This window comes from Colias philodice, chromosome 15 (genome assembly GCF_061535455.1).
Source record: "Colias philodice isolate Cphi_HAF_F1 chromosome 15, ilColPhil1 Martin Lab GWU primary, whole genome shotgun sequence".
NCBI classification, from domain to species: domain Eukaryota; kingdom Metazoa; phylum Arthropoda; class Insecta; order Lepidoptera; family Pieridae; genus Colias; species Colias philodice.
The window spans coordinates 10,036,282-10,097,229 of NC_143100.1; the positions used below are offsets into that span (position 1 = coordinate 10,036,282).

At 32.4% G+C, this 60,948-nt stretch overlaps 2 protein-coding genes across 3 annotated transcripts; both read right to left on the bottom strand.

The window, feature by feature from the left end:
* Positions 1–6,344: 6,344 nt before the first annotated feature.
* LOC149482473 (nose resistant to fluoxetine protein 6-like) lies at positions 6,345–39,028 on the bottom strand. 2 transcript variants are annotated; one of them, XR_016316705.1, is made up of 13 exons: positions 38,547–39,028; positions 16,925–17,094; positions 14,552–14,745; positions 13,138–13,417; positions 10,698–10,861; positions 10,170–10,338; positions 9,782–9,975; positions 9,581–9,706; positions 9,167–9,372; positions 8,371–8,513; positions 7,939–8,050; positions 6,741–7,432; positions 6,345–6,710 (listed from the first exon to the last, which is right to left on the bottom strand). XR_016316705.1 is itself a non-coding variant. In XM_089704055.1 (12 exons), exons 1-12 carry the CDS (start codon positions 38,980–38,982, stop codon positions 7,341–7,343), a joined length of 2,286 nt encoding a protein of 761 aa, XP_089560181.1. In that variant the 5' UTR covers positions 38,983–39,028; the 3' UTR covers positions 6,345–7,340. The 2 variants fall into 2 exon arrangements, 1 of the variants encoding a protein (XP_089560181.1); XM_089704055.1 differs by having other exon boundaries at positions 6,345–7,432.
* Positions 39,029–39,965: 937 nt separating this feature from the next.
* On the bottom strand, positions 39,966–58,704 carry LOC149482474 (O-acyltransferase like protein-like). The gene is made up of 12 exons (XM_089704047.1): positions 57,219–58,704; positions 55,053–55,291; positions 53,811–54,031; positions 52,381–52,517; positions 50,390–50,571; positions 48,401–48,543; positions 46,998–47,166; positions 45,747–45,940; positions 43,957–44,077; positions 41,910–42,099; positions 40,642–40,784; positions 39,966–40,504 (listed from the first exon to the last, which is right to left on the bottom strand). The coding sequence occupies exons 1-12, from the start codon at positions 58,522–58,524 to the stop codon at positions 39,977–39,979; spliced, it is 3,573 nt and encodes a 1,190-aa protein (XP_089560173.1). The 5' UTR covers positions 58,525–58,704; the 3' UTR covers positions 39,966–39,976.
* Between the last annotated feature and the right edge of the window lie 2,244 nt (positions 58,705–60,948).

The window sequence follows — 60,948 nt, forward strand, 5'->3', positions numbered from 1 at the left end:
TTATACCAATAGCAATCAAGATAAAAGTTCTCAAAAACGACAGAATCATCAGTACTATGGGGTCGCGTCAGTCCTCTGGCACGATATCTGACAAAGGACTGATGCCAGCGGATTGATGAAAAGGGACTTAATATGAGGTTATAATCACAAATTATGTTTTTTTGCCTAATTTCTAATATCAACAAACTATATTTTTACAAATCATAGTTAACCATTTATAAATGAAAATAAAAATCGGATTAACAATAAAATAACGACTCACCATAGGACTGAAATGTTGACTGGCGCAGCAAGATTTTAGAGGACAAACACAACCCTAGCGCTGGTACAGTTATGACGGCCGTCAAAATATGCGGTGCACAAGTAACTTCATTACCAACATTAATACTTAGACAGGGATTTGACCTCGACTTGGTGATATTTAGCGAGAATTTCGAATTTAAAAAACACACAACGGACTGACTAGTGAAAACGATGACAAAGTTTAATTTTATTTTTTAAATAAAATGGAAAACATTGCGTTATGAAATTTGTAGTATATAATACTATGTACATCAAAGATTGTAGTGTTTTTGTAAGTTTTCTTAAATCGATGATAATGTTTAAACGATAGTCACTTGATTGTTGGTTTTCGGAGTTGTGACATGCCAAAGTACTGACATTTGAGGTATTAATTTATTTTTTTTATTCATTTGTATTTTAAATAAAGAAGTGAAATTGAGTGACCAAATAAAGGACGCTTCATTGTTTTAAAATAGATTGTTATTTGAATAAAATATAATAAGACTTTGTTTAAATTGGCTGATGACATCGAGTTACCCCATTTTTGTATAATCACCCAAATGCGACTTCGCCTTGTAAAAAAACACCCTTTTTAATATATTTAGCAAATAAATGAGTATGTATAAGACAACTTATTTATTGGTATCTTATCTATTTATCAGCTAAAAAGTAATCTAATGAAAGGTAATGTTATAAAGTTTATTATCCTCATTATATAACCCATGGTTTTTACTTTTTATCTCCACAATATAAAAAAACAACTATCGAGGCGACTAGTAAAAATCTCGTCTCGACGCAAAAGTTTCTACGCATAATTAACACAATAGTGAAACAGATAATTTATTCCTCTGTTTATTTTGATATAAAACCAGAATTACTTCCAATTACATTTCTTAAATTCAACACAGATATAGCAACGACACCAAAAGCGACCAGACCATATTATAGCAGACATCACTACACCCTTCAACCTACGGTAAGCTGGCTTAAGGAAGCTTCGACAATTTCGCACGCGGCACCGCTACGTGACGGAGGCTTCCGAGGTTTAGAGCTAAGCCGCGAACCGCGCAGGAGCTAATGTAACATGCAAAACGTTTATTGAAACCCACATTGTTATTGATTATTGTGTAGAACATGTTGAGTTACATTGGCGGGTGAAGGTTGATCTTCAAATTTGAGTAACGTAGTTTAAGGTGTCTTTAATCAATTCAATTTTTAATGAATAAGAATAAAAAGTTAGGTACGTAATTTACGTAAATATTGTAAAACGTCTTTTTTAATATAATTATATCATATCTCTGCAATCCAATTTAGATATTTCATATTGATTTTAAAGTTTACTGAACAGGAATACAAAGCTTGTACCACAACACGAAACAAATCACCATTCCAACATTTCCTAGAATAGTACCGATGGAAATAAGGGAAAATATCACACATAGCCATTATCCTTACAATAATGTAATATCAACGCAAAATTAAAATCAAAACTTGCCAGTAATTTACCAAATAAACTGCCGCCCAAAACTCAAAACATACTCAGCATCAACACAGAACTTTGAGCAAACTTCCCTCAAGTTATTCGTGACTCGATACATTACCATTAGACCGGCGAAAATTGATTAATGGCAATGAGAGTGGTGTCACAAAAACACGAGAAAGTGGCTCAAGTTTTAAGTGAACTATCATGGCCATATGCCCGCAATATTTCATTCAACTGAATAAAAGTGTCACTCTACGCGACACTTGAAAGTTTGAGTGTCTGAAGTGCTGCTGTGTCCCAACTTTGCGCTGGCTGTATTGAATTATGGATTGAAATAAATGTCCGCTTTCAATTTTATGTAGTTTCATATTTTCTGAACTTTCATCAGTCTAATAGCTCTAGATTCTTCGAAATGTGTTGTTGCCTTACACTCAAGCAGCAATTTGCATCAGATACATATAGGTGTCGAATATGACCATACTTCACATATGGTAGTAATGAATGGGATACGACGCTACTTATACTTTTCTATACCTATTTTTAGTGACCTAAAATTCAGATCTTACATGAACATGCTCAAAACACAGAGCAGAAAAATCTCTATCCACAAGCAATAATTTACAGAAACAAAATGAAAAACCCCTGACCAGAACACGAACAGTCCAGCCCACATTCATAGCTGTAATATTTGCAACCGACGGCGTTTTAATAGCAACTTTCAGCTTAAAAATTTACCGCAAAACTACACGACTGTTGTCATTTGCGTTTTTTGCATCTCGATATTGCGTTCCACCGACACGAATGCCATTCCACTGCAGGCATTCGACATTTTCTCTTAATATTGCGGCATACCCGTTGAGCGTTTCGTAAACTTTATTATAAACACACATAGCGTCATTTTATTCCCACGGCCGACGCTGGTATGCGAGGGGAATGTAATATTTTCAGTAGCGAGCTGGATGGGAAGGGAAAGTCTTCTGCTATTAGATGCGATCAAAATGTGTTTACATTTACATGGATAGGGATGTTTTGCAAGCCTAGCTGGAAGATAAATACTTGCGTTCGTTGTTTTTTGCTACAAATAGAATTGCAGTCTTAACATTCATTATTTTTTCATTATTTTCTTGAGCTCTATTTATTTATTAGAAGAACCACCTACCAGAACTTGAAGTTTTTAAATGTACATGAATCTTAGTATTAATGAGTTAATTCAACACATCTATAAACAAAACGAAAAACGCATTAAAAATATCAACAGTATAATCTCTTACCAGTCATATTATATCAACTTTAAAAAAGGTTTATCCTTTTAGCCAATACAAAACCATAGGTGCCTTTTCTTCATAATTTTTTTACAAAATATGATCCTTTCCACGAAATAATCTTTATAAAGACGTCAGCTTACATAACCGACAGCGCAACGAGAGGCTGAATTAAAAATATTTACATAATTTAAGCAACACAGGTGGTACGGGCTGAGCTAAAAGGGTAAAAAGGCATACTTCATCGCGTCGTTGGTTTTATCCCAAGTTTTCCGGTGAAATGACTTGGGCGAGGATTATTATGAAGACTGGATAGATTCAATTCAAGATTTTCAATACATGCGCCATGCTCGTTCTGAGATTAAGTAGGAGTGACATTATATTGTGGTGCATTTACCTTGAAAAGTTTTCTACGAAGTTCTTCTGCTTTTATTTTACACAAATTTGCTCCTATTATAATATTATAGTATTCCTGTACAAAAGCACCCTGCACCGTAGGTACTAAATTTTATGTCTGGCAGGATTAACCACTGATAAATTTCCCAAAATAAAAATTTATTTCCTTAAAAAGTTACCTTTTATTACCTGTCTAATTCGTAAATTATTTATTTAAATAAATTCAATAATTTAAAAGCACAATTTCAAATATTTGAATGCAAATATTTAAAAGGATTGTACTTGTTTTCCCAAATAAATGTTAAATGCACTCGAAACCGTAAGTTTTAACAGGAAAGCTGCGAACATGTAGTCCCAACTTTTTCAGAATTGCTATTTCTATCAAAACTTTTAACAGCACCAACTGATATCACTTTGGACATTGCATGAAAAGAAACTAATGCAAACTGCATTCTTAAATCTTTGATATCTTATTTTGTAGTTTAGTTTTGTATTTTAACATAGATTCTTTATACATGACCAATATTTTGTTTTATCTTAGGTTCTTGCATATAAACTCATCTTATTTTGATGAATTATAGTAGAAATTGTTGCTTTATTCAATTGCAATTATCCAAATAAGATTATAGTTTAGTTATAAACAGAAGAAACATTAAAAAAAATTGTCATCAAACTTTTATTTTCTATTTTAATGCAGCAAATATTTTTATACTTTGAATTCAGCGCCATCTCTGCTATATCAGAAAAACTGTGAATGCTACACGGCCACGATGAAAATAGTGAAAGGTAGAAAAGGTGAAAACTTTTAAGTTTTCAATTACTTAATAATATTATCTATTGACTTATTTGCTAAGCCTTATGATAACAGAATAAATTATAGTTAGATGATTTTACTTCAGCTATTTAGAAGAACGTTTACTATTGTAATTATAACGTGAATTAATTATTATAGATATGAGATTATCTTATTATTTTAAGATGTACTAAAGCTTGAAGTATAAAGCCCTGTGTAAGATATTAACTGCAGACTATTAATTTTATCTTAAAACTAGCCTGCAAAAAAACTTCAAAAAAAGAATATCCTAATCCTATGCATTTATTTTTAGCAATCTGGCCTGAAACAACACACTTTCATACAAAAGTTCGTACAGCGTAGCGATATTAAGAGGGATATATTATTCATCCCCTCTTGTTTACACTACGTCTGTTTACGCTAGCGTAGTTATGGCTTGACCCTTTGTTTCAAGATATTTTCCCTAACCTCGTATATGACAAGAACAAATGTAAGCGAAGTAATACGTGTTTATATAGGCTGCTAGTTGGATTAACTTAATTCGTGGACTTTGTCGGAATTGATATGTTATATGGTGCCTTGACATGGGAATGGAGGCCTCACCATGACGTTACATTGTGTACAAAACGTCTTTGCGAAAAACATATGTGGATTACTCGCTCGGGATTGGGTAATGTTTTGTGAAATAGGGGCGAATGTATGACGGACATATTGGTACTCGTAGGTGAATATTCTTATTATTATTCAATAATCAAAATGATTTATTAATATTATAAATTGTCACATCCAAATTTTGAACAGTTGCCATACGTTATGATTGATTGATCATATTAACTATTACGGGAAGAAAATGTTCATATTTACTATTTTTGTAAAATTTTTCGTAACTTAATTACTACAGCGTTATCTTTTTAATATAACCTACGAGCATGTGGCGATATAATCTATTCATAAAAAAAAATTCAGTCCTATAACATTAAAAACATCTAAATTTCCCCATTTAAAACCAAAGCAAACCTTTATAGACAATACCCATTCTAACTGCTTATTCAATTCACAGTATTAATAGCAAAACAACAAACGTGCACAACAAAGATTATAGTTAGCAAATAGTTAGTTGCACTTTGCCCACGTAACTTCAAGTGTAATTGAAAACTGTCCAACTTCTCTAACTGACTGGAACAATGCAAATATAGGATTTGAAACTTGAACTGCGATATGCTTAAAATTAACGCAATTATGTCATGTGAGGATTTTGTCTGTTTTGGAGTTTACGACAGCGCTTGAAACTGGTATCTTCTTTTCATTTAAAAAATTAATTTCATTGACAAGCGTTAAAAGACTTCAATATCTAAACGATTCCACAATTTGTCGTGATTTTAGAAATTACATGCAAATCGAAATTTCTCAAGAATAGGTGCTATGTCTATAAAGGCTTTTTTTAGCTTAATCTGTATGTTTGTATGTACCTTCTCCTTTACGCTCGATTTCGACCCACTTTAAATGGACGGAGTTAATTCTAACTTTGTACTCTTATCAAGGTTGGATGACAAATTTCATGAGTTTATTTAAGTCTTTTTTTTTTTAATTAGATTTCATAAAATAATTATATACAATTCCTAACAATGTACTCCGAATAACCTACCCAATTTATACTGTAATGACTACATCCTCTCCAATGTAAAAGAAACTGACCGCAGAGATGGGTCGTGATAACAATTAGGACCTAAGGAAGCTCAATCCGATCTTGTAATCTGTTAATTGCCTGCCGTATCGCTTTTTGTTGACCAATTAAAGGACATTATCGGATTCCTTTTTAACGTAAACAAACAATACTTAAGTGCAGTTTTACTATCGAATAGGTTTATTATTACAATTACAATTTTTTTTTATTTAAAGCCAATTTTGTGAATAGCCTTCTATTCCTGCTAGACCAGGACATTATTTATTAGTTCGAGAGTCAAACCCAGGGCTGAGGAAGGAGTCATCTTTATTATTTCTTAGCGTTTCACTTACCTACGTACAGAATACACTATAAGTCATTCCAGGCATTATTTTGGTTCAAATGAAGTGGTTCAGTATATAATAAGTTTATAGCTTGAGAGGAATAAATAAAAAACGATTTTATTAAAATAGTTTTATTACAAAAATAAAAAGAGCCTTACACTATATTTACATAAGTTTCAAAGTTGAGCAATACAAAAATGTAATACAATAAATCACTTAATATGGTAACATACATTGAATATCACATAAATAAACTAGTACATTTATATACCGGACAAGTTTTTCTATTGGATTCGACAATGTCACTGTATTTTCCCGGAAAAATCTTATAAAATGTAATAAATTTCATAAAAAATACAGATATGTACGATCCCTTTCCTATATTACAAAGGTCATTTGTGTCGTTCGAGTTTATGGTGTTTTAACATTTAGATTTTTATTAAGTTTTTATGAATCGTGACAAGAAATTTACCGAACCTAAAATGACCTAAACAAACTAAATCCATAAACTTAAAACCGATTATCGCGTCATATTTAATTAACTTGAAATGATATCATTTTTATAAAAACTATTTCAACTGCACGTATAAATCTTAAAGGTATCTTAGGTATATTTGTACAAAAATTAATGCTAACGTTATTTACAATTTCTTTAGCGAAATTATTTGAAGCTCGTTATAATGCCGACACAGTCGCGTTTATGACGAGCATTATTTCTAATTTAAACTATAATACTGCCCCTAAAATAGAGAGTGCTTAGTAGCCCGTATATTCAATCAAATTGATTCCCGACACCATCAAAATTTGATTTTTTTATTAACATATTCAGATTTTGTAATCTTAAATCATTAAGAGAACGTATAAATTCCATTGAGCTTTAATTTGAATTTTATTGTAAGACTGCAAAAATATTTTTCTCTCATAGGTTACATTAGAGATTTCAATCTATTTAGTATATATTATATTAATAATAGTAAAATAGGTACTTTAGTAAACAGTACGCTACATCGTAAAATTCTATTCAACGATCGAACTACCTAACTAGAATCGATAGAAAAATAGTATTTTGGTAAAAAAACAGTTATTTTGTGGCAAATCTATCACAATTAAGCTACCGTTATGAATCCAGCCTACTTTGACTAGTGTTTCGTGAGAATTCGTCTGAATCCGACTTCCGAGCGTTCGCGTTGTCGCTTAGCACTGGTCGAGCTGAAAAAAGAGATTATTTAAAAAAAGACGTGTGGCACTCGGGGACCGCGGTAAAGCTATTGCATAGCATGCCTTCAAGCCACACCTCCGAGCCCGCCGAAGTGGGGAGCGTGAGGTTTTTTCGTTACGGAATTTCTCGATTCGGTCCCCGCGCTCAAGGCCCGCGATAGAAGCTATGCAATAGCTTAACAAATACTTTTAAAGTTTGCTTGTTGAAACTATTTAACTGGAACTGTTTATGAAACTGCAAAGATATGAAACTTAAATGATACAATAATTCGTCTGTCGTTCCATTCTCATTTTAATAACTCTTAGACTGACTCTATCATAGCCAAATCACAGGTTGGGACATACTTTTCAAATTAATCACATTTAGTATCGATAAAAGGCTAATAATCTTTTTCTAAATAACGAAAAACAATAACATCTTGGATAACAAAATTAAATAAAAATTAATAAATGAGGAAAGTTGACTTGTCATTAATTTATTTCAATAAAAGACATACCGAACATTCTAAGGAGTATTTTCTCGATGCCGTGCAGTGGTGACTCGAAGGTAACGCACAGTATGAGCGCAAGGAAGAATGTGAGAACCAAATGCGAAATTGCATTGGCCGCCTGAAAGAACAAACAATTTTAATTTTATATTACTAAATTTAATAAGTTAATATGTCCTAGAAATAAGTCTGTGGTTAAATATAAGTCCTATAAAGTAAGCATAGAGTCAATCAGCACTGTAAGATTCTGGGTCTGCGCTGAAAATATATTTTTAAATTCCAAAATATTTGATCACATGACGTTATGTGATATTCAATCTTCGACGACAAAAAATCATCCCATGAGATTTAACAAACCAGTTTACACAACTTCATTTATCCTTTAAATTTTATAAAAGGAAAAAATGTTCTGAAGCTCTAATCAATAAAAAATATACTTACTATAGTAAAGAATGTTATATGCAATGGATGTCTTAATTGTCCAACATAGTACAGTTCAATTATTCCATTCACCAAATAGGCACAGAAAGTTAACTTCGCTATGGGCACTAAAAACCGCCAGGCTAAGAATTTACCCAGTATACCTGAAACAGAAAAATTTAAAAGCATATTCAAAGAAATATATCGTAACTTTGAATAATATAAGAACTGAAAACTGAAAGAACTTGATTATTTTGATGAATAATCTTCTTATATATAAAAATGAATCGCAAAATGTGTTGGTAAGCGCATAACTCGAGAACGGCTGAACCGATTTCGATAATTCTTTTTTTATTATATACCTTGAAGTACGAGGATGGTTTTTATGTAGAGAAAACGTAAATATGTACCACGGGCGAAGCCGGGGCGGACCGCTAGTGAATAATAAAAATGGACATGAATGGAAATCAAAATGTTCTATAACAGTCAGAAAAACTCATGGTGTAAAAACGCACAATTTTCATTATATTTATTAGCTCTAGTGCTATAAAAATAGACGCTAAACAAATATTATATTCAAACTTACAAGTCACAAGTGATGCTAAATCAATATTTCATCTGCAAACACTAAATATGCAAAAGTGGTCAAGAAAGGTACATAATTATAAAGATGACTTTGAAATAACTTATTCACTATAACTACATCTCCTAACTATTTGCTTAAATTATTATTTGAAAATTAAAAAATGAGTTGCGTGTCTTCAATAATATTTGAATTAAAGGCATTTTACTCTATTAAATTAAACAAGGATCTTACCTCCATTACCCGTAGCGCAGGCAATAATCAGCCAACCATTTGCTATGCTCCAAGCAAACTTATGCAAAGAGATATACGCCGCAGCCTCAATCGTGCTATATTGGTACCAGTCCTGGTAGAATAAGCTCACGGAGAAGGTGGTGACGGTACCTAATATGATGCTCGTCGTCCATCCAAATGTTTTTAGAAGGTTCGAGAATTCGTAGCTGGAAATTATAAGCTTAATTAGGCTACTTATAATACTACTACTTATAATATATGAAAAACGTTAAAGAAATTAAAACCTCTGCAAGGATGCAGCACAAGATTCTTAAATTTAATGATTATTAAATTTAAAAATCTTGTGCTGGAAAAGCTCGTTACCTCGTTAGTTATAATATTATATAGTGCTATAACAAATTAAATTTTACTTACTTTTGTACCTGTATGCGATGTAAAATATAACCAGTCAGCAAACCCATGAAATACGGCGTCATCTTCATATGAGTTTTTATATAAGCCTCAATGAAGTAGAAATTGGTCGCAAAATCAGTAAACTCCCTAAAACACAAACAAATGATAATAAAAATTTAAGAACATCAAATTAAATTACATGATATACAATAGATAACTTACTTAGCATAGAACAAGAAAGTCGGATCCAAATGGTCTCTATAAGTGATTACTGAAGGAATAACAAGAGACGCAATTGTAGCAATGGCCATAAGGATAGGGCCAAATCTCCGCCAGTGCCACAGACTATAAATAAAGAATGGAGCGACGAAGAACAACTGCGTATCTACGGATAGATACCAGGACTGGAACATGCACTGTAACAAAAATATTATACGTTTATATAAAATAGACTTTAGAATTAAGAATTCACAATTGAAGTCGAATTAATAGGAGCGGATCATAAAATAGAACAGAAACCTTTACGTACACTACTTATAACTTACTTTTTTAACAAAAAGACAATTTTTTATCTTCGCTCAAAAAATTCTTACAACTTCAAGAAACTTACCATTCTATCAGTCTTGAGATAATTATTAATATATAATATATTTGTCCACCAGCTATCCATACACCTCTCTTGTTCCAACTGAATCCTGTTCTCCCACAAGGGCCCTTCTCCAATTTTAGGCAACCACGTCATATAGAAAAATATCACCACGAAATATGCTGGTGTGACTCTGAAAATTTAAACTAGAATAAAGGCTCTTTCTAAGTGCGTAAATTGATTTAATTAAAATAAAGTCTGACCTGTTAACAAGTATCAAAGAATTTAAATTAGTTATAGCATTTGTATTTCCATAAAATATTAGAAATATTTAAATAATACAAAAAACATATCTCCGCTGAATTACGAATTTTTCTTACTCTTTTAAATTATTCCGCTATTAAATAAAAAAATATTACAATTAAGATTTTCGAAAATGGGAGTTAACATTAAACACGTTTTTGTCATCATCATGTTGAGTTAATGAGAAAACAAAATCGTGTGAACCGTCCAATTAAGACGTTCTCAAACTTAGTATTAATGTTTTCATACCTGATGTACCGAAATACTAATATGGGTATCACATTCAACCTCCCTCTCCTCTTGTCCAGTTCAATCAACATCAGGCGACTAAAGAGGAACGCACTTAGAAATAAGAAGGTATCAACCAGCAGTGTGTTGTTCAGCATAAACGCGTTCACTGGATCTTGGATTAGCTGAAAACAAAAGTATATAATAAGACACATTATAAAGGAAAATAGGGAGAGAGAAATAAGAACAACAATATCGCTATTGATTAACAATAATGCTTTAAACATGACTTATATTTCGTTGAATAATTGGCATAGATGGAAGGCTCTATCGACTCTACTAGTCTTCTAGTGTGCAACAAGAAAGCTGTGAAAAGCACCAGCAACCTTTTCCAAAATGCTATCGATCTTTACACAAAACCCAAAATCATTCAGCGTTCGATCTAGCATGAGTACAATAAGGACATTAATTATTTTTTCATATTGCATATTTTAATTCATAAAATGTGATAATTGACATGTTAAAACGATGTATTTTTACAGTATGACGTAACTCTTCCTCATTCGATCTTTTTTTATCAAGTTTTATCAACAATTTTTTATTTTAATATTTATTATTTTCTAACATTGGGAATGATTAATCAGGAAATAGTTAAAATTTAAATTATATATTTCACAGTACATTTATTTACTGATACAACAAACAACATGTTAAATAAATCATATATTATATAATCTATCTAATATATCTAATCTAATATATCTAATATATCTAATATATCTAATCTAATATATATATTATAAAGGCGAAAGTTTGTAAGGATGTATGGATGTATGGATGTTTGTTACTCTTTCACGTAAAAACTACTGAACCGATTACAATGAAATTTCGCACACATATAGAGGGTAACTTGGATTAACACATAGGATAGTTTTTATCCCGGAAATCCCACGGGAACGGGAACTATGCGGGTTTTCCTTTGCAAACGCGGGCGAACCCGCGGGCGGAAATCTAGTATCATAATATATTTAGGATATATCGACCACTCGTTTCCAAACTATCCTTTGAAATTAACAAGCCAAAAATTCAAAGCAACCGGAGCAGCAACAAACTTCTAACCTAATCAAATAAATTTATTGAAACTCAACTCGTCTACAAAATTAATTCCAATAGTCCTGTTTGTCCATCCATCGTACCCAGGACTAATATTTGATAACCCACAAAAGCTTTTATAAGCAATTGAAACTGAGAAAATTTAATTTAACCCTTAATTGAATACCTAGTTTTAATAAAGATTTACGGAGGTAAATAATTTTCTGTTTTCAACACAGGAGTATTGATGTTTATCTCAATTGCCGAGTACTGTAAAAGTAGCTTTGAATTTCATATAAACAAAATTCTAAATCAAATAAACTTCAATCAGTTACACAATAAAGGTACTAGACGAGTAAATAACAATAAAATTTCACTTTGCTGAAAATATTCATTTCTATTCATAGATTCTGTGTTAATTCTAAAAATAAGCAATATTTATAGTCCCATTTTCAGACAGTCTACTAAGATTAAAACTATTTCTGGACCTATTTAAATTAATATTTATGACCGTGAACCATTCTTAAATATTTCTATTGAGTAAAACGCTTACATAAAAAAATGGTTTCTATGACTTTATTTCAGACGAATATGATATTATAATGATAATGAATAATTTCTCCTAAATATAATAACGTTAGATTTCCATGCAGATATGAAACAATACTCGAAAGAAGTCAGTTGCAATCCAAATGAAATATCTGAGATGCGATTTTAATCGAAGTCCAAATATTTATTAAAAGTGTAAACACGCAATATTTTCTCACATGAGTAGAGATCTATTTTCTGACTGAAATTGATGTTTGATCGCAATATTATATCATGTGAGCTGTGTGTAGGTAATAATTTGGAAAATCCAAAAGTGCACGCCTCATAATTTTTTTTTTAATAAATATTTATTAATTATTATTTTTGTTTATTTAATAACAATTAAACCACATCGAATCAGACCCTGAAAAATGAAAGGGTTCTATTCCTGAGCATACTCAAGCGTAAGAGAAAAAAAAAGACTCGATTAGTAAAGTATTTCGGTCGCTATCGTGTTAACAAGAAAAAGGATCCGCACATACAGACACACGGACGTCCAAGGCAGAACTTTTTTAAACTGTTTTTTTACTAGTTTAAATAACAAAAATGACATCAAAAATATCATGAACGTTAAAAATAGTGTTTTTTCTTAATATGTGTGTGTATGTATTATCTTACAAGTGCAATGTATGATACATAAAGACATTTTAAGTTTGAAAAATCAGATGTTTTGCGCGAAGTGACAGTAGTACCCACCTCAACGCTTCGCTTATAAACGTAAAGGCGTTATAAACGCACATGTATTATGATAATTCAATTGTGACTGTCAAAATATGCTCACCCGATCCCAAGCCTTCGCGTCCATTACAGGACCACTGCCGATAAATAAGCACGCATGGCCAGCAATTATGAACACCATGGCCAAAGCCTTGATCCCAGCGATGCACTCCAGTCCCAGACCGTTGTTCTGCTTCGTTGAGAGGATCTTCTTGATGTTGTTGATGAGGGAGAAGGAGATTATGAGGTTGTGCATGTTAGTTTCTTTCTTGTTGTTGCGGATCGCATAGATCTCGTAGGAGGTAGATAGCGTGAGGATTAGAGCGAAGAATAGAATGAGCACTCTGCAAATAAAACATTTTGTCAATGATTATCGAGTTCTGCAATATCGGCATAATGCGGATTACGTCTCAAAATTACTATATTTAATCATTCTTGTTGAACTATAAAGGTGCTTTTCGAAATTGTTATACATAAATCACCATACTTGAATACATCAAGCTTCAATATTATGTATTGAAGCTTGAGGTACTTTTAATTTTTATTTATTTATTTATTTACTCTTTATTGTACAACAGTCTTATAAAATAAAAGTAAAACAAAACCATTCAAAATATACAAATGGCGGCCTTATGAGTTATGACTCAAAGCCATCATCTTTTCATTAATTACTGCATTATTATTTACATTCGAAATTTGATTTTATTTTCTTTGTATTTGTTATTTTGCAAATAATTTTTACACGGAAGAATCAAAATCATCAATAAATAACATGAAACATTTATTCATATAAACGTCACTACCATAACAAAGTGTAATAATGTGAGTGGAAAAGTGTTCTTCCATATACGATCTATCTCAATACTTCGAGAGTTATTGATGAATTTCATAGTAGAGGAAGTAATTACAGCTCCATAGTTTTCTGTATCAACCGTATTTATGCTAGCAGCGTAAAAACTATGACAAATTTAGAATTTTTAGATACATTTTTTAACCAGTTAGTACTTTAAATTACCGTTTAAACTAGTTCCATTTTACCAAATAACAAAGGAAAACGGGACAGAAAGAGTATTTAGGGCAAAAGTAAACGCTGAAATATTTTCTTCGCTGAAAAAGCGAAGTTTTGTAACTTTTTAGTTGAGAACTTTCAGCGTGTAAAAGCTTTATAAGGCTGATAAAATCGCTCCATAGTATAAAAAGTCACTTTCTACGAATGATTAAGAACTTTAAAACTACGCAACGAATTAATGCATGTTATTTAATAGTGATTCATGACGAAGGTTTAATAATATGTCGCCACAACTGTCAAAAATTGTGATCCTAATTTTAGTGTGTGCATACTTTTATTCAATTTAACAAGATACTTCAATTAAACGCATTATGTTTCGTAGATTATAAACTATGGAAGTAGAAACCATTATTAAATTTTATGGTGACATATACATATATATCATACAAAATTGCACCCGAAGACTTACAAGAAGCTAATATCAAGTTTGTTGACGCTGAGCGGTCGGCGCGTGTAACAGTCCTTTTCAGTGACCTCCACTTTAGTGGTGTTGCCCACAGAATGTGACAAAACATCGCCAACGAATCGCGCCACAGATCTCGCATCGCAGGAGCTTGGTACGCAGACAGCCCATCTTAAACTCTCTCCACGGCCTGTACGAATCTGAGGAAATAAATTTATTATTTGTCAATTTATCATAATGCATGGACCACCAAGCATATAAAGTATAAAATATATTATATAAATGATATTATATTGCAGCATATTAAGTATATTATATTCCACAATATTATGTTACATAGTCGTAGGTATAATTTAGATAGACAGCAGTCCCTATATCGATGTGTTAGTAATTAATCGTAGAAATTATACCGAGTGACGAAACAGTGTACAATATTTCATTAGAATTCCACTCATTATTGCTCTATGTTACTGAAGCTTCAGAAATCAGTAGTAAAACTTATACAAAAAGGTATCCTATAACTAAAGTATCTATTACTAAAAATACTATTGACAGACACTTCATTCAAAGCAACCTTCAGCTATAATTTCCAACGATCGACCTCTACTTTAAAAAGTAAAAGTAACATTTTTCTTAGTAGCAAACTATTTTCATATAATTCATTTACACAAAGTTTAATGTACTCAGGTAAAATGTAGACTATGTGCAGATTAAGACTATTAAATATGAACCAAATTTCATACAGACCCGAGCAGACGTTTTGGCATGAAATAAAAACAAACATCCTTCCATCCTGCCTTAGAAACATTCCCTTTCATAAAATTATTAGTAAACTTTTACCACTATAAAACTTTTGCCTCATTCAACCACCTATACCTAATACCCATCAACTTGAACACACGCAGCAATTACTAAAATAGTCATCCAATTAAAAACTTCAGTACAGCACTCATCATTATCCGTGAACATTACAAAGGCTTTGTGGGCCGAGTGCGTGACCCAGTATTGTGGACCTCGGTGTCACTAGAGCGTGCATACAGGAAAATTATAGGCATCATTTGCTAACGTCCATAGCTGGAGTTTGATACGTTCCAACTACCTCTCTGTTTATGCAAGCCTGGTACTCAAAATGGTGGAAATTCAATGTTTACTCGCTTTTCGCAAGATATTTTCATCATTTTGAGGGGATGGATGTATGTTATCTATGTATTGTCAATTGAAAAGAGCTTCAAATCTTCTTATATATAAAAATGAATCGCAAAATGTGTTGGTAAGCGCATAACTCGAGAACGGCTGAACCGATTTCGATAATTCTTTTTTTATTATATTCCTTGAAGTACGAGGATGGTTCTTATGTAGAGAAAACGTAAACATGTACCACGGGCGAAGCCGGGGCGGACCGCTAGTAAAATATAAAACATTGTTTTTAGGGTATTTTTACATTGCATTTTAGGGTACGTCTAATTCAATAGAAATACTTTTTATGCAAAATAACAATTATCTTATAGCTAACTCATAATTCCGAGACACCCATTTATAGCGATTCTAATAATAGTGTTCGATTCGAGCAAGTCTTTATTGATTTAATTAAAATGCAATTTCGGTAATCGGCGTTATAAAAAGGCAACATTAATGTATGGGTAGCTTAATAACATTTAATTATAACTGACATTTCCAAAAATAATTGTAGGTTCTCAATTTAACTAAACTAACCTTATTTACTAAAATACGTAAATAAGTTTAGCGTCTTTTCTCACAATTATAACACATAATTTAACTCTATGAATACATGTCTTAATATTTTTTTCGTAAATGCTTTTTTAGTTTCCACATTTATTTTATTTTACTCACAACCTAATACATATTACATATATGACAACGCTGATTAAGGCGATTATCACACTGCCACGCACCGCGCTGCATGTTGCGTGACTGCGTGTTTAACGTTACTTGTAAGTATCTCCGTTTGTATAGAAAACACGCACAGTCCAACACACTGAAAATGCAACCACGCGCGTACATGCGGATCACGCGCATACACGCGGAGAAACATGCATCCCCGCGCGTAGGAGCGGGGCGAGACGCAAGGTATGGCACACCGAATCCCGCAGTGCCGCGCGTCGTGATGCTCAGTATTGTACGACCACCACAGAGAACGGCGAATAAATGAGAGCCGCCGTGCGTGAATCTACAAATGCACCTACGCGCGTGAGTGCGCAAAAAACCCGCACGATGATGCAGATCTGCACTCCCGCAGGAACGCGCGTAGGTGCTTCGACATGCAACATGCAGCGTGATGCGGGGCAGTGTGAGGATCGCCTTAGCTATAAGACCGCCTGTTGCCCTTCTGTGCTCTTCCGCCAATATATGTTTATTTACCTTTTTACTCTCCTCCCCCTCCCTCCACTTGATAGTAGCCAGGCAGTACTGTCCCTCCACAGTGAGACCCTCTCCCGGCTCGTCGATGTCCATACATTCGTCAAAGTTGCCGAGATGGTAGGATGAGCCGAATAGCAGGCCTTGTGGAGACTTGGCTGAGGCGTCGAACACTGGAAAAAAAATAAAAAAAAGGTTTTAGTATAAACTAATAGTTAAACGAATTCCTTACGAAGAAACGTTGTTTGAGTCGAATCAATTAAAAAAATTATATTTATTTAACACTAGATTTCCGCCCGCGGCTTCGCCCGCGGCCGCGTTTGCAAAGGAAAACCCGCATAGTTCCCGTTTCCGTGGGATTTCCGGGATAAAAACTATCCTATGTGTTAATCCAAGTTACCCTCTATATGTGCGCTAAATTTCATTGTAATCGGTTCAGTAGTTTTTACGTGAAAGAGTAACAAACATCCATACATCCATACATCCTTACAAACTTTCGCTTTTATAATATAATATATTAGATATTAGATTCAATACAGTAATAAATAAATATTATATTATTCCATTTGCTCAAAGATTTAAAAAAGCATTCGTGGAAATTAAAAAGTTAAGCTCGATAATCTTTGAGGGCTCTTCTTTTGACAAAATTTATTTGTTTGTAGTTCAATGATCCTTGTATTTGATTCATAAAAAGAAAAATGTTATCTTCAAATATTTAGAAATATAATACTTTTAAGAGGATAAAAATGCATTCTTTATCTGAATTGCTTTCCAATAGAACTTATAGTCCATTGAATAAAAAGTTCTAGAGTGCGTGAGTTAGTAACGTAAGATGTTTCTTCGGAAACATGTCAAGAGTCCCTAGGTAATAAACATACTAAAACCCCGGGACACTAGGAGGAGCCCCGGAGTGGGGGGAGGGGGGAAATGGGTCCATTTTTTCATTTTTCGCTTAAATCTCAAAAACGGTACATGTTACAGAAAAACTTTCAAGGAAAAGTTGAAAGGCCATAAAATTATCTACAAGTTGTATCTCAATCATTTTTTCCTATATCCTACCGTTTCTGAGTTATACGCAGTAAAAAATGATTTTGGCTCAAACAATTTCCCCATACTACACATCAATCGATCAATAAATATTTATTTCTTCCAAAAAACTCAAATGAGCAACCTGTGACCGGTACTGATAGATTGCTCTTAATTAGGTCTATAATTGGTAAAATAAACACATTCCTCCATGGAAGCCTTTAGGAGGAATCGATTGTCAAAATGTTATATTAGGGCAGTTTGAGTTACTGAACTTGATCTTTTTATTTTTTTCTTCCAAAAAAACTCAAAAGTGCAACTTGTGACTGGTACAGATAGATTGCTCATAATTAGGTCTATCATTGATAAAAATACCAGATTCCACCGCGGAGGCCTTTACGGGTAATTGAATTTTATTAGGGTAGTTACGATACTTGAACTTTTTATTTTTTTTCTTCCAAAAAACTCAAAAGTGCAACTTGTGACCGGTACTAATAGATTTCTCTTAATTAGGTCTATAATTGGTAAAATAAACACATTCCTCCATGGAAGCCTTTAGGAGGAATCGATTGTCAAAATATTACATTAGGGTAGTTTGAGTTACTGAACTTGATCTTTTTATTTTTTTCTTCCAAAAAACTCAAAAGTGCAACTTGTTACCGGTACTGATAGATTGCTCTTAATTAGGTCTATAATTGGTAAAATAAACACATTCCTCCATGGAAGCCTTTAGGAGGAATCGATTGTCAAAATATTATATTAGGGTAGTTTGAGTTACTGAACTTGAACTTTTTATTTTTTTTCTTCCAAAAAACTCAAAAGTGCAACTTGTGACCGGTACAGATAGATTGCTCATAATTAGGTCTATCATTGATAAAAATACTAGATTCCACCACGGAGGCGTTTACGGGGAATTGAATTTTATTAGGGTAGTTACGATACTTGAACTTTTTATTTTTTTTCTTCCAAAAAACTCAAAAGTGCAACTTGTGACCAGTACCGATAGATTGCTCATAATTAGGTATATCATTGATAAAAATACCAGATTCCACCATGGAGGCGTTTACGGTGAATTGAATTTTATTAGGGCAGTTAGTTAAAAAGTTCAAGTGATCGTAACTACCCTAATAAAATTCAATACCTCCTAAACGCCTCCATGGTGGAATCTGGTTTTTTTATCAATGATAGACCTAATTATGAGCAATCTATCGGTACCGGTCACAAGTTGCACTTTTGAGTTTTTTGAAAGAAAAAAAATCAAAAGTTCAAGTATCGTAACTACCCTAATAAAATTCAATTCCCCGTAAACGCCTCCGTGGTGGAATCTAGTATTTTTATCAATGATAGACCTAATTATGAGCAATCTATCTGTACCGGTCACAAGTTGCACTTTTGAGTTTTTTGAAAGAAAAAAATAAAAAGATCAAGTTCAGTAACTCAAACTGCCCCAATATAATATTTTGACAATCGATTCCTCCTAAAGGCTTCCATGGAGGAATGTGTTTATTTTACCAATTATAGACCTAATTAAGAGCAATCTATCAGTACCGGTCACAAGTTGCACATTTGAGTTTTTTGAAGAAATAAATATTTATTGATCGATTGATGTGTAGTATGGGGAAATTGTTTGAACCAAAATCATTTTTTACTGCGTATAACTCAGAAACGGTAGGATATAGGAAAAAATGATTGAGGTACAACTTGTAGATAATTTTATGGCCTTTCAACTTTTCCTTGAAAGCTTTTCTCTAACATGTACCGTTTTTGAGATTTAAGCGAAAAATGAAGAAATGGACTCATTTCCCCCCTCCCCCCACTCCGGGGCTCCTCCTAGTGTCCCGGGGTTTTAGTATGTTTATTACCTAGGGACTCTTGACATATTTCCGAAGAAACATCTTACGTTACTAACTCACGCACTCTAGACCCCCCTTGGAGGGACTCATTCAATGGACTATTAATATAAGTAAAAGTTATAGTACACTAATGCTTCAGTAATCTAAACTTATATGTATAATAGAGACGAAATATTGCATTTTTTCTTTTTTTGGTGTTTTTTTCAAATGAAAAAGATGCCATGTTGATGCAAATCCCTCGGGAACAGGAACTATGCGGGTTTTCCTTTGAAAACTCGGGCGAAGCCGCGGGCGGAAATCTAGTAATTTGACATATATATTTGTAATTAAGTTTTATGGACAAAGTGAACATTACAAATATCGATAAACATTAAACATAATATTGACAATATAAAAGCTCGGAAACGAAAGTAACAGCGTACATTTAAACTTTGCAAAATTTCCTTCACTTGTAACTAGATGGCGCTGTACCAAAACCATTATTGAAGTGAAACTTCTTTATTCGCGTTGAGAGTAGAATTTCAAGTCCCGTTATGTCAATACAGTCACGTCATGGAGTAAGGCGAGGATTTTGTAATATATTTGAATCTTGCCAAAAAAGTTTCACTTGTGACACGTGTGCTCGGCACACACGCTCTTTTTTATCTGTGGTTGTGTATTGTAAACAATGGTCGTTTAAATGATATCATTATCGCCCATATAAATTCATTTCTCGTGTCTGATTGCGGACATAATAATATGTAATTTCCACATATTCACCTTGTTTGTTACTTCCTTACTTGCGTTTATGTTGATTTAATTCGAAAAGTAAACAGTCCTTACTGTTCATTGATAAAAAAAGACGGGTTGCACTCCAGGAGTGCCGGCAGAAGTGAAAACTTGATTATTAACGTTCAGCATGTTTGATATTTTGGAATGGTATCCGTCTTACGCATGGAATATAAGGGCTAAAAAAAATCCGTCTTACGCTTTTTCGGTCAGGCCACGTGTCCTGACGCGAGTTTAAGATTTTATACCCAACGCCGCTAAAGAAGTTTTCACTTCAAAAAAAAAGACGGGTTGCACTCCGGGAGTGCCGGCAGAAGTGAAAACTTGATTATTAACGTTGAGCATGTTTGATATTTTGGAATGGTATCCGTCTTACGCTTTTATACCCATTACAGAAAAAGTGCTCAACGCCGCTAAAGAAGTTTTCACTTCAAAAATATGCATGTTTTAGAAATAGAGGAGATCACACCAAATAGTTTATTTTGACTTTGATATGATAAGAGTTTTTAGTGTAAAAAATATAAATTAGGTATATTTTAGACGTCTTATACTTAAACTTTAAATTGAATTGGCTCGGTAAGTATATCTATGCGATTTTTTTTTACTTATTTCAATTACCTATTTTCTTACTTTACTGGATTTAAAACTTTTCTCCTTTTCATTTAGGAGCCTAGGTGCATTGGAAGTTAATTGTATCACTTACTAGCTGTTTATCTTCTTTGGCTGATACTGATTAAAATTAGCGAGGAAATAATTACAAAATATTACACAGAGAAAACATAATAACAATACGGATCTTATTTCAGAGATAAGATAACTGAAATAATAATAATTGGAGATATAAGTACTTAAATAAAAATAACCCAAAATTATTGTTTGTTTATTTGTGAAAATAATGAAAATGTTAATTGTAAAGCATTCGTAAAACTTCTTTCTACTTTATTATATTGTACCAAGAACAGTCATGACACTTAAATAAATTCATAGTATCTTGCTTCGCCAAATAAACAAAAGCAGTTGCTACACTTTAAAATAAATTATACACAAGAATAACAACAGTTACATTAATTAGTTATTACTTAACACACAGTTACTTTGTCTTTGAAGACACGTCGTGAATTTAAAGTAGAAATTTCAGCGGAACCGTGACATTTTATTTTGAATACATTTTCCTGTTATTTCAACATTAGTCTAATGTAACCATAATGTAATTACAGACTGCATTTCCATTCTTTCAAACACAATTTATTTAAAGAGACTTTTTGACTGAGTTATTTCAAATAAATTTAATATAAGGTACTTTTTTACTGAATTACAGTTTCAGTATAATGTTTTTGTTGTGTTCCGTCCTTTGAATGAAATACTTAGGTACATAATTTTTATTATAAGCTAGTGTATTATATGTATCAATGCATAGAAAATAAATTTAAACAAATAGTTAATTTTCAACCGACTTAAAAAGGGCTTATTATACCGCCTTGCAATTTTCCAAAAGCAAATTTGAAAGCAACACTATTTCATCATAATTATTATTATTTCTTAAACTCACGTAAATCTGAGTGGTCAGTTAGTAACAAATAGAGCTTTAGGAAAATTCCCTATTACCACCACTAGTCAGGTACGTAATGTAATCACGGAAAACCAATTGTTCACGATATTACCTATTTAAACAACATTTACATTCAGGGTTCATTGTCTCATAACTAAATTACTGCTAGCATTAAAATACCTACAAAGGAGTTATTTAATGCCTGTTGTATTTGTATAGCATTTTCAGGTTTCGGTAAAGGTATGGGTTATCTGCTTTTGTTAAGCTATTGCATAGCTTCTATCGCGGGCCTTGAGCGCGGGGACCGAATCCAGAAATTCCGTAACGAAAAAACCTCACGCTCCCCACTCCGACGGACACGGAGGTGTGGCTCGAAGGCATGCTATGCAATAGCTTTACCGCGGCAGTCCCCGAGTGCCACACGTCTTTTTTTATTTTTTTAGGTTAGAGACAAATATTTTATATCCACATTCGAAACCATAAATGATGATTTACACTTGATTTTCTATATAAATTTTTCGTGAATTATAAAAATATATTTCTAACATCCTTCCAAAAGACAAGCGAGTGATATAATAGTAATAGACAACGCGAATAAAGCCGCAGACCAATTACTAGTAACTTTTATTATTAACAAATAAGATCAAAGCTACAACCTACAGCACAGGGCTACAGATTATTCCAGGAACGGGCAGAATTTCCATGTGATAAGTATGTACTATGTAGGTAGTAATTGTAGTTACGTTTATTACATGCAATATGCCGTATGAAACTGGATATACAGTGTGTCCGGACATGACATACCGATATTTGAAGGGGCTATTCTCCAGGTATTTTTATCGACAATTCAACCCCTCTACAGTCCCCTACCTCACCCCTCAAAATGGCCGCCATTTTAATCTTTACCTATCAATTCGGAAAATTGTAATAACTTCGAAAGTGAGTGTCACAAAATACTAAATTTGGTTTTATTCGAACAATAACAAGTTATTCTAGGGACCACTAAACACATTTAATTGATAAGAGTGATGAAACATACTTTAAAAAATTCGAAAACCATTTTGAGGGGGGTGAGGTAGGGGACTGCAGAGGGGTTGGAGAATAGCCCCTTCAAATATCGGTATGTCATGTCCGGACACACTGTACATCTTTGATCGATATTATATTAGCGGCATTATTTTTCATTACATATTGTATACTTGTTATATTATCTTCAAGGTCTTTTATTTACACACATATTATAATATTGTTTATTTAATCTCTAGTATCCAATTGCTAATCTTTTTTAAACTGCTATCCTTTTAGAACATTTAAGTTAGATAAATTAGGTCTTAAGAAAATGTAATTTAGTTGGTTCTCTTTATTTGAGACGATTAGCCACGCTTGGCCTGGAATTAAAATTAAAGGGAGCTGTATTAAGTTCGCAATGTTGAAAAAGCTGTCGCCGTAGTATTTAATTATAATTTCTAACATTCTTCTCGGAAATCAATTTACTTTAGGAACGGACTTTGTCAAGACGACAAAGATTTTTCATAAACAAAAACAAATTTAGACTCGATATCAGATTCGAAATGATTCAAGCACATTAATGCGAATCAGAGTAATTAAAATCTGATTTATTTCTTGGTTTTATTTGGTACATTTATAAAAAGCATATAATTTAACTAGCACACTCTACATTCAAACAAACTAACTGTTCAACAAGATTTAGTAGTAAATATAATTTATATTTTACTAGCTGCTCCGCGCGGTTTCACTCCCGTGGCTCCACTCCTGTTGGTCGTAGCGTGATGATATATAGCCTATAGTCTTTCTCGATAAATTAGCTATCTAACACCGAAAGAATTTTTCAAATCGGACCAGTATTTCCCGAGAATAGCGCGTTCAAACAAACAAACAAACTCCTCAGCTTTATAATATTAGTATAGATAAGCCGATCATTCCAGCCCCTTCCAAATGGAACTGAGACGACAACAAAAAAATGTAGCCTATCACTCAGGAATAATGTATTTTAAAAAGAAGAACTATAATCCCACTCAATAGCTTTATGTATATTAGAGAAGAAGTAATACATAATAAGTTCACTGTTAAGTAACTGCAAGAAGATGGCACAATCGATTAGTAGTCTACACCTGTATGACCTTGAACGACCGCGAATACTAAACTGGAAGTTTTGGAACACCATGTGAATTACAAGGTCACAGCCATATTACGCAAATGTCAGATTTATTCAAAGAATGTTACAATTGCTAGTCGCGACAAGAATAGAACACAATCTCGACTGGAATTAAGTTAAGTGGATACTGATGAATGAGTCAAAATATGATACTAATGGATATACTTTGAGATAATGATATTTTTGAACATACTCTATATGACTGATATCCGACTCTAGGCTATGTAAAATTTCATCCCAACCCAAGATTACGTTTTAAATTGAAATTGGTAGCACTAATGAGTCGTATGTCTCCTTGGCTAAAGGGCAGACGTATTTTACAAATGTTTTAATTTTCTAATTGAAGGTTTAAATAGGTTTCTCTGACTCTTATCATAGTAGGTACCACAAAATTTAACCTTATAATATTTCATATGTAAAATGCGTCTGCCTTTTAGCCGACAAGTTCATCTATAATAAAAATTAACAAACCATTTCTGAATTATTTCAATAAGGCTTAAACGTAGACCCAAATGCATGCTGTGACGAGCATTGTCACGTCATAGATATATGGAACTGGCCAAAATTACATAATTGTTATACGATATTAGTCATGTATCTTGCCATAATCACATTTGTCGCTTCGCTGTCATATTATTAATTAGTTGAATGTAGATACTAATTTTGCAGAATTGTATTATCGGATAACTAGGCGATTGAACGATATTACAACATACGATTTCAATTAGTATAAGAGTTTTGGTTAATATTTTTTCTTTATTGCCGGTACTTCTGTTCTTATTATTTTATTCTCATTCTAGAATCTAGATTTCAATCTAACACATATTATATTGTTCCCTTTATTTGTTATAATGAAAAAGTCTTTTGTCTAGATAGGAAACAATCTAATAATATTTTCAACATTTTTATCTGCTTTACAATCAATCATATAGAGAATAGAATTTGATGAATTCGAGGGTTTTAAATGAATTTGTTATTATAATATTATATTGAATTTAATTTGACCGTTGATAACCAAATACCTACCAGTTCGTAATAAAAAATAAGCCTAAAACCTGTATATAGAGATAAATTAGCTATTTAGCTTAAATTAAAAAAAAATCTATAAGTAAGTATTCAAATTTTAGTAGTAAAATATAAAAATAGTCATGATAAAACCACAATATTGTAATACCTACTGTGATAAAACTATACAGTCATCTTCTAAATAAATATTGTGAAATGTATATATTTCATTTTAAACAACCATTAATTGTTATACAAAATATAATAGTGTCATAATATTATAGGTATATGACCGCCTCCTTAGTACAGTTGTTGACGCGTGAGCGTAGAACCGAGGGGTCCTGGGTTCGATTCCCGGTGGAGACGAAGAAAAAAAAATGTCTCGGTCTGGCAGGACACAGAAGGCTGATCACCTACTTGTTCCTAAAGAAAATCGATCAGTGAAACAGATGTATGGATAATGCATCTGCCCCTTACCCCACTTGGGGTCACGGGACTTCACTATAGTGTCATATTAATAAAATTTTGAGTCATTGTAATTAATTACCTTGTAAGGTAAACTGTCATCTAATGTTTCTATATAACTGACAGCAGTTAAACCTTGCTAACTAATTGTTACTATTAAATTATTATATTATAAGTAACATGGAAAATGGTTCTGCTTTATCAATACGATGATATTTAATTTACGAATGCTTTAATTTTATTATCTCGTTCTTGTTATTTTTAACTTATTCAATGAATTTATTCTTATTGAGTTTTGTTTTAGCGAAAATTAAAGAATTTCTTAAAATTTGCCAAACGATTTAGTTATGAAAACATAATTTTTTCCTATAATGTAATAAGGAATCTGTAAAAATTGCTCACGATTTTTTAACAACATGAAATTATCGAATATCGAAATCTCTCATTCACAGCAGAATATCGTTACCGTATCGTAAGTCGTGACTACTAAACGGTCCACTATCAAATACGAATCTTAGCATTTTGTATGTGCAGCCGTGTTGATATGCAAAACGCGTACACTGTCGTCATTGTTCCCGACTGAACGTTCTAGAATGTACGCTACGTAAATTACGCGCAAGTATGGACGTTTGGAAACTTTAGTAGTTGGAATAAAATATTGGTTTTGATGTACTATTATTATATTGTGTGTGTTGTGTTGTGTACTATTATATATAAGACTTGGGATACACGAGAGAAGTGATAAAAAAATCTGGCTGAGTTATTGTGAGGACTAAGCCTAAAATCTATTCAAGTCATATTCCCCACCTAATGAAGAAGAATGTCTTAAACATGGTCTTTAAATCCCAATCTATATTTTTTCATTGTTCTTACGTATTTGAGTATTATAAGTAATATATTATTTCGATTCTTGTCAATACAAACAAATATCGAACCACACATATTACATAGGTAATTTGAGTAAAGCTTCTAGTATGTAAACACCCTAAATTCATTTCAATTAGTAAGCTGATTTCCTGTACCTAATTGTTAAGTGGACAATGACCTATTCAAATTTATAGCTACATCAGCTTTCTGTGTACAAAGTCGTACGAGACTTGTATAAAAACACGAATTCTAGCTTAATATAACTGATCCATTTTAATTTATTGTGAAATTTTCTGCCTTTAGTAGCCGAGAAATAAAAGAAATTCTGGAAAATTTTATACAATTATAAAATATGTATATAGTTTAAACTTGTTTTTAATCAAGCGCTCCCCTATTGTACTGTAAAAAAAATTGATGCCCGTGACTTCGCTACTTTATTTGTAATTAGCTGTGCCGCGCGGTTTCACCCATATTGCTCCGCTCCTGTTGGTCTAGCGTGATGATATATAGCCTATAGCCTTCGTTGATAAATGGGCTATCTAACACCGAAAGAATTTTTCAAATTGGACCAGTAGTTCCTGAGATTAGCGCGTTCAAACAAACAAACTCTTCAGTTTTATAATATTATTAACTTAATGATCTAAGTTAAGTATAGATTAATATTTTATGAGGAACCGGTGACCGGAACCGACTATTTCTAAAAATAGCCTAAATTTTGCTCTGCTTATTACTTACAATCCTGTATATTATTAGAAGTTTCATTTAAATTAAACGAGTTCGAAGATCGTTAATATGGGAAGATTTTTTGTTATTTTATGTTGATGTAAGAATATATAATAACTATAGATATCTATGATAATAATTATATAGATACAGGGAATACCAATTATTCTCTACGCACTATATTTAATCTCAAGTCAACAAGTCTGCGGGCTCAATTATACTAAATTGTGTTTTTTTTAAACAACTATCATTTGTTTTGGCATTAGAACAATTACGCAGCTATGGAAAAATACGAGATTTGGTATTATAAAAAGACAAAAAATGTGCGAACCTCATAAATATAGCAATTTACAATTATCAACGGCATCTCAAACATTGTATACATCATTCATTTAAAAATATCAATACCTAATGGAAATTCTCATGGTTTATAAAGCCTCCAATTTTTTTTTAATTTATTTATTTTTTACTTGAACAACGTACGAGTAGTGAGCGTCAAGTTTTTAACTGCACGGGAAAAACACAGGTCTCTGAAAGCTTCAGGCATTGCAGTTCGCACTTCTAGTAATCTAGTAATCTAGCTCTTAAGGGGGCGCATAAAGCAAAATTACTAATCTTCTATTAGATGATACGTGTAATATTCAAGACCAAATCTAAAAAATAAAATATATATCAAACTAGATGATATGTTCAACGATTCTGTTCAATCAAAAATATAAAATATTAAAATTGACTCGATAAAAAAAAATCACCAAGTTAGCTCTAATTTTCACACTTTTACGTTTTCTACTTGACATGGTAATACTTATTATGATTTTTTTTTCATAAACAATTATATTAAAACATTTGCAAGATACTTGTCAGAGCATTTTGTGTAATTACTTTTAGTTTTGGTTTTATCTGCGATAAACCACTTTTGGCGCTCTTTTTTTCTCGAGATAAACGTTTGGTTTTGTCACGATAAAAGTGGTGAACAGAATCGTTGAACATATCATCTAGTTTGATATATATTTTATTTTTTAGATTTGGTCTTGAATATTACACGTATCATCTAATAGAAGATTGGAAATTTTGCTTTATACGCACCCTTAAGGATAGGACTTTATAGAAAATGTTTGAAATGACCTTTGAATTCATGATTTAGAAAATTTAATACTATATATTTCTTGTTTTTAAACTTTTAAACTAACCCCTATAATAAAGACTGCAGTAGTTTACCTAATAATGTAGTTGCTGTAATATAACAGTGTACATGTACCTAGTATGAATAAAGGTAATTTATTTATGGAAAATACTTTATAACTAGCTTTCCACCCGCGGCTTCACCCGCGTTTTCTAAGAAAAACCCGCATAGTTCCCGTTCCCGTGGGATTTCCGGGATAAAACCTATCCTATGTGTTAATCCAAATTACCCTCTATATGTGTGCCAAATTTCATTGTAATCGGTTCAGTAGAATTTGCGTGAAAGAGTAACAAACACACACACACATCCTCACAAACTTTCGCATTTATAATATTAGTAGGATATGTACCAAACTTTTATGTTGTTGTTTTAAGACGCGAATTTTTCCCTACTTAACTCGAACTTTCGTTCAATTTTTCCAGTCATAAATCACGCTTTAAGTCCGTTATAAATTCAACTATCGAATATAAATTATTTATTCATACACGCCCATAAAGGGATAATTTAAAATGTTACAAAACTGGTTTTTAAAAATTTTGAGGTGAATTAACTCTAGCGCGTCATTTTTATGTTAATATTTAATTGTTATTCATATATTTATAGCTAATGAATTTGTGTCCGATTTTCTTTTTTGCATATCGTGACCACGGTCCACACTGATGTTTGAATAATTGTTTTATAGATCAATCTAAAATACTAATATTATATAGCTGAAGAGTTGGTTTGTTAGGATGAATTTTTCTTGGATGAATGCGGTGTTTCCAAACGGCTACGACTTAGGGACCTTCAAGAAAAGAACGTATCTTAAAAGCCGGCAACGCACTAACAATGTCCCCGGCATTGCTGGTGCCTATGGGCGACGCAGGTGACGCGTCTGCTCTGTTGCCTTCTCTTATATATAAAAAAATGAAAAATCTCAAGAACTACGGGTCCGGTTTCAAAAACTCTTTCAGTTATTAAAGATAGCCCATTTAACGAGGACGGCTAAAGGCTATATAATAATATATTGTCATCAAGCTAAGACCAATAGGAGCGGAGCAATGCTTGTTTAATTGCGATTAATTTATGAAATATAAGTTCCTGCTATTAACACAAGAGTTACCCTTATTACTGATAGATTTTGCCATTATGAGACAAATACTTAAAAATATATACATTTTCAATCAAATTTTAAATTAAAGATTAAAAACTGATTTATAACTAGGTAGGTATATAATAATTAAAAAAAACAAATAGTATTCACCACGGGTATTCACAAATAACGTTTCACCAGTTAAAATTTAAATAATTTATGACGTTCTGGTTTTTTTAGTGGTTCTATTTTCGCACAAAAATAAAAAATAAAATCTTTCTGGTAATTAAAATATCCTAAGCGCAACCAAAAATAAGGAAAATAAATCCTAAATAATAGATATTATCATCAAAAAACCCTACAACTGCTATTTATGACGCTCGTGGATATTTAATTGATTAATAACAACATGCTAAAATCTCAATGTATGCAAATAGCCACTTCTTTGTTAAAAAGTGTCAGCTAACTCGTCATCATATTTTGTGATGACGTCACAAGTATTACGGGATTATACATACTAATGGACGATTTGCGGATTCAATCCCTTTATTAAACTGTAAATAATTTTAATATTTTCGTGTTAGTACTTTTTTATGTTACTATTTAGTTTAATCCTTAGTTCCTGTATGCTTGAATATATTTTGGTATATATTCTATTTCTTCCACTTTTATATAATTTATAGGTACATTATTTAATATGACATCTTTTAGCTTTCTAAAAAAAATAATATAACATTGATCGATAGATAACGTGACTTTTATGAATTAAAACAATTAATTTAATCTACATTTAGCTGCTAATATTATTAAACTTATGATACAACTTAAAAACCTTCAGTATTATTACTAAACATTTACAATTATTATATACTTATAATATTTGAACAATACAAGGCGATTAGAATCAATTGAAATCCACAAATTCGGAAAGAATCACATAACATCACTACATAGTATAAAACAAAGTCGCTTCCTCTGTCCCTATGTCCCTTTGTATGCTTAAATCTTTAAAACTACGCAACGCATTTTGATGTGTTTTTTTTAATAGATAGAGTGTTTCAAGAGGAAGGTTTTGGTATATAATTTATAAGGTTTTAGACAAAGCGGGCGAAGCCGCGGGCGGTAAGCTAGTAAAATATATAACATACATCAAATACCCCAGACATAGTATTATTGATGTGCAGACAAATTCTATCACAAACAAAAGCTTATAAATATAAACACCCTGCTTTAGATGCATAGACGATGCTTTATTCGTGCATTGCAAATCAATTCAATAGTTATCGATTGGCGCGTAAAGTTTATTCAAGAAATCGTCATATTGAAACTTTTCCTGTTCTATTGTTAATGTTATCTTTGACTTCAAACTCAAACTCAGTTCTGAACCTTTAATTTAATACAACGTTGTTGAAAGATTGGTAGTAGGTAGAAAATTAAAATGAATCTTTCGTCTTTAAAAAGTAAAGGTTGAAGTTCATATGCAATAAACTACTATGGATAATTAATCTTTAAAAATTATAGATTTATTATCTTTGCAAGATTATAGATCGTTGTTTTTTTAATGACTAAAAACTTAGGTTTATAATTTATATTATTTGCAATTATATTATAGGTTTCTATTATTTATAAAATCTATTTTCTTTAGTCTCTGCACAACACTCTTTTATAATTTAACACAAGAAAATACTGCTCTTATTTTATTTTTTCTATCTGGCTGTAAAACAGTGTCTACCACCTTTAAGTACTTATCTTACATTACTATACATTTTTATTACGACACCGTTCGGTTCTTTAAACTTTTATATTTATAGGACGTTAGTTCAATATCAAGAGACAAACAACGATACAAACGTTAGTTATAGAAACCGGTTGCACATAGTACTACAATTTCATCATAATAACAGTTTACGAGCTCAGAATATAAACTACTAGTGCTGTCAATAATCCTATCGATAAATATATTCAATTAAATAGAATCTACGACCGAAGGGACTAAATTTGATCGACTCTATCTATGACTCTCCCTGCACAGTGCACGTAATTCGATGAAACAAATACTCGACAAATCTATATATTATACATAAATAATGATATTATTACTGCATTACGTGAAGGGAACATTAAATACGTATAAGAAGGCCTACTGTGTAATAATTTATACACCAGTACTTATAAAAGTTTACAATAAACGATCGTAGAAAAACAAGTACGGTAATTATTTTCAAGTTCATTTAAGTATCATTTATTGATGAGGGTGTACTACCCCTATTACTTAAATGCTTTCAAAAATACGGATGTAGAAGTTACTGTTATTTTTTTAATGTTTTGTCTTATCTGAAGTAGTGAAATGTTTGCAGTTATATATAATTTAGTTTACAAAGGTTTTGCATACACTTATAACCAATTTGATTAGTAGTATTTATGTAGACTTAAATACAGTCACCACAACAATGTAAGAAACTAAAATATCATAATAAAACTAATAATTTTGCAGATAAACAATACATATATAGATAAAGAATTACAATAAACCCTATTATGTAATATAACTGTTTATGGCAACATGTATTTGCATTGGGTATTAATTAAGTTTTTAAATGGGAAAAACAAACATGTTGAATTGTACTTTTTATGCTGTTTGGTTCGTTTAAACTGTTTAGAATTTTAGCTCTATGTTCTTCGATATAGTGATAGGACCTTATTATGCAATAGCTATGCTCCTGGATTTCACTTAGATACACCCAAAATCTCGCACAAAAACTTTCATACGATTAAAACAAACTTAACTTAATTTTTGAAATAAAAGCAGCTTTAATGTTTGTCTGGGTATATAAATTTTACTTTACCTAGTGTATTTAACTGTGAAACAGAGAGACAGACTTTGGCATTTATAATTTAACAGGACGTTGTGTATATTTTTTTATGAGAACATAATATTATAGTATGTATACTCTTAAGTTTTTTTTTTAACAAAAGAACCTCGTCTGAAGATGTTCTTTATGGTCTTGTTCAAAACCAAAAACTTGTTTTCTATCAAACACATATTTACCTGTTTCGTCTTGGGCAATATCGTTTTAATTATAAAATTTTGTATCCATTCGAAAAGTAATAGAATAAACGGTCATATCTCTACCTCAAAATTACATTCAATTGGAGATTCATATAAACATCTGGAGCCCACCAGCATCAAAATCAGGTATGTTTATCTAATATTGTAATCGTTTATATATATAAACCTTATAATTTTATGTAATAAAGGAGTGGTGTAGCCGAGCATTTGCTGTTGTCAAGCGGAAAAACATAATATTTCAAAAATGTATTCAAATGACTAACACAATACTTATTATATCCGTTATTAACATAACATTTATTCGTGTTAACAAACTTGATTATATGCTTTGGAAGTTTTACAATATGTGTCACTTTATTTTTATACTAGCTGTGCCCTGCGGTTTTACCCGTATTGCTCTGCTCCTCTCAGTCCTAGGGTGATGATATATAGACTATAGCCTTCGTCGATAGATGGGCTATCTAACATCGAAATAATTGTTCAAATCGGACCAGTAGTTCCTGAGATTAGCGCGTTCAAACAGACAAACTCTTCCGCTTTATAATATTAGTATAGATTCAACTGTCAACTGTCAACAATGATGTAGGTGCTAATAAAAATTAAAACAGTATGATGAAAGGTAAAGGTCCAAATCGTACACTCGCTCGGACTTTCCAGATGAAACAGGATTTTGTTACTAATTTACCACCAATTCTAAAACCCCGTTTCCGTTTTCCGTTAGATAAAATAATTTTCAACAGGTCATATTATAATTTATACCTAATTAAATTCAATGTGTTTAGCAGTCATTAATCAGGTTTTGTATCAATATTCTTTCCAGGCACATATTATTATGGAATTACATACATAATAGTTACTGTTATCATTGAGATGGCTCTATGTGATTACCTAATCTAGCGTGTCATTCTTCCCATCTACCAAAAACATTTTCATTTTTTTTTATTGGTAATAGGGAAGCGCTTGACCACAATCTCGCCTGATGTTAAGCTGAGATGTGGTCGATGGAACGCGCTTCCCTAGAAGGTACCTGTTCACTCTACGCTTGAACATACACATTACATTTAACAGTACATTTTCATTTACAAGCAAAACAGTTCATATTTCCAGAATAGTTACGATAACCGAATTCTACCTTAACGCGAATGACTCATACAGTTTTGAAAGTGGAAACTCGACTCTATCCTGATGGAAACTGCAAAATTCTCGTAATTTCTACGTAAGTTTGGAGTCAGTGAATGCAACCGCATAGTTCGTAATAGTGACTGGATTCTGTAAGTCATTGAACTGTTTGCAACAAAACTGGATTCAGACCATATATAGTGCCTAAATCGATTTTAGATATCTTCGGTTACGAAAGTGAACTTTCTAAGTTTCGGTAGGTACTAAAAATGAAATAGTTGTATAGAATTTGTAGAAATTCGATAGATTTGAATTCTTTTTGTTCGATATTGGTCGATATTTATAACTGGTGCATTCTTATTCTATAACAACTGGTTGTCGTAACATTTGTGGTTAAAAGAAATCTATTCTATCTTATTAAGGACTTCTTAGTTTCATAAATTTGAATTTATGACTATTTCTATACGAGAATATTTATAACCCATGATATCGTGTTCTGAGTCATGGTGAATAAAAAAAACTTAAGATGGGGGTCTTACCGTCGAATCATGAGATGTGTAAATAACTGTATGATTAATATATAGGTAGCACTTGTTAGAATTCACAAGTTAAATACGTCAAGCACTTTATCAAAGAAATCGCGAAGATTTTAAACTTACCTATTTGATTTGATTCATACGGTTTTTTCGTTTTCTGTTCGATTCGAATAATTGTAAATTTAAAGCTTAAAAATACAAAGAATTTGTTTATAGATCTGATTTAAAAATAACTATAAAAAAGGTTTACGAAATAAGACTTCCGCTTAGGATAGGTCAACAAGACATGAACCAAGTCAACTGTTTGAACCGGACTGTCTGCGCAATGCTAAAATATAAACGACTTATTTCTTACTTTTATTTGCAACCTAAAATAAATGCTTTACAGTATTTGCTTATCATAACGTAACAATAAAAAAATAATGTGACCCAATTAAAATTACAAACAATTTTATTGAATTCAAATCGAGGATAAAGTGGAAATAGAGTTTTGTTTATTTATGTTATTATTTAAATTATACTTCATCATTCAAACATTTTATTTTAATCTATAATAATTTAAATGCAAGATAACACATAGTTATTTTAAGTTTTGCAGTTTACACATAATGCACGTTTGTAACTATTGCTTTTAACGTGATAATTTTTGAAAATTTTATTAATAACTAGCGGTCCGCCCCGGGCGCCCCGGCTTCGCCCGTGGTTACATATTTACGTTTTCTCTACATAAAAACCATCCTCTTACTTCAAGGAATATAATAAAAAAAGAATTATCGAAATCGGTTCAGCCGTTCTCGAGTTATGCGCTTACCAACACATTTTGCGATTCATTTTTATATATAAAATTAATTTTGTAACAGTCTAATGTCAAAGAACTCTAGAATAAAACTCCTAAGAAAAATATGTAAGGTACATCAAGAAAGATTTATAAGGTAAAAATGTTATTCGCAGGTGTGTAACCGGTCTTAGGTTTTTAACCTTTTTCCACACTTATACCTTTTGCTATTCTCACGCATCTGTTTATTATGAGATAACTATGTCTGTTTACTCCTGATTTGCTCAGCAATACAAATTTGAATAATTTGCTGATTGTGCAAATATTTACTCTACTTCTGTTTATTTGACGTGCACAAATAGAATCTCTATACGAAAATATTATTAAGGTATTACAATATTTTAAACTTCAGATTATTATTAACAGAAAATTACTCCATAATAATCAGACTTTTCTATATAAAAACTAGAAAATTTGTACTTTACTTATCATTTAAATCTGGACAGGTATAGCAATACTGATACACTCTAGGTTTATGTTTCAACGTTGGTTTATTTACCTTTAGATACAATTCTCAAGGCAACTTCACATTGAGTTAAATAAGAAAATTATTCATTATTTAACTGTATATGACAAGTGTTTATTTATGGAAATAACAATAATATTTGAAATCATCTGATTGCAACTACCATAACTATTCCTACCAATATTATAAATGCGAAAGTTGGTGAGGATGTGTCTGTGTGTGTGTTTGTTAGTCTTTCACGCAAGTTCTACTGAACTGATTACAATGAAATTTAGCACACATATAGAGGGTAACTTAGATTAACACATAGGATAGGTTTTATCCCGGAAATCCCACGGGAACGGGAACTATGCGCGTTTTATTTTGAAAACTCGGGCGAAGCCGTGGGCGGAAATATAGTATAATATAATTTAGCAATCAATACCATATTGTACAAAATATTAAAACAATTCCATGCATTTATCACATTGTCGATGACTAATTTTGTTTATTTGTAATTTATAACATACACAACATAATTATTAGCATCACTTGAAGGCTTCTCGGCTTAGTTTATCTTTCCGTCACGTTCCCTTTTGCAAGAATACTTTTTATGCATACGTCCGACGTTAAAACAGTTTGTATTGGCATTACGCCACGATTCGCTTTTCACAGCATAAAAATGTTTCAAGTCACAATAACTTATAATAATCAGGACTAGTCAAACAATTATTTAATACGCTATGTATAAAGAATTGAAATTGAAACCAAAAGGATAATAGGTACATATTTTTTCTTAGTAGGTAAAGTCACAACAACAGTGAAGGAAGCGAAAAGGTATCTAGTGGTTAAATTCTGAAATTTTATTTTAAACTGAACATTTTTTAGTTCCAATAAAATGTCAAATCCATATAAAATATCAACAAGCTATTTTTTTTTTCATAAAATCGCTAAAATCAAAATAGTGGCCAGGAAAAATAGATATTATTCATACATATTTCAAACATTTACTATTTACCTAGTTTATTCTGTACTAGGTTTCCACCCGCGGCTTCGCACGCGCATTCATAGAAAAACCCGTATAGTTCACGTTCCCGTGGGATTTCCGGGATTGCGTCATTTTCCCGGGATAAAAAGTAGCCTATGTCCTTTCTCGGGTATCAAAATATCTCTATACCAAATTTCATGCAAATTCGTTCAGTAGTTAAGGCGTGATTGAGTAACAGACAGACAGACAGAGTTACTTTTGCATTTATAATATTAGTATGGATTTTTAAAACAAACACATTTATTGTAGGTATTTATTTTGCACGAGAGTGGTTAAATATTGGAAAATGATCAGCCAAATATCAGTTGATAGATCAGTGAGACTATAAGACATTTAAATTAATGGTAATTTTCATTGATGTATAAGACATTTAAACAAGAAATTTTTATTAATACCAGTTGATATTAATAAAGAAAGCATCTTACACCGTTAGATAGAGTCGATTTAAAGTTTAATATGAAGACAACTTCAAATATATTTAACGTTATCTATAAAAAATATTATCATTTCGTAATTAATTTGATCTAAATTCTCAATTTTTTGATCGTTCGAAGCTTCTCGTAATCACATGCACTTTTATAATGGAAGATACGAAAATATAGCATAGCTAACAGAATAAATAAGTCTTAAATAAGTATATTTAAGATTTACTATAATATTTTTTAAGTTTTAATAAAGCAAACTACGGATAAGGAATAAATTCGTATAAATTCCGAAGAACGATATTTAAAAGGAAGTAAGCAGCTCCAGTTAATTATTTTTGTCAGAGTGGAAGTATTTTCACTACAAAGTACCGGCTTTTACTTAATAAATACCGCGACAAGGATTTTCATATAATAACAATATTATATGAAAATTATTATAAGTTTCGACAACTATGTTTTAACTAAAAAATGCAAAAAATGACTTTTTTATGAATAGTCTCCTCTTTTGAATACTTACACAAAGGCAAAATCTATCTCTAAATATTTATACTTCTATAGTATGTGCGAGATTTTGATGCTCATAAAAACCTATAATAAACGTCTATTTTGTAAAAAGTAACATTTATTTAATATTACATAAAAGTAAAAAACGATATTCATAATTTTCCTTAAAAGAAGGTTGTATCAGAACCTTGTCATAATTAGAATCGTCCTAAAGGCTATCCATTGTCACAACTTCCGGTCTATTATAATAATTTCGATGAGGAATGACTTAATATTTATGATAATTTAGATAATAAATATCCATAAATACAAGTAATACTTGGATGTTTTATTTATAATTTGAGCATCGCCGTGGGTGTTACATTTTTTGAGAGGTTCATTTGTAATTCTTAAGATCTCACAAATCAAATTTTATTTTTACTTATAATTTATTTACGTTTTTGCAATAAACAAATGTTTTTGGCATTTAGAATATTAAAACAATCAAAGTATATAAATATCATCCTATCAGCAAAAATAATAATGAAGATTCATCGTGTTGAATTGATATTTAGATTAAATCCGGTCCATCAACATTTTAATATATTTTTATGTTTTATAACCAATTATTTTACTTTGATTTGTTTAAAAAATTTGGTTGAATTGTTTGAAGAATTGTGTTGAATTACTCGATTTAACTTTATTTTTTACATTTGCCAATTGTATTCATAAAAAAACTTTGACACATAGACTTTGAAGAAAAATACCTTTCTGAAATCCCTATAAGATTTGTTCCTATTTTATGTAAATTATTCACATTAGTTTTACATATTATAATAAGCCCACAAATTGTCAATTAAAATATGTATCGGCTGTGACCTATTTAAATTTTAATTGAAAATGTTTAATCACCATTTACATCCGTTAATTCAAATACTTTTAAAACTCATCTGTTTCAACAAATAAAGAGCACTTACTTTTCAAAGCCCATCGTTTGTTCGACAGCAACCCATCCAGGAACCGATAGCCCTGTTCCCTGCACAGTTTATCAGCCACATTGCTGACAGCACTCGTTAAAGACAGCAAATCGCTGGCCAGTACCACTGACGACGCGTAATCAGGAGACTCTCCCAGGGGACCCTTATCCGCGTCCGAATACACATTATAACCCTTATCCTTGTGGATTACTCGATCCGACTCATTGACCCTCTTGAATATTTTATCAACCAATTCCTTATCGATACCAAAAATTTGCGCGGTACGATATAATCGGCTGACATCCCTAGGATCAACATTCTTGGTATCACCTATAACTGTGGCTAGGCGTTTTAGTACCTGCTTATCGATATCTGTGTCATTGTTTTCCGCGACGATCGCACACGTAAATAAAAGGACTAGAATTATCTTGAGCATAATGCCTGCGTGCGCGCGCGCGGCTAAACACTGACTGAATAAACGCAGGATTCGATCAATGAAATATGTCGCCGATCAAGTATCTAATACTCACTGGAATCGCTTCATTGTTTCACGCTATTTCCAACTAGAGTTGTCTATGAGAACCATAATAAGAATGCGGTAGGATAGCTTTCGAGGAAAATCCTTTGAAATAATATAATGCGTAGATAGTGTGCGTATGAAAAATATGTTTTCATCAACATGTTGATTAATCAGACGATATAACGTCAATATACTTTAATGATTTTTAAGTTTTAAAATGATGATATCATAAATTGAAATGTAACGTCAAACAAATACTTAGCATAAAATTCCCGATGACTGTTTTGAAATTTCCAATACACATAGAAAGAATAATTTTTATAGAAAAAAAGCCTCTATTTTACATACCAGTTTTTTATTAATTAACTAAACCAAATTACCTGGTTTCATCCATATTCAATCAGGACTAAGCCTAAAAAATCCTCTTTAAAGTAATATAAATATAGAATAATACATATTATTATCTAGGACTTAAAAAAATCTTCCAACCTATTCCTTTGAAGTAAAACATAATTCTATGTAACCACAACGAATGATCTAATCTTATTACATTTTATACTATAAAAGCTTAGAAGGGCATTAAACATCATATTAGAGTAGTAAATAATAATATGTTAATAAATATTCAAAGCTTATTAAATTTAAATTAATATTCAGAGACCGTCTATTATAATCGCTAAACTTAATAGTTAATTTCTACGTGTTTTATTCATAAAAATAAAAAAATATTGGGTAAAATATTTGGCGTAAAATAATATGAACATAAAATACGTTATTCTTTCAGATTAAAACACTAGCAAAATTTCTCACATTTTCTCTTATTAACTACAGTTATGTTTTTAAAAATAGGATATTTAAAGACACGGGTAAATAATACACAATCTTTTACAATTAAATTTATTTATTTCAGCTATCTGCTGTATCGATAATATTGAGCACCGCTTCGGTTCCCGTTCGCCCACTCCCACTCATCGAGATCCCGATCGTTTCCTCTCAACTCCTCTCCATTTCCCTCCAACTCTTCTCCATTCCCTTCTATCTCTTCTCCTTCCCAATCTTCCTCTCCTTGCTCCTCTTCAATGATCTCTAGATCATCTATCCTATCTTCCTCTTCTAAATTGTCATCTTCTTCCAAAATCTCTTCTAGACTCCTTTCTCTTTGTATCTCATATTCTACTTCGGCTTCAGGTATTTCTTCAAGCACTTCTCTGTGAGCAACTAATGATCTTCTTTTTGGTGGTTCTTCCATTCTTTCTTCTTTTGCTTGAGATTTTTCGTGTACTTCGTTTGATTCATATTTAGCTTCTGACTCTGTATTTTCCTCTTCGTGTTTGCTTTCCTTGAAAATAACATTTGGGAGGGATTGCATCGGAATAACCAAAGTGAGAGTGAGAACGATCGCGGATACAAATATGGCAGCGATTTCTTGAAACTCGAACTGAAACAGAAATTTAATTTTGAACAAATAAAGAAGAAAATTAACGTAACATATTAATATTACGACCATTGATTTTTGAATAAATAAAAATAATGTGTTTAAAAATGTGCCATATTCTTAGACCAAAAAATACTCACTACAGTTAAAATATTAAATTCCCTTGAAGTCTTGACCGTAGCTGCATTTGTCAGAAAGACGATAAACTGGGTTAAATAGAGGGCGTAAGATAATCGACTGATGAAAAGAAGCGGTCGGCTGCATAGAACATTGGACAGGGTTTCTGGAAACAACAAAAATTTTACTGATTAGGATGTATTCAATGATTGTACGATGATTTGATTTGATCTTGGTCACTCGAAACTAGCTGACCCGTAGACGTCCTGTCTTCGCGCAAATTGTCAAACCCGTGAATTTTACATGCCCGTAATGTTTACGAATTTTCTAAATTTCTAGAGGTTTTGTTTCATAAGATCCTTCTCCTAGAAATAACGAACACATCAAAATAAGAATTGTTGAAATCAGCGCAGCAGTTCACGCAGGATGCCGTGATCAAGTTAAATAGGAATTCATTGTTATATATAGAGACTAGCGGTCCGCCCCGGCTTCGCCCGTGGTACATATTTCGCAATAAAAGGTAGCCTATGTTCTTCCTCAGGGTCTAAAGATTGTCTGTGCCAAATTTCATCAAAATCGGTCCAGTAGTTTATGCGTGAAAACCATACATACATAATTACAAACCTTCCCTCTTTATAATATTAGTATTAGTAGGTATAGATTACTAAAAATGAAAACTTTTAAAATAATGTGTATATGGTATTAGTTTATAAATTATAAGTTTCCGCCCGCGGCTTCGCCCGCGCAGTAAAAGAAAAACCCGCATAGTTCCCGTTCCCCTGGGATTTCCGGGATTGCGTCATTTTTCCGGGATAAAAAGTAGCCTATGTCCTTTCTCGGGTATCAAAATATCTCCATACCAAATTTCATGAAAATTGGTTCAAAGTTTAGGCGTGATTGAGTAACAGACAGACAGACAGAGTTACTTTCGCATTTATAATATTAGTATGGATAGTATGGATTATGAATAAGAATAAAGAATATAAGAATAAGAATAAATAAATTTTATTAGGCACACCAAATTACCACCACCAACGCAAACAAAAAAAAAAGAAACAAAATCAAAATACACTCTTAAATATAATCAAACATAAAAATTAAAACTAAGAATATGATTTGTGTGGCGACTGGCGACCTAAAGGGTAAGGCCGCTCAGCATAATATGCTATGCCGATATGGTCAGCATAGCGCTGGTTTTCAGGGCCCCACCAGACAACAAAACGCTTAAGTCTAAAGTGTCTCTCTCTGCTGTTAGTTAATAAAGCAATTAACTAACAGCAGCAATACTCACCGCTATACCCACTGTGCGCCGCATACACCAGCCACGCGAATCCCAGCGCGCTCGCGAGCGGCACGAGCGCCGCGTACTGCGCCGCGAACGTCTGGTTGTACTGGTAAGTGAACGAGCCGGTATCGTACCCCGCCCACAGGACGAGACCCCAGAGGGTGGAGCTGGTGACCCAGCCGAGGATCGTGATGAGCTGATAAATAAATAAATAAAAAAAGACGTGTGGCACTCGGGGACTGCCGCGGTAAAGCTATTGCATAGCATGCCTTCAAGCCACACCTCCGAGCCCGTCGGAGTGGGGAGCGTGAGGTTTTTCGTTACGGAATTTCTGGATTCGGTCCCCGCGCTCAAAGCCCGCGATAGAAGCTATGCAATAGCTTAATAAATATTTCGGGACAATTTTCACACCCTGCACGATCTGATCCCATACTAAGCTTTCACTTGTGTTATGGAAACCAGATGACAAATAAACAAACATATATATAATTTTAAATAAATACTTATATAGGTAATTAACACCCAGACACAGAGCAAACATCTATGTTCATCACACAAATATTTGCCCCGGGTGGGAATGGAACCCATGACCAGAAGTGGCTTGGAAGGCAAGGCACTACCAACCAAGCCAACAGGCCAGTCAAGTCACATTTTCTAGACAAAGGCTAAAACAAAATTATATCAGGGTGATATCATATAGACTATTACTAATTGACGAAACCGAAAGTGATGACGAACAAGAGGACGCAAAAGTTGATTTAAATGAAAAATCGAAATATTTTCAGGCTTACGAACAAAAAGGGAGTTTGATCAATAACCCGAAGATGATAATTAGTTGAAATTAACAAATAGCAAATCTCAGAATGATGATCTGGATTTAAAAAAAATCTCGCATTAAATAACCCATTATTCATCAAATAAATTTTTCGCAAATTACGCGGGAAAACCGCTTCTTATCGTCTCGCGAACATTATCAAGGGCAAAGCTACTAAAGGAATTAAACCAAATTTCCTCAACAGAAAACATCAATATAATCTTGTGCGTATTGTCAATAAAGCAGAATGACTCATTTGGAATAGAACAACCCAGTACGCACGTGTATAAAATATTAAACGAGAATGGTAATGATTAAACTAAGGTAATATTCTCTATTTTTCATACATAAATCGACTGAAGATGTCAGAATAAAAGATAAACAACCGGTCTATAATTACATGTAATAAATGAAAATTTTATAATACTCAAAAGTTGCAAAGCTCTTCTTTAAACATTCAAAACGATAAAAAAGTAAGTCATGACAACTGAACAATAAAAACCGCTACAGTTTCTTGAATAAAAAGGTATTGTACCCTTACAAATGTATTTTAGAATGAAATAACGATCAAACATTTAAATCATCACAGTATTTTTTATTTACGACTAAACATGCAATTACGAGAAACACCTCGCACCGTGTACAACTATTTGCCCATTCAAAATCAACATACAAGAGAACATAGCACTTGATATTTATGCCCACATTCACAAGAACGATCTATTTGCTTACAGATGTCATCTCGAATGCACTCCGCATTGTCATGGTAATCTTGGTGTCATTGTTCATGCATGCGTTTGCGGAAGAGGAAGGTCCATTATCGATATGGTAGTATATTGTTTTTCATGTGAGCAGTTTTGGAGAATAAATTTTGGTGTGGGAAATTTTTGTCATAAAATGTGACATTAATTATAATCAAAAGAGAAATACAAGCACATATTTTTTTTGCTGTTGGAACCTGATGATCAGCCTTCTGTGTGCTACCAGACCGAGACATTTTTTTTCTTCGTCTCCACGGGAAATACGGGAATCGAACCCAGGAACCCTCGGTGAAACGCTCACGCATCAAACAACGTTACAAAGGAGGCGATCAACTATTATCATTCTGCTTATAGGTTTAAAATAATATAAATGTACCTATTAAATATTTTAATACAAATGGTAAAATTATCCTTAGAATTATAGGGCAAAAAACCAAAACCACACTGATCTAAAACCGTATCGAAAATATTGTCTTACCTTATTATTCGATGCCGGGTTCCTAAGTGCCAATCCCAAGCTGATTCCGATCAAGTACGAAGTGCTTCGATGTAAAATGGACGTGTAGCTCATTAGCCCAGTACGGTACAGCTGTTTTACGCTGGAAAATTTTAAGCTGTTTGTAACGACATTTCTTTGAAATGCGCTTGAGAGACTTGTTTTTATTCTTGTGAATTCGCTATACTAAAAACGTATCAAAGTGATAGACAGGTAACAATATTGTAATTTAAAACGCCAAAGGTCGTTTGTAAGCCGCGCTTGATCTTCCTGCGTAAAATACATTGCATATCACCAGCTCATATACACGAGTCGGACAATTAATTACCTCACTTTAGTATTGCTATCCTATACCTTTTACAACGTTTTGTACTGTTACATCTCAAATATAGACGAGATCCCAGCAACTTCTATCGAGGCTTTACCGACTGGTCATTCAATTTTACTGGTCAGGAAATCTACCTATTTCGAAGGAAGAATTCCACCTTCCTTCCGCCATTTAATTTTCAAGCACAATTCAGCTTTACGCTGGAAAATTAAACGGTTTCTACGAGAGCCTGGAATCGGGCTCCAATTTCCGGGACCGGGATATTCGTGTGTGGGAAGTTAGAACCGAAATATAGTGAGAATACGTTATGAGGTGTTATTACCAGGGCCGAAATGTGTGGAACAAAGCTAGGCGCATTGAAGAGCACCGCATCGTCTTATAAAATTTTCGTTGCTAGTCTGCACGTTTTGAATTTTTTTTTTAATTCATTATTTTTATTTTGTTTTTCTAAAATAATCCAGAAACTATTTACTGTTTGGAATTTCTAATAGCCAGGGCCACACTTGGACATTAAATGCATTGAAATGAATCTTTGGTTGTATTTTCCATCAGTTGACAACTATCATAATGACAATAAAAATTCTATTAATTTTAATACTGGAAAATACAACCAAGGATTCATTTCAATGCATTTAATTTCCAAGTGCGGCCCTGGCTTAGAAATTCCAAACAGTAAATAGTTTCTGGATTATTTTAGAAAAACAAAAATACAGCTTTGATTAAAAATGGTTTATATACATTTTGGTTCAGAATAGATTTTAGAAACGACTTGGTAGAAAACAAAGCAATTCTACGTTGTCAATTATCAATTAAATAAATACTTGAACTATTGAAATATGCAATTAATTAAATATATCGGAAATAAAAATACTGAATTAAAAACAACATTGTAAAACGTGCATATTGTGGTGACAAACTAAAGTAAATAAGGTCACTATAAAGTGTCAATTACCGCGTAGAATTAAAGTTTGAGGTCAAAAAGTATTTATTGAACTACATTTTTAATGTATTTCATTGTATGTTTCTTTTGTATTGATTTATTGATATGTGATATTAAAAATGACCATCAATGTTTAATATTGATAAGGATCAGAGATATAAAGAGATAATATGAAAAAGCATTTATAGGTAATAGCTATTTAACCATATTTTAACTATATTTTATGTAGACTGTTTACATTAATCATTAGAAACAATAATAATTTGCAAAATAAATGAAGGTAGTTTCAAAAAAGCTCTCCACAATTTTAAAATAACCGCCGCAACTTCAGTCTGGCAGCAACCTCGCTACCGATACAATATCGTCTTATTTAAAACCAAATTGAATTGCGTTGAATATTTCGAAACGAAAATCTTCTGTGTTCTGGTGTTTTTATTTGGAAAACAAAAAAATTGAAATGAATGGTTAAAGAAAACAAGGGTTATAAAAATTATTTCAACTTACCTAACTCCATGATAAGCGATCATAGTCAGTCGGTGGTCCCTGAACATGGTGTATCTCGAGTAAGCGGCGTACAAATGTATGCAAGGCATGGCCAGTCTCGCGCCTGTCACATCTGCCTGTATCGCCCATACTAGCACACTGCCGAGGAACGACAGCTGCATGTCCAGCGCTAGTTGATGTGTTTGTGGGGCGCACTGATGAGTGCAATATAGAGAAATAAATATTAAAGGACATTTTTCACACACGGCACTATCTGATGCCTAAGCTTTCGCTTGTGCTATGGAAACCAAATGACTGATAAACATACATATATAATTTTAAATAAATACTTATATAGACAATTAATACCCAGACACAGAGCAAACATCGATGTTCATCACACAAATATTTGCCCTGGGTGGGAATCGAACCCACGACCTCTGACTTGGAAGGCAGGGTCACTACAAACCAAGCCAACCGGTCAGTCAACACCGGTAACATTTATATAAGAATATGGTTTGTTTGAATAATACGATATGAGCTTAATAGCTCGTGCCTTCAGATATCTCGAGTAAGCGATACACAAATGTATGCAAGGCATGGCCAGTCTCGCTCCTGTTACATCTGCCTGTATTGCCCATACCCACATTATAATAGATAGAATTCATACTTTATCGGCAAGACGTGAAACTGGCAATTAGTATTTCAAAACTGTATCTACAATTATTGTAATAATTAATAGGTAGTCTTGTGAATTTTAGGTAAACTTAGGTAGCTTATTAGGTAGGCTATTTAAGGTAAGTTTGTAATTTGAAAGTCTAATTTTCAGTCACAAAGGGTTGTCTTCAATCGTAGGCGGTATTTTAATTGTTTCAATAAAGTTTCAAGCTTTTAGGTGTATCACCTTTAAACTAATACAAACTTTAAATTAATAACGTAATTAATTTATATTAAATTTCTGGATGAAAGGAGAGGAAATTTTGCCAATTTGTGTGATTTATGGCTTTCATTTTAGGATGGAAGAAAACTAGTTAATAAATTGTATATCTAAATTATATGCAAATATATTCTAGATTAGATACATTTTTAATTTTATCACTTTTTTGCATAAAAAAAATAGTTAAATTGGACATAGCGAACTACAAAATCACACTGGAATAAAATCACATTATGTATCTTTATTTAGACCACCAATTTCTCTAAGGAAATTTAAATAAATCAATTTCATATGAACTATACATAATATAATTTAGTTGAAAAATTCAAACTCACCATATTCTCCAAGCCGAAATAATTCTGTAAATAGAACATATTCCACCACCAGCCATCTTGGCATATTTGTGCGTTCTTCGTCACAAGGCTTCCCCAACGCGGGCCGATTGAGATGTGATCCCAGATGTATGCGTAAAACCATAGTATAGCTAAGAGCGCTGGAGTTAACCTAAAGTATTTATTTATTTTAATAGCATTAAATACAATATATTAATATTAAACAAATAAAGAGCGTGTGTGCCGTGCATACGTGTCAGAAGTGTAACTTCTTTGGCAAGATTCAAAGATACCAAAATCGTCGCCTTACTCCATGACGTGACGGTATTGCCAAAATGCGACCTTGAAATTTGAGTTTACATATTTTTATAAAATAGAGAACTATTAAGGTTGATAATAACATTTCGGGCATACAGTTTGTGTGTGTGGCATGCACTCTATTTTTAAATTGAAAACTAAACATAATATAGATTACTCTTTAACGTAAATACAATTAAAACTATTTATATATTTGCGACTAGACATGTTTTTATTGTAATGTTAAAAGCCTTAGTAATTAAAGTCTCTGTAAAACTGAATACAGAGTCCAAAAATAGCAATAGAAAATCTTCTTTCTAATGTTTTAATTGAGATAAAACGTTTATTTTCCCAATGAACTAACTTATATTGTAACGTATCTATATTTGGAAATAAAACAATTCAGTATTACTAAATTAATAAGCAACCTGTTTATATGTACAGAATTGGCGAAAATATAACGACTAATTATTAAATATATTATTTACTTTGCACGTGTACAACGTTAGGCAAAAAATTTTTATACCATTTTCATCCTAAAACCAATAGACAAAAGACATATTTCTGTATATATCATGATATGTTACAAAAATACTCTTATACCAACATTTAACACGTGTGTAATAACAAATGGTTATTGTTTGCAGTTAATTCTCACTATATAAAAATAAATAATTATATTGCCATACAATTTATGTTCCTAATTAACATCAGCTTCAGAAGATTTACAACTTTTAAATCAATTGAATCAATATGACACATCTGACGATGTTCAATATATTGACATCTACTAACATTCCCACTAATATGTATTATAAATGCGGAAACCACAGCGTCTGTACACCTGTTCACCTGTTCACCTGATTCTACTGAACCGATTTTGATAAAATTTTAAACTTTTTACAAGTTATCGAAAATAGGCTACTCTTTCGTATAGAAAACAAAAAAATTGGAATATAATATTTCAAGACAGAATAAATAATTGAAAAAGACAAGTAAATTTTTAAGAAGCCAAATCTCGATATGATAGAAATAGACGAGCAAAACCGCAGTCAGAAAACTGTTATTTTATAAAAGGGAAACAGATTATACTACACTATAAATCTTACCTCAAATACCTCGACGCCAATTTATTAAAAGCGCTAGTTTTGGTAGAAGTTCGATACGCAGTAAGAGTCCCGCTCAAGAGGAGAAAGCAGTCCGTGAACACCCAGCCCACTCGGTACCAAGACCAGAGTGGGGAAGATACCATCTATATGTACAAAAATAACATAAAAAAGACGTGTGGCACTGGCACTCGGGGACTGCCGCGGTAAAGCTATTGCATAGCATGCCTTCAAGCCACACCTCCGAGCCCGTCGGAGTGGGGAGCGTGAGGTTTTTTCGTTACGGAATTTCTCGATTCGGTCCCCGCGTTCAAGGCCCGCGACAGAAGCTATGCAATAGCTTAAAAAGGTCAATTTACTGAATAACATATTATGAACCTTTATACAAATAGTAGTAAGGGAAAAAAGTACCTAATGGAAGTATTATATTTTATAGAACACTGGAATGTTTTAAAATAAAAAAAGATATGCATAGATAGTATATTATGTATATTTGTAGTTGAATTTAGGCAAGTAATTTTATTATTAAGTATAAAGAAATCGATAAAAAAATCCGTCGAATTAAAAGAATAGTTTGAATGTTGAAAAAAAAATACATTACTTTTTCAAGCAATATTAAAGGGCATAGAAACAAGACAACTTCCTATCATAACTAATTTTCATTAACACAGTTACCAAACAAATTATTTAGTTTGAACTTGGCGAATTATTACAATTGCTAAGAGATACTCAATAATCTCAATATTGAATATGAAGCGCCTACTAAAGTTATAGCGTCTTTGATCTTCCCTTTTGCCAATTTAATTCTGGTAGGCGCATGTTTATTTACTTTGTTAAAAGACCATTTACATTGCTTAGTTTACATTCGCCTACATAAATGTCGGAGTCGAAACAATATAACGAAAACGTAATTAAGTTTCTGGAATGTGTCTTTGTAATAAGAAAGAATTCAGACTTTTTCAGGTAATATTTATTTTAAGCCAATTGGATGGAAGAACAATGGCGAAAAAATATTTTAAATGAGAAGAAGATTTAAGTAGGCCACAATAATTATTAAATTTGGCATTTCAAAACCTTAATTGAAGTTATTTTTGAAGTAACATTAATTGAAGTACAAAACCTTAATTTAAATAATTAAATTTGGCAATACAAAAACTTAATTGAATATTAACAGTATAGATACGTAGAAAAATTACTTATTTTCTATCACTATTCGTTAAAAATATACCACATCTTAAGTGCACTCTATAAAAAATTAGTAAATGCTTGATTTATTTTGACTTATTGTTTAATCTATAGAATGTCTATTAAACTCAGAAGGCGTTGATAGTTTAGCTGTATCTTAATCATAAGTAAGTATCTAAATAACAGGGTTCCTGTAGATACGGAACCCTAAACTTTTGGTACATGAGTATGTTTTTCTGTTAACTTAACCCATTTATAAACCTGTATGTGTGCATATTTAAACTGACCAATTAACCAAATTATAAACCAACATTTAACCAACGTGCACATACAAGTTCGGATTGTCTCCACGTCACGGCCGTCTAGATATGCCAAATCACTCAACTGGCTCACTTGGAGAGTCGCCAAGTATAATGAACATATGTCCAGAACTCATCCGTCACTCTGCGTGATTTGGAACGTTGGATTTTGTTGATTGGGGAAGTTTTGTTATCGTTCGTTTTGTTTATGGGAAATAAAAAATAGCAGGCAAATTGTTCCAAGTGTGATTATGCTGCTATGTATACGCAGGCGTTATTTTTTTTCGCCATTTCAATAAATTCATTTCATTTCATGCCATAATGTATCGAACGATATAATGAACAATTTTACCGCATCTCATAACAACATAATATGCAACAGAAAGGCAACTATTGCAAGTAAAGTAATAATTACAAAGATAAAACAGATGAATCCTAGTTAAGAACTAATTCAATAAATTAAAATTAAACCATCTATATAATGTAAAGAAAGTTTTTGAATACCTACCTCAGTCATTTTAACTCGATTCGTATACGGCATATGAGCAACTGGCAGGAACTTATGTGCCGCTATAAGGGCGATAGTAGAAATGGCTCTCAGCCCATGTATGCTTGGGATCTCGTCGGAGCCCGCGGGTGCCACCAGTTTCTTCATTGTGCGCGTTAGAGAGAACGCGTTTATGAATCCATCTAGTGCAAGAAATGTATGGTTTATATGATTTATTTTTTGGTATTTTTGCAAATGTGTTATACTATTGCTTTGCTCGGGATCACCCGATTTAAAAATGGTAGTTTATGATAGTAGGTAATGGTGAAAATCCACGTAAAATCCGTCATAGATATACATTTTGAGACAAATAAACAAAAAATATACAAAAAATGTTATCTTACATAAATATTAGTTTCGATCGAATAGTATTATAATACTGTACTACTAGAGACTACATCGATTTCAAATATTATTTCATCAGTAAAAGCAAAAATTTTCTCGAGTCACAAAGGCTATATTTTATTTTTGTCAACCAGGGTCCAGGGTGGACCCGAAACAAGTGTTTACAAACAAAAATTAAAGAATTTGTAATCCCCGTTCATAATTCATACCTACGAGTTATTTTATAAGGATTAATAATGATTTATTATCACACTGTAAATAAGAGAAAATGGTGTATAAAAGAGCATAAATTTATTATATAACTCAACAGCAAAGTCAATGCTAAGCTGATACCTCAATTACAATTTAAAAGGGTTATTTATTACACTATCCATATTCACTTGGGAAAGATAAGTAATTAAATCGCCCCACTACAGTCAGTGCATTAAGGCTATTGAAAATTATATGAAAAATTAAATTTTAATCAATAAAACACATTACTGCTACGGCTGCACTTTACCGAGCAATAAATACAGCGATAATGACATTTTGTACGGGATAATTACAACGAAAATGTTAATCATTGCAGTGAATGTTACTTATGAAAAATAAGTTACGTAACATTTTTTAGATTAATGAATAACCTATTGGGTAATAAATAATGAATAACTAGATTAATAAATAATGGGTCTAAGAAAATCACTAATTTATAAGATGCTACAAAATTCTCAATTTGGAGATTTATTTTTTAATATGAGCCGTAGAGTCTTGATCATAAAAATTAAACAGAGTACCTATTCAATATAATAGATTTTTCAGCCTTTTATTTAGAAAACCAGACAAGCAATGTTTCTCTACAATAATACAATTGAAAATATATTTTCTTTTTAGATTTCGCATTCTTTTGTCGGGTTATTTTATGTTTAATTTTTATTTTTTATCAAAACTTAATACCAACAAGAGCATATTAAATACAATGCGGGTAATGTTTTAATTGTTATCAGATCGATTTTTCGACGGAATAAAAAAAACAATTTTTCCCGAAAAACTTAAATAAAAAATCGACCGCTCAAGGGTTAAAATAAATGTTCACAGCAATAACAGCTTACGACATATGAGATTAAATATTTCCAAAAAAATCATTGAAATCTCCGATCACCACGATCATTGTAAAATTCAGCCAAAGACAATACAAAATGACCTGAGGTTACTTACAACACATGTATGCGTAATTCATGCTAATTACCGGAGCATCTACATTCGTCTATTTGAATCACAATCGATGTGAACGCAAGTGGGTTAAGGTCGCTCAAGTCTATTAAAATCTTAATTCTTTAACAGCAAGTTTTGTTAATCTAAACTATAATTTTATAAAGCTGAAGAGTTTGCTTAAACGCGCTAATCTTCGAAACCACGGATTTGAAAACTTATTTCAGTGTAAGATAGTCCATAAATCGAGGCAGGCTATAATATATCATCACGCTAAGACCAATAGGAGCGAAACAATGCAAGTGAAACCGCAGGGCACAGCTAGTGTTTAATGAGATATTTAATATATTTTACGTTAAAAAGACTGTGTGCACTGCAGTAAATTTAAAACTAAAATTGTAGGTCAAAAAGGTATTTACCTGATTTCTTAGTCCCTTCGATATCTTGTGCTTTCCCATCATCTTCACCACTATTATCGTCTTGTACACTTCTATCATCCAATAGATCTCGAATCGTTGCATACAGAACGATCAGTAGAATCACAGCATAAAAAGCTCTGAAAATAGATTTGTTTTATTTTAATAATATTTCTTTTTTAATTTACGTCACTGAAATCTAGATTCATAAAACCATCACTCCCTCTTTGCATTTGTTATCACAAATCTATTTGTTGAACAGACAGATACTATCTACTAAATCCAGTTATCAAAAAAATATTTTTCTTCAACATTTTCTATTATAATATAGTGCTAGTTTAAATCTGCGGTTTACTCGCTTAATAAAAAATTTTTGTCACAATGTTTGTAACTATACTCCTCCAAAACCGCTCTACTGATTCTCCTGAAACTTTGTGTATAGGTAGTTATAATACAGTAGTAGTAACCTAATGACTAACAAAGTCAAACTATAATTTATCTACGTGTCAAATTATCGAAGATCGATCAATCATTGCATCATAGTTGAATAACAAACATTCATACATTCAAACTTTTGCATATATAAAAGCAACAAGCTTAAAAATAGATCCAAACGTCTTACATAAAATTGCAGTCTTTATGTATTTACCAAGTCCAATTGTACGTAATTAATTACACGTAAAGAGCGTATAAAAATAGAGTAATGTATTGCAGAAGTTTATTGAAAGTAGAATCTTCAAGTTTAATAACATCCTTATACCATAAAATTTTATATCAGTACCCGATTTAAAGATATTTTTATGGAGTCAATCGTTTGGCAAATGTTCAAATTTATCGTTGGTGTTTATTTGAGATATGCCCTTCGGTTAAATCGGATACTGAATATTTTAAGGATAAATATTTCTATATTTGTGTGACAATTATTTCGACTTACGAATACAAATGATGTACAATAAATTAGAGAATTTATTAAGAACGTTTACATGGAGATCATAAATAGGAATATTATCTACCGTATAATATATATACTTTTATAAAAAAATAACTGTTTATTAATTGATTCTTTGGTAGGCTTAATTAGGCATAGCAGCTTTTCTTATTTTAGTATTTTATAATATCACTAGGTTTCCGCCCGCGGCTTCGCCCGCGCAGTCAAAGAAAAACCCGCATAGTTCCCGTTCCCGTGGGATTTCCGGGATTGCGTCATTTTCCCGGGATAAAAAGTAGCCTATGTCCTTTCTCGGGTATCAAAATATCTCCATACCAAATTTCATGCAAATTGGTTCAGTAGTTTAGGCGTGATTGAGTAACAGACAGACAGACAGAGTTACTTTTGCATTTATAATATTAGTATGGATTATCTTCATAACCTTACAACGTTAAAAGGTGCATACAAATACTCCAGACCGATTAAGAAACAGAAACATACTTACAACGTCAATAGCGTAGGGATTTCCAGCCATTCCTCCCACCAATCCCCTTTCTTCTGAACATGACAGTCATTATCATCAACTTGTACGCGTATAGAAATCCCCAATTTATTGTAATGCTTAATAGCGTCCTTTAAGATGATTTCTACATCATCAGCATTACACGGTGATGGAACACACAAGCCCCAGCTCAACGTTGAGAATCTTGGTACGAAGTGACCTGGCTGAACAATATATTGAGCGGCATTATCACTATGCTTTTATTTACATATTCTTCATATTATGAGGCTATTTAAGGGACAGTTGTATTTTCTTTATTAAAGTTTCTTTCGTAAGTCAATTATATTGAATACTAGTATATTAAAATATTAATTAAAATGAATTATTGTAGCCAGTAGCTTCACTACATAGTATAAAACAAAGTCGCTTTCCCTGTCCCTATGTCCCTATGTCCCTATGTCCCTTTGTACGCTTAAATCTTTGAAACTACGCAACGGATTTTGATGCGGTTTTTTTTAATAGATAGAGTGATTCAAGAGGAAGGTTTATATGTATAATAAGATCCATTAAGTAGTGGAGAAGTACTGTTATTTTTGAGGTTTCTAATGTGATGTCGTAAAAAATTACATTTATTCCGCTTACATTGCAAACGCAGGCTGAACCCTACGAGTTTTATCAAAATAATGTATTAAGTATTATACACATTGAAAAGGTCTACAGAAAAGTCCGCGATGGTATATGTCTATCTCTTATGGATAACCCACAATAACTTTTTATTGTCATTTACTTTTTACGACAAATAATGGCTAATTTTCGAAGCGATTTTAACCAATACAGCATTAATCCTTAACCAATTAAATACCATGGATACATTGTTCATTTAATATAGATCTATATGGCCCTTTACACCGTATGATTTAAGTGAATATTTTCGAAGATATTACAGATTTAAAAATTGCAGGACGTAGCGTTTGCGGCCGCCCGGCTATGTATTTTATACCCGTGCGATGCCGGAGGCCGGAGCGGGCCGCTATATTTTTATACCTATACAACGTTCACAATTTTTCTGTAGTGTATTTAGTATCAGCATTGCACCCGTGCGAAGCCGGGGCGGGTCGCTAGTAAGTAATAAATTAAACTACCTTCAATGTGATTTATACTTTTTATATCTACTGTAAACAATTCATTTGAAGGGTATCAATTTACTTAAAATCCCTTCAAGCACCTAAAGAAACATAAACTCACATCATCGACCCTGCTCTTAATAAGATTCCTGCCTTGCAAAAGGTCCACAGGGACCTCTAAAGTTGGATGCTCAGCCTTAACATCCATTACTGCCAAGCAATATTTTCCCTGGACTTTGACGACGCTCCCAGTTTCCAACTGCACTCGAGCCCGGCTTTCCAAACACTGGTCAAAGTCGCCAAGCTGGATTCCATTACCTTGGAGTATCCCCGAGGGGATTTTCGCTGTTGCATCGAGCACTGTAAAAAATTCAACACGAGCCCCTTGAGGAACTATTGTAAGCGAACAACACGCCAAGGACGCAGTTTTATGGCCATTATCACTCAGTGTTTCGGACGTTCTTGCGATCACTAATAATACCATTTATTAATAACTTTATAGCTATAATAATATACTTGTAGAGCATGACTAGATACCAAGAATAGGCATGACGACAGTATCCATAAATGATCGTATTAGTGTTCTTAGGGGAAAATATATGATAAATAAATTAAATATAGTGACTTAGAAATCTTAAAAACATTAAGATTAATGAGATTATCAATAAAATAAAACATTGAAATTCTGCAGTTAGCCATTTTGACTAAAACACGCGTGACGTCACGCTTAAGTAAACAACTCACGTCAGATGTGTTTTTGTTGTTATGAATATGTTGAGTATACGCATTTTTATTTATATTTATTGTTTCACGTATGCTTTATCGACACAGAACAGAAATATAATTACGAATTCACGAATACGTGGTTCGGGGTTCTCCGCACCAACTTTATACAATCATTTCTTATTATTTTCTCGCTTGAAATAATTACTAACACATTTTTGAGCATTATTTTTATGTGGATTCACACTGAAATACTGCACACCACTTATAAACTTTGAAATTCGTTTCTATAACACATAATAAATAAATATTTTTTTAATTTTCTTCACAATGCGTACAAATAATTACGTATTTACGAAAGAGTGACGTCACGCCTACGCCATGACACCTGCGAGCTGTTTTGGCACAGCTAATAAATATTTTTTGAAAAATGGCTTTTATCTTCGTTAAATTTAAGTATATTACCGAAATATAGGGTTTTTCTTGTATAGTAAACGTATACACACATTATGGAAGAGGATTTCAAAATCTTTCGTCATGCCTATTGCAGATATGTCAATTATTAAACACTAGCTTTCCGCCCGCGGCTTCGCCCGCGCAGTCAAAGAAAATCATTTCATTTAAATCATTTATAATCATTTATACCCGCATAGTTCCCGTGGGATTTCCGGGATTGCGTCATTTTCCCGGGATAAAAAGTAGCCTATGTCCTTTCTCGGGTATCAAAATATCTCCATACCAAATTTCATGAAAATTGGTTCAGTAGTTTAGGCGTGATTGAGTAACAGACAGACAGACAGAGTTACTTTCGCATTTATAATATTAGTATGGATGTATGCATGTTACAATGAATGTGACGATGAATATAGAACTGAAACTAACATTGATGCAATAGAAATATTTTAATGTTAGATTACCCTAGATATTGTGGGGCATCTACATTTAATAACAAGGTATAGCACTTCGTTTGTTTACTTTTTGATGCATAGTTGTAGGCGTATTTTTATTAGAAACTATTTTTATCCAGACGGATTGTCCTGACGGACGATCGTGATAACACAAACAATATCACAGTAAAAATGAATCTAAACTTTAAAGAAAGTATATTTGTATAGCTTTGTAAGTGATAATTGTATTTGTTATTATTATTATTTTCTAGAAATGCATCATTTATGATACATTTATATTATTTAATTAATTAATTCTAGTTTAAATAAAAGAAAAATGTGTCTATTTTTGTTGAATTTCATAGTGATTCATTTGTTAGATAATGGCACGACTTCCTTCATGATAAACATTGATCACTTTTAGAATTATTTATTTTTTACTCGTGTGTAGCTGAAATCTCTGAACCAGTGCCAGACTTAAACTGTTCAGAAGGAAGGAATCGTGATTACATCGTTATGTATTGATCGAAACTGAATATTTATGTATTTTTATTCGTTATTCAAATATTTTTATATTAGGATTTCTGACCAAAAAGTGTTATGCTATCGAGGTTATACGTTACATGTTAACTGCGTTATGTAAACAAATTCATAGCGAATATTGGCATGGTACTTACTATTTAATGCCCAAAGTTTAGTCCCACGTAACTGCCTCAGCAATATTTGTCCATGTCGCCGACACTCCGGATTATGTACACGTGAAAAATTCGGTGCAAACGTTGGAAAAAATGCATAAAAATCCTCGAATTCGCTTTGAAGTAAAATTTTTCTCTGCAATGCATCAGTAAACGGCTTTATTTGACTATCCTTTTTTTCATTATTTTCCTTTGCAACATCTTCTTTAAGGATTTGTCTCGAGCCGGTTTTAGACTCTTTTCTAAGAACTTTTTCAACTTTAACATCGTCAACTATTTTTGATTGTGGAAGAGGTTCTTTAGAAATTATATGACTTTGGAGTTTTCCAGCTTCTATGTGTGATTTTACTTTTATTTTTTCTAGACCATCCTCTGATTTTACATCCGAACCTTTCTTATCCGATTCTGTTTTGGGTGATTTCTCTTTGTTTATTATTATTGTCTTTGGTTCTTTAACTACTTCCTTAGGTGATGTTTTTTTCGAACTTTCTTTTTCTTCTTTCATATCTTTCTTCTTTTCCAGCTTTGAATTTTCTACAACTTTCTCAGCTATTTGAATTTTTGGTTGTTTTACTACTACTGGTTCATTTTCTACAGGCTTCATGATTGGAGTAGCTTTTAGTTTTGACACAGGTTTTATGATTTTCGTTTCTTGTTTTGAATCTTTTTCATTAACTACATCGATTTCTTTATCATCTTCAATTTCATCATCGCTTTCATCCATAACACTTACATCATCATCACTATCGTCTTTGTCGTCATCATCGTCGTCATCGTCTTTATCATTGGAACGTTTCTCGCTTACGAGATTTTTAATCTGCTTAGGACCTACTTTCAAACTATCAGCCTGTATTGTTTTTTTCTTGATATTATCAGAACTAAATTCATCGGATTTTCTATCATCTTCCCCATTATTTTCCTCGTCGTCGTCGATAATTCGCGTTTTGATTTTTGTACTCAACTTACTTTTACTATCACTAAGTATATTTTTCTTTAAAGTACTCAAATCATCGTCATCCTTATCACTTTCTTTGCCATCTCTTAATTTGCTATCTAATTCTGGTTTAAGTTTTTCTTTAACTAGTTTTTTTAAATCTTCAAACATGCGCTTACTACTGAGTTTACTTTGCTTTTGACCAAGGTTAACATCATTCACATCACATGAATCACACTGTTTTTTGGAATCTGGTTTGCTTTCATGGGCGAGTCGCACCCGGAACGCGCTAACTGACACTAGAGTAAGAATTCCGATTGAAATAAGAGCAAACGTCCATCTGTGGCTCACCATGGCCGGAGCGTGAGACGCTCACGGCGCCATCATACGTAAAACTGAAGTATATTACGCGTTCGCACCGCGACGTCTATTTTCATCTCCAATAATTTTCAACGTACAAGCGCGGATGCTTCATTGATAATACCGAAAAGTACTTCTTGGATAAAGATTTAACTGCTTTTTGAAAGTTATTTTGTTTTAAATGTTACGATTCCCGGCTGAAGTTAATTCGAGTGTACTGGTACGAGGGCACGGTTATGGCATGCGTCCAAGATTAGTGTAAAAATAGTGTTGCAAAGGCGATTGTCCGGTGCGCAAGGCGAATTAATGGATTGATAGCATTTCACATGCTTTATCGGCTGACTGACGTGGATTGAAATGTTTACATGTTATGCATATCGTCGTCGTCGTTGGCCTATTAAATCTATGGTAGATTATATATGCAGTTACATTTTAATTACGAAGTTAAAGTTATGCATATACGGCGCCACATACAAAAAACCCAATGTTTATGCATTACTATTATATAGACAAGTCTCAATTTAAGGTAAATTACTGAAAATTAGTCACTGAAAACACAAAAAAAGTTTAAGACTGAGCTGCGAGTAATAGGCCAATCTAAAAATAGTTCTACATCACCGTTGCACTCTTATTTCGCGATACTTAAAAGTACTGTCGCAAATAGAGGTCGTTAATTAAAAAGTACAATTATCTAACTTATTGAACAATTACTCGGAATAGGAAAAAATCTTCTTCAAACACTCTCATTAATCGTTCGTCATTAATCCATCGATGAAATCATTTGTAAGAAAGGTCATCTTATCGATATCTTTTAACGATCGTAAAAAACTATAAAGCATGCTGAAATTGATGCATTTACTGATTTATACTGCCACTTGCAATAAGGCTGGACATAAGGAAGATGAACAGTTTTACTTTTGTGCAGCAATAACTATCAATATTATGCATGCTTTATACGGACCGCAAGCGTAGGTATTCCGAGACCTGCAATTTGTCAATGGTTTATTGATTTCTTTTTCGGAGTTATAGAACTTTACACGGCACTGTATAATTTTCGTATGATTATTGGATAAGCAATTTGCAATAAACAAGAACTTTTTGGTTTCGTTTTTTATAATACTTAGCTATTGGTACATTGAAGTATAATATTGTTTTGTTATTTCGTTAAAGTTATTTTAACTTTTATTTCTGATTTTTTATTGTTATCTTTTTGTAAAGCTATACAAACGTAATCTGGAGAAGATAAACTTGAGTAGAGGAGAAGATAAAAAAGTAATATGCGTATAAAAATTCTAAACTAAATTACAGTGCGTTCGAGAAATGCAATAATTACTAAATGACGCACAATAATATGACGCCAATATTATATGATTAATCTTACTAAAGATAGAGCTTTAAAATAGACAATTTAAAATCATGTATATGATCATAACAATATTAAATCGATTCTGAGTTGCTGACAGCAAAAACTCAGAATCGATCTTGGAAGTTCTATAAATAATTACATAATATGAGACTGGGTGTTAAAATTTAAGAACTTCCTTCGGATGCAGTGAATTGTTGATATTGTACCAGGCACAAGACAACCTAATTAACACTTTTTAACATGTATATAAATAAATAAATAAAATCTTTATTTTAATTCATACATTATTATATACTAGCTTTCCACCCGCGGCTTTGCCCGCGCAGTCAAAAAAAAACCCGCATAATTCCCGTTCCCGTGGAATTTCCAGGATAAAACCCATCCTATGTCCCGGGGTAAAAAGTAGCCTATGTCTTTTCTCGGGTATCAAAATATCTCTATACCAAATATCATGCAAATTGGTTCAGTAGTTTAGGCGTGATTGAGTAACAGACAGACAGACAGAGTTACTTTCACATTTATAATATTAGTATGGATGTATATAGCACAATATTTTTTATTTTAACTATCAGATAAGCTATATACTATTCTGAGCATATCCATAAGCTGCGAAACCAGCTGTTAAGGTTGTATGAATACAGGATATTTACGAATACCCTAACATGTAAACAAGTACCTATCAATGACATGAAACCTTTCAGGAAGCAATACCAACATATGTTTTGACGCGGACAGTTAACGTTAAAAATTCAACGATTACGATGAAAAAAGTTGAATTGTCCTAAAGGGTCAAGGTGCTACAATTAATAAGATCTTGAACCAAAGTGGAGCCATTTAAAGTTTACTAATAGGACTGGATTTTTGTTTAATACCAAGGAAATTTGCAGTATAGGCGTAGCTGTAGGTGAGTGGAAAATATTTCTTACTTGTTTATGATACAGGCTACATATTAATAAAAAAAATTAATAAAAAGCAAACAAAACCAAATCTTAAAAAAAGGTAAATTTTTCGATCAACATGTTTAAGAATATTCAATAAAGCTCCTAACTACA

Excerpts from the sequence above, each read along its gene's own strand:
- LOC149482473 (XM_089704055.1), bottom strand. The coding sequence starts at position 38,982 with ATGCTCAAGATAATTCTAGTCCTTTTATTTACGTGTGCGATCGTCGCG. Across the intron at positions 9,373-9,580 it reads CATCGCATACAGGTACAAAA|CTACGAATTCTCGAACCTTC; the intron begins GTAAGTAAAATT and ends TATAATTTCCAG. Across the intron at positions 8,051-8,370 it reads ATATAACATTCTTTACTATA|GCGGCCAATGCAATTTCGCA; the intron begins GTAAGTATATTT and ends TTGTTCTTTCAG.
- LOC149482474 (XM_089704047.1), bottom strand. The coding sequence starts at position 58,524 with ATGGTGAGCCACAGATGGACGTTTGCTCTTATTTCAATCGGAATTCTT. Across the intron at positions 48,544-50,389 it reads ATCGAGTTAAAATGACTGAG|ATGGTATCTTCCCCACTCTG; the intron begins GTAGGTATTCAA and ends TTGTACATATAG. Across the intron at positions 42,100-43,956 it reads ACCCGGCATCGAATAATAAG|CTCATCACGATCCTCGGCTG; the intron begins GTAAGACAATAT and ends TTTATTTATCAG.